At 35.6% G+C, this 70,816-nt stretch overlaps 1 protein-coding gene and 1 long non-coding RNA gene across 11 annotated transcripts; both read right to left on the bottom strand.

Moving 5' to 3' along the window:
• Positions 1–11,421: 11,421 nt before the first annotated feature.
• On the bottom strand, positions 11,422–61,272 carry LOC125801095 (uncharacterized). 10 transcript variants are annotated; one of them, XM_049476898.1, is made up of 4 exons: positions 52,587–61,272; positions 46,479–47,124; positions 44,284–46,094; positions 11,422–11,716 (listed from the first exon to the last, which is right to left on the bottom strand). In XM_049476898.1, exon 1 carries the CDS (start codon positions 61,250–61,252, stop codon positions 52,766–52,768), a length of 8,487 nt encoding a protein of 2,828 aa, XP_049332855.1. In that variant the 5' UTR covers positions 61,253–61,272; the 3' UTR covers positions 11,422–11,716; positions 44,284–46,094; positions 46,479–47,124; positions 52,587–52,765. The 10 variants fall into 10 exon arrangements, with proteins under 10 accessions (XP_049332855.1, XP_049332854.1, XP_049332858.1 ...); XM_049476897.1 differs by lacking the exon at positions 11,422–11,716 and adding an exon at positions 12,559–12,659; XM_049476901.1 differs by lacking the exon at positions 11,422–11,716 and adding an exon at positions 12,559–12,659 and having other exon boundaries at positions 44,591–46,094.
• A 5,442-nt stretch (positions 61,273–66,714) lies between these two features.
• On the bottom strand, positions 66,715–68,555 carry LOC125801588 (uncharacterized). Its single transcript, XR_007438784.1, has 2 exons — positions 68,449–68,555; positions 66,715–67,480 (listed from the first exon to the last, which is right to left on the bottom strand). It is a non-coding gene; the product is annotated as an uncharacterized LOC125801588 (long non-coding RNA).
• Between the last annotated feature and the right edge of the window lie 2,261 nt (positions 68,556–70,816).

The following is a 70,816-nucleotide window of genomic DNA, read 5'->3' as shown; positions in this document are numbered from 1 at the left end:
TTTGGCAGGAAGTCGCAAAATAAAAAGTTTCCCGTGGTGTTTTGGGTGGGTTACGATGTTCGAAAACTCATAAAATTTCACAGGCATATTGGGCATAGGCTGTACTTTGATGTAAAATTGGAATTTTTCATATTCATAATTTATCAGCTCTCTAGCGCCACCTATTTTATATGACATTTATAGAAAGCTCTTAGCCTCTTCTAAATAAGCAGACCCAATAATGCCTTTAAATGATTTTGAGAAATGTAATCGTTTTTCTAATGTGGAGCTAAATGACTCTACAGCGCCCCCTATTTGGTTTAGGCTAATAAATTAGCGGTAGCTGTCTCAAATTTTCCCCAATGTTCAAGATTTTTGGTAGAAACATAGATATTACGATGCCACCCATAATACCCATTGGCATGTATTAGCTCCGCCCAACAGGAAGTCGGCCATTTTGAAAAATGTTAAATTTTTACACATTTTTCACGAACTCATTCGAACTCCTCCTAGAGTCTTTGTCAGATTACAACTAAATGGTCTGTGGATAGTCTCCAGACATACGTGGTGCTAAATTGCGAAGGAATAGTCGATAGCTGAAACGATGACGTAATGGCGGGCAGTTGATTTAATACAGACACAACACTAAACCAAATAGAAACATTAGCATGGTCAGAACACAGCTGCTTGGAAATTCATGAAACTTGGCAAAAACATAAAAGACATCATTACACACGTTTTCAGTGTTGATATGATTGACTCCGCCCAACAGGAAGTCGGCCATTTTGAAAAACGTGCATTTTACACACATTTTTTGCATACTTTGTCGAACTCCTCCTAGGGAATTTGTTGAATACTCTTGATATTTGTCAGCAATAAACTACTACCATCCGTGATGATAAATTGCGAAGGAATAGTCGATATCTTAAACGAGGACGAAATGGCGGACAGTTGAATTGCTTGAGATACCCCATTAAAACAGGAAGTGAATACATTCTGGTGTTGGTAGGTGTTTGAGGAGGTTAAAAAGGTTGAAAACTCTCGAAACTTTACAGGCCTGCTTGATTTAAGCGGTCCTTTGATTAAAAATTTAAATTTCATATATACATATTTCATTGGCTCTATAGCGCCACCTAGGTTTCAATGCATATTTGACATTACGGAAATGCTCAAAAACTCTTGAAAACTGTCAGATTCCATAAGATCTAAAAACACTTTACAAATATTGTGATAATTTTTTCATGTGTAGCTAGCGGACTCTATAGCGCCCCCTAATTCATTCGTTTAATAAATTAGCTGTGGATGTGTCACAATTTGTCTAATCTTCTCAAATTTTGGTAGGAGCATAGATACTATGACTCTGCACATATTTGCAATTGGTTTGTATTAGCTCCGCCCAACAGGAAGTCGGCCATATTGGATTTTGTAATTTTTTTACACTTTTTTTCACAAACTCATTTAAACTGCTCCTAAAGTCTTTGTCAGATTACCTCTAAATTAGCTGAGAATGAACATCAGACATGTTTGATGAAAATTGCCAAAGGAATAGTTGATCGCTAAAACGGTGACGTAATGGTGAGCAATTGATTGACTAGAGACGCAACACTAAACCAAAGTGAAACCATGACACAGTCAGAACACAGTTGATTAAAAATTCATGAAACTTGGCAAAAACACAAGAGACATCATTAGACACGTTTTCAGTATTGGTAGGACTGACTCCGCCCAACAGGAAGTCGGCCATTTTGAAACATCTGAATTTTACATACATTTTTTGCGTATGTTGTCAAACTACTCCTAGAAATTTTGTTGAATTCTCTTGGTATTTGGTAAAAATAAACATTGAACATATCTGATGATAAATTGTGAAGAAATAGTCGATATCTTAAACGAGGAGGGAATGGCGGACGGTTGAATATTTGAGATGCCACATCAAAACTGGAGGTTGACACATAGGTAATGCTAGGTGTTTTGAGGACGTTATAAGAGAGAAAAGCTCACAAACTTTGACCGGCCTGCTTATCTGAGGCTGTTGTTTGATCTAGAATTAGAATTTCAAATATATGTGTTTTAAAAGCTCTATAGCGCCACCTGTATTTTAAATGGGTATTTCACATTTTTGGCAGGATAGAAAACTCTTGAAAATGACCACACTTAATAAGACCTCAAAATTACTTTCACCGGTTTCTCGGTTTGGCCCGGTACGATTTGCGCTGTTGTGCGAGGGCCCTACGTCCCCCTGTGACAGGGGGACAACTCGTTATTATTATTATTATTTTTATTTTTAAACTTCGCGCCCATTTTTGAGGCCTTTCTGATACTCGAAAACTCTTGAATTTTGGCACAGACATCAAAGCCGGTGAAAAATTTGAAATTTCACAGTTCCTGGGCTTGGGAGTTGATCAGGAGCTCTATAGCGCCCCCAAACGTTGCCAGTGGCCGGGATAAAGTTTGTCCAATGTGCACCAACTTTGGTACGCTCATTGACCTCATTATACCGATCAAGAATCACTTGGATTTATTTGACTCTGCCTAACAGGAAGTCGGCCATTTTGGCAGGAAGTCGCAAAATAAAAAGTTTCCCGTGGTGTTTTGGGTGGGTTACGATGTTCGAAAACTCATAAAATTTCACAAGCATATTGGGCATAGGCTGTACTTTGATGTAAAATTGGAATTTTTCATATTCATAATTTATTAGCTCTCTAGCGCCACCTATTTTATATGACATTTATAGAAAGCTCTTAGCCTCTTCTAAATAAGCAGACCCAATAATGCCTTTAAATGATTTTGAGAAATGTAATCGTTTTTCTAATGTGGAGCTAAATGACTCTACAGCGCCCCCTATTTGGTTTAGGCTAATAAATTAGCGGTAGCTGTCTCAAATTTTCCCCAATGTTCAAGATTTTTGGTAGAAACATAGATATTACGATGCCACACATAATACCCATTGGCATGTATTAGCTCCGCCCAACAGGAAGTCGGCCATTTTGAAAAATGTAAAATTTTTACACATTTTTCACGAACTCATTCGAACTCCTCCTAGAGTCTTTGTCAGATTACAAGTAAATGGTCTGTGGATAGTCTCCAGACATACGTGGTGCTAAATTGCGAAGGAATAGTCGATAGCTGAAACGATGACGTAATGGCGGGCAGTTGATTTAATACAGACACAACACTAAACCAAATAGAAACATTAGCATGGTCAGAACACAGCTGCTTGGAAATTCATGAAACTTGGCAAAAACATAAAAGACATCATTACACACGTTTTCAGTGTTGATATGATTGACTCCGCCCAACAGGAAGTCAGCCATTTTGAAAAACGTGCATTTTACACACATTTTTTGCATACTTTGTCGAACTCCTCCTAGGGAATTTGTTGAATACTCTTGATATTTGTCAGCAATAAACTACTACCATCCGTGATGATAAATTGCGAAGGAATAGTCGATATCTTAAACGAGGACGAAATGGCGGACAGTTGAATTGCTTGAGATACCCCATTAAAATAGGAAGTAAATACATTCTGGTGTTAGTAGGTGTTTGAGGAGGTTAAACAGGTTGAACACTCACGAAACTTTACAGGTCTGCTTGATTTAAGCGGTCCTTTGATTAAAAATTTAAATTTCATATATACATATTTCATTGGCTCTATAGCGCCACCTAGGTTTCAATGCATATTTGACATTACGGAAATGCTCAAAAACTCTTGAAAACTGTCAGATTCCATAAGATCTAAAAACACTTTACAAATATTGTGATAATTTTTTCATGTGTAGCTAGCGGACTCTATAGCGCCCCCTAATTCATTTGTTTAATAAATTAGCTGTGGATGTGTCACAATTTGTCTAATCTTCTCAAATTTTGGTAGGAGCGTAGATACTATGACTCTGCACATATTTGCAATTGGTTTGTATTAGCTCCGCCCAACTGGAAGTCGGCCATATTGGATTTTGTAATTTTTTTTACACTTTTTTTCACAAACTCATTTAAACTGCTCCTAAAGTCTTTGTCAGATTACCTCTAAATTAGCTGAGAATGAACATCAGACACAGTTGATGAAAATTGCCAAAGGAATAGTTGATCGCTAAAACGGTGACGTAATGGCGAGCAATTGATTGACTAGAGACGCAACACTAAACCAAAGTGAAACCATGACACAGGCAGAACACAGTTGATTAAAAATTCATGAAACTTGGCAAAAACACAAGAGACATCATTAGACACGTTTTCAGTATTGGTAGGACTGACTCCGCCCAACAGGAAGTCGGCCATTTTGAAATATCTGCATTTAACATACATTTTTTGCGTATGTTGTCAAACTACTCCTAGAAATTTTGTTGAATTCTCTTGGTATTTGGTAAAAATAAACATTGAACATATCTGATGATAAATTGTGAAGAAATAGTCGATATCTTAAACGAGGAGGGAATGGCGGACGGTTGAATGTTTGAGATGACACATCAAAACTGGAGGTTGACACATAGGTAATGCTAGGAGTTTTGAGGACGTTATAAGAGAGAAAAGCTCACAAACTTTGACCGGCCTGCTTATCTGAGGCTGTTGTTAGATCTAGAATTAGAATTTCAAATATATGTGTTGTAACAGCTCTATAGCGCCACCTGTATTTTAAATGGGTATTTCACATTTTTGGCAGGATAGAAAACTCTTGAAAATTACCACGCTTAATAAGACCTCAAAATTACTTTCACCGGTTTCTCGGTTTGGCCCGGTACGATTTGCGCTGTTGTGCGAGGGCCCTACGTCCCCCTGTGACAGGGGGACAACTCGTTATTAGGGCCCGAGCACCGAAGGCGCAGGCGAAGCCTGCACCGGAGGTGCAAAGCCCTATTGTTTTTGGTCCGTTTATTATTATTATTATTATTATTATTCTGCCTCTTTGCGTCCATTTTTGAGGCATTTCCGATACTCGAAAACTCACGCATTTTGGCACAGACCTCAAGCTCGGCGAAAATTTTAAAGTTCCATAGAGGCTGGACTTTGGCGTTGTTCAGGAGCTCTATAGCGCCCCCAAACGTCGGCAGTGGCCGGGATGAAGTTTGTCCAACGTGCACCAACTTTGGTACGCTCATTGACCTCCTCATAAACAACAAGAATCACTAGGTTTTATTTGACTCCGCCCAACAGGAAGTCGGCCATTTTGACAGGAAGTTGCAAAATAAAAAGTTTCCCGCTGGGTTTCGGAGGGATTAGGATGTTTAAAAACTCCTAAAACTTTACAGAGCTATTTGGCTTAGGCCATACTTTGACCGTAAGTTGGAATTTCGTAAATTTGTCTTTCATCAGCTCTCTAGCGCCACCTATTTTATATCATATTTATGAAAAGCTCTCAGCCTCTTGATAATTGGCAGATTCAATAAGTCTTTGAAATGATTTAGGAATATTTTGTCGTTTTTCTCATGTGTAGCTAGAGGACTCTACAGCGCCCCCTATTTTGTTTAGGACATTAAATTAGCTGTAGCTGTCTCAAAATTTCTCCAATATTCTCGATTTTTGGCAACAACATAGAAACTATCATCCCGCACATATTACCCATTGGCTTGTACTAGCTCTGCCCAACAGGAAGTCGGCCATTTTGAAATTTGTGGAATTTTTACACATTTTTCACGAACTCATTCAAACTCCTCCTAGAGTCTTTGTCAGATTATCTCTAAATTGGGCGTGGGTAGGCTCCAGACATACGTGGTGATAAATTGCGAAGGAATAGTCGATAGCTGAAACGATGACGTAATGGCAGGCAATTAATTTAATGGAGAAGCAACACTAAACAAAAGTGAAACCATGACACGGTCATAACACAGATGATTGAAAATTCATGAAACTTGGCAAAAACACAAGAGACATCATAAGACACGTTTTTAGTATTGGTAAGACTGACTCCGCCCAACAGGAAGTCGGCCATTTTGAAAAAAGTGTGTTTTACACACATTTTTTGCATACTTTGTCGAACTCCTCCTAGGGAATTTGTTGAATACTCTTGATATTTGTCTGTAATAAACTGCTAACATACTTAATTGTAAATTGCGAAGGAATAGTCGATATCTTAAACGAGGACGAAATGGCGGACAGTTGAATTGCTTGAGATGCCCCGTTAAAACAGGAAGTGAATACATTCTGGTGTTAGTAGGTGTTTGAGGAGGTTAAAAAGGTTGAAAACTCTCGAAAATTTACAGGCCTGCTTGATTTAAGCAGTAGTTTAATCTGAAATTAAAATTTCTTGTATACGTATTTCATTGGCTCTATAGCGCCACCTAGGTTTCAATGCATATTTGACATTACGGGAATGCTCAAAACCTCTTGAAAATTGACAGATTGCATAAGACCTAAAAACACTTTACAAATATTTTGACAATTTTTTCATGTATAGCTAGCGGACTCTACAGCGCCCCCTAATTTGTTCATTTAATAAATTAGCTGTGGATGTGTCAAAATTTGTCTAATCTTCTCAAATTTTGGTAGGATCGTAGATAGTATGACCCTGCACATATTTGCAATTGGCTTGTATTAGCTTCGCCCAACAGGAAGTCGGCCATATTGGAATTTGTAATATTTTTACACATTTTTCACAAACTCATTTAAACTGCTCCTAAAGTCTTTGTCAGATTACCTCTTGTTTCGCTGTAAATGAACAACAGACATATTTGATGATAACTGCCAAAGGATTAGTTGATCGGTAAAACGGTGACCCAATGGCGAGCAATTGAGTCACTAGAGACGCAACACTAAACCAAAGTGAAACCATGACATGGTCAGAAAACAGATTATTGAAAATTCATGAAACTTGGCAAAAACACAAAAGACATCATTACACACATTTTCAGCATTGGTAGGACTGACTCCGCCCAACAGGAAGTCGGCCATTTTGAAATATCTGCATTTTACACACATTTTTTGTGTACATTGTCAAACTACTCCTAGCAAATTTGATGAATTCTCTTGGTATTTGGTAAAAATAAACATTGAACATATCTGATGATAAATTGTGAAGGAATAGTCGATATCTCAAACGAGGACGAAATGGCAGATGGTTGAATTTTTGAGATCCCACATCAAAACAGGAGGTGAAAACCTAGGTAATGCCAGGTGTTTTGAGGAGGTTATAACGGAGAAAAACTCACAAAATTTGACCAGCCTGCTTATCTAAGGCTGTTGTTTGATGTAGAATTAGAATTTCATATACATGTATTTTAACAGCGCCATAGCGCCACCTGTATTTTAAATGGATATTTCACATGTTTAACAGGATAGAAAACTCTTGAAAATTGGCACACTCAATAAGACCTCAAAATTACTTTTACCGGATTCTCGGTTTGGCCCGGTACGATTTGCGCTGTTGTGCGAGGGCCCTACGTCCCCCTGTGACAGGGGGACAACTCGTTATTATTATTTTTATTTTTAAACTTTGCGCCCATTTTTGAGGCCTTTCTGATAGTCGAAAACTCTTGAATTTTGGCACGGACATCAAGGCCGGTGAAAAATTTAAAATTTCATGGTTCCTGGGCTTGGGCGTTGATCAGGGGCTCTATAGCGCCCCCAAACGTTGCCAGTGGCCGGGATAAAGTTTGTCCAATGTGCACCAACTTTGGTACGCTCATTGACCTCATTATTCCAATCAAGAATCACTTGGATTTATTTGACTCGGCCTAACAGGAAGTCGGCCATTTTGGCAGGAAGTGGCAAAAAAAAAAGTTTCCCGTGGCGTTTTGGGTGGGTTATGATGTTCGAAACCTCATAAAATTTCACAGGCCTATTGGGCATAGGCTGTACTTTGATGTAAAATTGGAATTTTTCATATTCATAATTTATCAGCTCTCTAGCGCCACCTATTTTATATGACATTTATAGAAAGCTCTTAGCCTCTTCCAAATTAGCAGACCCAATAATGCCTTTAAATGATTTCGAGAAATGTAATCGTTTTTCTAATGTGGAGCTAAATGACTCTACAGCGCCCCCTATTTGGTTTAGGCTAATAAATTAGCGGTAGCTGTCTCAAATTTTCTCCAATGTTCAAGATTTTTGGTAGAAACATAGATATTACGATGCCACATATAATACCCATTGGCATGTATTAGCTCCGCCCAACAGGAAGTCGGCCATTTTGAAAAATGTTAAATTTTTACGCATTTTTCACGAACTTGTTCGAACTCCTCCTAGAATCTTTGTCAGATTACAACTAAATGGTCTGTGGATAGTCTCCAGACATACGTGGTGCTAAATTGCGAAGGAATAGTCGATAGATGAAACGATGACGTAATGGCGGGCAATTGATTTAATGGAGACACAACACTAAACCAAACAGAAACATTAGCATGGTCAGAACACAGCTGCTTGGAAATTCATGAAACTTGGCAAAAACATAAAAGACATCATTACACACGTTTTCAGTGTTGATATGATTGACTCCGCCCAACAGGAAGTCGGCCATTTTGAAAAACATGCATTTTACACACATTTTTTGCATACTTTGTCGAACTCCTCCTAGGGAATTTGTTGAATACTCTTGATATTTGTCAGCAATAAACTAGTAACATACCTGATGATAAATTGCGAAGGAATAGTCAATATCTTAAACGAGGACGAAATGGCAGACAGTTGAATTGCTTGAGATACCCCATTAAAACAGGAAGTGAATACATTCTGGTGTTGGTAGGTGTTTGAGGAGGTAAAACAGGTTGAAAACTCACAAAACTTTACAGGCCTGCTTGATTTAAGTGGTCCTTTGATTAAAAATTGAAATTTCATATATACATATTTCATTGGCTCTATAGCGCCACCTAGGTTGCAATGAATATTTGACATTACGGGAATGCTTAAAAACTCTTGAAAATTGACAGATTGCATAGGACCTAAAAACACTTTACAAATATTGTGATAATTTTTTCATGTGTAGCTAGCGGACTCTACAGCGCCCCCTAATTCGTTTGTTTAATAAATTAGCTGTGGACTTTCCAAAATTTGTCTAATATTCCCAAATTTTGGAACGATGGAGATACTTTGACTCTGCACATATTTGCAACTGGCTTGTATTAGCTCCGCCCAACAGGAAGTCGGCCATATTGGATTTTGTAATATTTTTACTCTTTTTTCAAAAACTCATTTAAACTGCTTAAATTGCTTAGGTCTTTGTCAGATTACCTCTAAATTAGCTGTGGATGAAATTGTTGATAGCTAAAACAGTGATGTAATGGCGAGCAACTGATTTACTAGAGATGCAACACTAAACCAAAGTGAAACAATGACACGGTCTGAACACAGATGATTGAAAATTCTTGAAACTTGGCAAAAACGCAAGAGATATCATTACACATATTTTCAGAATTGGTAGGACTGACTCCATTCAACAGGAAGTCGGCCATTTTCAAAAAATATCTGCATTTTACACACATTTTTTGCGTATGTTGTCAAACTACTTCTAGGAAATTTGTTGAATTCTCTTAGTATTTGGCAAAAATAAACAATGAACATATCTGATGATAAATTGTGAAGGAGTAGTCAATATCTCAAACGAGGAGGAAATGGTGAATGGTTTCATTTTTCAGATTCCACATCAAAACAGGAGATTGACACCTAGGTAATGCATGGTGCTGTTGGTAGGTCATGAGCTAAATGTATGTAGTGATGTTGGTTGTGTAAGATTAATTTGTCCCTTGCCTAATGAACAATAAGCTATATTATTGTGTTGAGTTGGTTGTTGTAGTGACATAAATGTTCGGAAATTAAGAAATGTGCACCATAAAAACATGGTCACCACAGGGAGTTGAACCCTATCTCAATGAATGAGAGTACCATCACTAGTGACTTTTGTTTTTTATTGGCTACATTTATCATTTATATTGTTAAATTTGGGTGCATTTATAATTTAAGCATTTTTTGGTTAAATTGGGCTATTTGGCTACATTTATGAATTATTATTATTATTATTATTATTATTATTATTATTATTAATAATAATAATAATAATAATAATAATAATAATAATAATAATAATAATAATTTCTTTTAGGAACAGGACAATTTGAGAATAAAATGGTAGAGGTGGCTGTGAGCAAAACACAGCAACAGTTATAGTCTGGTACTGGTTTCACAAGGATCCAGAAGCACAGCCTAACACTGTGTTCATGGTCCATTGTCTCAACCTATTTTACAATTTTATGAAGACGATTAATGAAAATAATATTGAATATCATTATATAAATATTTAAGAGCAATTTTTTTGGGCCCGCCACCACCCCCCCTCTTCGGAGGACCAATTAAGCTTTATTGTTAATACAGAGTGATATTAAATATATAATAATTAAAAGCAAAATAACAGGCAATTTGTAAAAGTACTGTTACATATCTTTATATTACTATGTTAGAGCATATTTTTAGGTTTTTAATGTTGTTGTGAGCAGAACACAGCAACAGTTATAGTCTGGTACTGGTTTCACAAGGATCCAGAAGCACAGTCTAACACTGTGTTCATGGTCCATTGTCTCAACCACCAAGTACACAGACCTACATTACATTTCATGAATACAATTAATTAAAGTAGTATTAAATATCATTACATAAATATGTAAGAGCATGTTTTTAGGTTTTTAATGTTGTTGGAAGCAGAATTCAGCAGTTTGTAAAAGTACTATTAAATTTCATAATATAATAAATATTTAAGTTCATGTTTTTAGGTTTTTAATGTTGTTGGAAGCAGAATTCAGCAGTTTGTAAAAGTACTATTAAATTTCATAATATAATAAATATTTATGTTCATGTTTTTAGGTTTTTAATGTTGTTGTGAGCAGAACACAGCAACAGTTATAGTCTGGTACTGGTTTCACAAGGATCCAGAAGCACAGCCTAACACTGTGTTCATGGTCCATTGTCTCAACCACCAAGTACTCAGACCTATTTAACAATTTTAGGAAGACAATTAATGAAAATAATATTAAATATTATATAAATATTTAAGATAATTTTTGGGCCCGCCACCACCCCCCCTCTTCGGAGGACCAATTATGCTTTGTTGTTAATACAGAGTTATATTAAAGATATAATAATAAAAGCAAAATAACAGGCAATTTGTAAAAGTACTGTTACATATCTTTATATTACTATGTTAGAGCATATTTTTAGGTTTTTAATGTTGTTGTGAGCAGAACACAGCAACAGTTATAGTCTGGTATTGGTTTCACAAGGATCCAGAAGCACAGTCTAACACTGTGTTCATGGTCCATTGTCTCAACCACCAAGTACTCAGACCTATTTAACATTTCATAAATACAATTAATTAAAGTAGTATTAAATATCATTATATAAATATGTTACAGCATGTTTTTAGGTTTTTAATGTTGTTGGAAGCAGAATTCAGCAGTTTGTAAAAGTACTATTAAATTTCATAATATAATAAATATTTAAGTTCATGTTTTTAGGTTTTTAATGTTGTTGGAAGCAGAATTCAGCATTTTGTAAAAGTACTATTAAATTTCATAATATAATAAATATTTATGTTCATGTTTTTAGGTTTTTAATGTTGTTGGAAGCAGAATTCAGCAGTTTGTAAAAGTACTATTAAATTTCATAATATAATAAATATTTAAGTTCATGTTTTTAGGTTTTTAGTGTTGTTGTGAGCAGAACACAGCAACAGTTATAGTCTGGTACTGGTTTCACAAGGATCCAGAAGCACAGCCTAACACTATGTTCATGGTCCATTGTCTCAACCACCAAGTACACAGACCTATTTAACATTACATAAATACAATTAATTAAAGTAGTATTAGAAATCATCATAGAAATAGGTAAGTTAATATATTTAGGTTTTTAGTGTTGTGGGCAGAACACAGCAGTTTGTAAAAGTACTATTAAATTTCATAATATAATAAATATTTATGTTCATGTTTTTAGGTTTTTAGTGTTGTTGTGAGCAGAACACAGCAACAGTTATAGTCTGGTACTGGTTTCACAAGGATCCAGAAGCACAGTCTAACACTGTGTTCATGGTCCATTGTCTCAACCACCAAGTACACAGACCTATTTAACAATTTTAGGAAGACAATTAATGAAAATAATATTAAATATTATATAAATATTTAAGATAATTTTTGGGCCCGCCACCACCCCCCCTCTTCGGAGGACCAATTATGCTTTGTTGTTAATACAGAGTTATATTAAAGATATAATAATAAAAGCAAAATAACAGGCAATTTGTAAAAGTACTGTTACATATCTTTATATTACTATGTTAGAGCATATTTTTAGGTTTTTAATGTTGTTGTGAGCAGAACACAGCAACAGTTATAGTCTGGTACTGGTTTCACAAGGATCCAGAAGCACAGTCTAACACTGTGTTCATGGTCCATTGTCTCAACCACCAAGTACACAGACCTACATTACATTTCATAAATACAATTAATAAAAGTAGTATTAAATATCATTACATAAATATGTAAGAGCATGTTTTTAGGTTTTTATTGTTGTTGGAAGCAGAATTCAGCAGTTTGTAAAAGTACTATTAAATTTCATAATATAATAAATATTAAAGTTCATATTTTTAGGTTATTAATGTTGTTGTGGGCAGAACACAGCAACAGTTATAGTCTGGTACTGGTTTCACAAGGATCCAGAAGCACAGCCTAACACTATGTTCATGGTCCATTGTCTCAACCACCAAGTACACAGACCTATTTAGCATTACATAAATACAATTAATTAAAGTAGTATTAAAAATCATTATATAAATATGATACAGCATGTTCTTTGGTTTTTATTGTTGTTGGAAGCAGAACACAGCAGTTTGTAAAAGTACTATTAAATTTCATAATATAATAAATATTTAAGTTCATGTTTTTAGGTTTTTAATGTTGTTGGAAGCAGAATTCAGCAGTTTGTAAAAGTACTATTAAATTTCATAATATAATAAATATTTAAGTTCATGTTTTTAGGTTTTTAGTGTTGTTGTGAGCAGAACACAGCAACAGTTATAGTCTGGTACTGGTTTCACAAGGATCCAGAAGCACAGCCTAACACTGTGTTCATGGTCCATTGTCTCAACCACCAAGTACACAGACCTATTTAGCATTACATAAATACAATTAATTAAAGTAGTATTAAAAATCATCATAGAAATAGGTAAGTTAATATATTTAGGTTTTTAATGTTGTTGGAAGCAGAATTCAGCAGTTTGTAAAAGTACTATTAAATTTCATAATATAATAAATATTTAAGTTCATGTTTTTAGGTTTTTAATGTTGTTGGAAGCAGAATTCAGCAGTTTGTAAAAGTACTATTAAATTTCATAATATAATAAATATTTATGTTCATGTTTTTAGGTTTTTAATGTTGTTGTGAGCAGAACACAGCAACAGTTATAGTCTGGTACTGGTTTCACAAGGATCCAGAAGCACAGCCTAACACTGTGTTCATGGTCCATTGTCTCAACCACCAAGTACTCAGACCTATTTAACAATTTTAGGAAGACAATTAATGAAAATAATATTAAATATTATATAAATATTTAAGATAATTTTTGGGCCCGCCACCACCCCCCCTCTTCGGAGGACCAATTATGCTTTGTTGTTAATACAGAGTTATATTAAAGATATAATAATAAAAGCAAAATAACAGGCAATTTGTAAAAGTACTGTTACATATCTTTATATTACTATGTTAGAGCATATTTTTAGGTTTTTAATGTTGTTGTGAGCAGAACACAGCAACAGTTATACTCTGGTACTGGTTTCACAAGGATCCAGAAGCACAGTCTAACACTGTGTTCATGGTCCATTGTCTCAACCACCAAGTACACAGACCTACATTACATTTCATAAATACAATTAATAAAAGTAGTATTAAATATCATTACATAAATATGTAAGAGCATGTTTTTAGGTTTTTAATGTTGTTGGAAGCAGAATTCAGCAGTTTGTAAAAGTACTATTAAATTTCATAATATAGTAAATATTAAAGTTCATATTTTTAGGTTTTTAGTGTTGTTGTGAGCAGAACACAGCAACAGTTATAGTCTGGTACTGGTTTCACAAGGATCCAGAAGCACAGCCTAACACTATGTTCATGGTCCATTGTCTCAACCACCAAGTACACAGACCTATTTAGCATTACATAAATACAATTAATTAAAGTACTATTAAAAATCATTATATAAATATGATACAGCATGTTCTTTGGTTTTTAGTGTTGTTGGAAGCAGAACACAGCAGTTTGTAAAAGTACTATTAAATTTCATAATATAATAAATATTTAAGTTCATGTTTTTAGGTTTTTAATGTTGTTGGAAGCAGAATTCAGCAGTTTGTAAAAGTACTATTAAATTTCATAATATAATAAATATTTAAGTTCATGTTTTTAGGTTTTTAATGTTGTTGGAAGCAAAATTCAGCAGTTTGTAAAAGTACTATTAAATTTCATAATATAATAAATATTTATGTTCATGTTTTTAGGTTTTTAGTGTTGTTGTGAGCAGAACACAGCAACAGTTATAGTCTGGTACTGGTTTCACAAGGATCCAGAAGCACAGCCTAACACTATGTTCATGGTCCATTGTCTCAACCACCAAGTACACAGACCTATTTAACATTTCATAAATACAATTAATTAGGGCCCGAGCACCGAAGGCGCAGGCGAAGCCTGCACCGGAGGTGCAAAGCCCTATTGTTTTTGGTCCGTTTATTAGGGCCCGAGCACCGAAGGCGCAGGCGAAGCCTGCACCGGAGGTGCAAAGCCCTATTGTTTTTGGTCCGTTTATTATTATTATTAGGGCCCGAGCACCGAAGGCGCAGGCGAAGCCTGCACCGGAGGTGCAAAGCCCTATTGTTTTTGGTCCGTTTATTAGGGCCCGAGCACCGAAGGCGCAGGCGAAGCCTGCACCGGAGGTGCAAAGCCCTATTGTTTTTGGTCCGTTTATTATTAGGGCCCGAGCACCGAAGGCGCAGGCGAAGCCTGCACCGGAGGTGCAAAGCCCTATTGTTTTTGGTCCGTTTATTATTATTATTATTATTATTATTATTATTATTATTATTATTATTCTGCCTCTTTGCGTCCATTTTTGAGGCATTTCCGATACTCGAAAACTCACGCATTTTGGCACAGGCCTCAAACTCGGCGAAAATTGTAAAGTTCCATAGAGGCTGGACTTTGGCGTGGTTCAGGAGCTCTATTGCGCCACCAAACATCGGCATTGGCCGAGATGAAGTTTGTCCAACGTGCACCAACTTTGGTACGCTCATTGACCTCCTCATAAACAACAAGAATCACTTGGTTTTATTTGACTCCGCCCAACAGGAAGTCGGCCATTTTGACAGGAAGTTGCGAAATAAAAAGTTTCCCGCTGAGTTTCGGAGGGGTTAAGATGTTTGAAATCTCCTAAAATTTTACAGAGCTATTTGGCTTAGGCCAAACTTTGACCTTAAGTTGGAATTTCGTAAATTCGTGTTTCATCAGCTCTCTAGCGCCACCTATTTTATATCACATTTATAAAAAGCTCTCAGCCTCTTGATAATTGGCAGATTCAATAAGTCTTTGAAATGATTTAGAAATATTTTGTCGTTTTTCTCATGTGTAGCTAGATGACTCTACAGCGCCCCCTATTTTATTTAGGCCATTAAACTAGCTGTAGCTGTCTCAAAATTTCTCCAATATTCTCGATTTTTGGCAACAACATAGAAAGTATCATCCCGCACATATTACCCATTGACTGGTATTAGCTCCGCCCAACAGGAAGTCGGCCATTTTGAAATTTGTGGAATTTTTACACATTTTTCACGAACTCATTCAAACTCCTCCTAGAGTCTTTGTCAGATTATCTCTAAATTGGGCGTGGGTAGGCTCCAGACATACATGGTGATAAATTGCGAAGGAATAGTCGATAGCTGAAACGATGATGTAATGGCAGGCAATTAATTTAATGGAGACGCAACACTAAACAAAAGTGAAACCATGACACGGTCATAACACAGATGATTGAAAATTCATGAAACTTGGCAAAAACACAAGAGACATCATAAGACACGTTTTTAGTATTCGTAAGACTGAATCCGCCCAACAGGAAGTCGGCCATTTTGAAATAAGTGCATTTTACACACATTTTTTGCATACTTTGTCGAACTCCTCCTAGGGAATTTGTTGAATACTCTTGATATTTGTCAGTAATAAACTACTAACACACCTGATGATAAATTGCGAAGGAATAGTCGATATCTTAAACGGCGACGAAATGGCGGACAGTTGAGTTGCTGGAGATACCTCATTAAAACAGGAAGTGAATACATTCTGGTGTTGGTAGGTGTTTGAGGAGGTTAAAAAGGTTGAAAACTCTCGAAACTTTACAGGCCTGCTTGATTTAAGTGGTACTTGGATCAAAAATTCAAATTTCATATATACGTATTTCATTGGCTCTATAGCGCCACCTAGGTTTCAATGCATATTTGACATTACGGGAATGCTCAAAAACTCTTGAAAATTGTCAGATTCTATAAGACCTTAAAACACTTTACAAATATTGTGATAATTTTTTCATGTGTAGCTAGCAGACTCTACAGCGCCCCCTAATTCGTTTGTTTAATAAATTAGCTGTGGATGTGTCAAAATTTGTCTAATCTTCTCAAATTTTGGTAGGATCGTAGATAGTATGACCCTGCACATATTTGCAATTGGCTTGTATTAGCTCCGCCCAACAGGAAGTCGGCCATATTGGAATGTGTAATATTTTTACAAATTTTTCACAAACTAATTTAAACTGCTCCTAAAGTCTTTGTCAGATTACCTCTTATTTCGCTGTAAATGAACAACAGACATATTTGATGATAATTGCCAAAGGATTAGTTGATCGGTAAAACGGTGACCCAATGGCGAGCAATTGAGTCACTAGAGACGCAACACTAAACCAAAGTGAAACCATGACATGGTCAGAAAACAGATTATTGAAAATTCATGAAACTTGGCAAAAACACAAAAGACATCATTACACACATTTTCAGCATTGGTAGGACTGACTCCGCCCAACAGGAAGTTGGCCATATTGAAATATCTGCATTTTACACACATTTTTTGTGTACATGGTCAAACTACTCCTAGCAAATTTGATGAATTCTCTTGGTATTTGGTAAAAATAAACATTGAACATATCTGATGATAAATTGTGAAGGAATAGTCGATATCTCAAACGAGGACGAAATGGCAGATGGTTGAATTTTTGAGATCCCACATCAAAACAGGAGGTGAAAACCTAGGTAATGCCAGGTGTTTTGAGGAGGTTATAACGGAGAAAAACTCACAAAATTTGACCGGCCTGCTTATCTAAGGCTGTTGTTTGATGTAGAATTAGAATTTCAAATACATGTATTTTAACAGCGCCATAGCGCCACCTGTATTTTAAATGGATATTTCACATGTTTAACAGGATAGAAAACTCTTGAAAATTGGCACGCTCAATAAGACCTCAAAATTACTTTTACCGGTTTCTCGGTTTGGCCCGGTACGATTTGCGCTGTTGTGCGAGGGCCCTACGTCCCCCTGTGACAGGGGGACAACTCGTTATTATTATTATTATTCTGCCTCTTTGCGTCCATTTTTGAGGCATTTCTGATACTCGAAAACTCACGCATTTTGGCACAGACCTCAAGCTCGGCGAAAATTTTAAAGTTCCATAGAGGCTGGACTTTGGCGTTGTTCAGGAGCTCTATAGCGCCCCCAAACGTCGGCAGTGGCCGGGATGAAGTTTGTCCAACGTACACCAACTTTGGTACGCTCATTGACCTCCTCATAAACAACAAGAATCACTAGGTTTTATTTGACTCCGCCCAACAGGAAGTCGGCCATTTTGCCAGGAATTTGCAAAATAAAAAGTTTCCCGCTGGGTTTCGGAGGGGTTAGGATGTTTGAAAACTCCTAAAATTTTACAGAGCTATTCGGGTTAGGCCATACTTTGACCGTAAGTTGGAATTTCGTAAATTCGTCTTTCATCAGCTCTCTAGCGCCACCTATTTTATATCATATTTATGAAAAGCTCTCAGCCTCTTGATAATTGGCAAATTCAATAAGTATTTGAAATGATTTAGGAATATTTTGTCGTTTTTCTCATGTGTAGCTAGAGGACTCTACAGCGCCCCCTATTTTGTTTAGGCCATTAAATTAGCTGTAGCTGTCTCAAAATTTCTCCAATATTCTCGATTTTTGGCAACAACATAGAAACTATCATCCCGCACATATTACCCATTGGCTTGTACTAGCTCTGCCCAACAGGAAGTCGGCCATTTTGAAATTTGTGGAATTTTTACACATTTTTCACGAACTCATTCAAACTCCTCCTAGAGTCTTTGTCATATTACCTCTAAATTTGGTGTGGATAGGCTCCAGACATACATGGTGATAAATTGCGAAGGAATAGTCGATAGCTGAAACGATGACGTAATGGCGGACAATTAATTTAATGGAGACGCAACACTAGACCAAAGTGAAACCATGACACGGTCATAAAACAGATGATTGAAAAATCATGAAACTTGGTAAAAACACAAGAGACATCATAAGACACGTTTTTAGTATTGGAATGATTGACTCCGCCCAACAGGAAGTCGGCCATTTTGAAATATGTGCATTTTACACACATTTTTTGCATACTTTGTCGAACTCCTCCTAGGGAATTTGTTGAATACTCTTGATATTTGTCAGCAAAAAACTACTACCATCCGTGATGATAAATTGCGAAGGAATAGTCGATATCTTAAACGAGGACGAAATGGCGGACAGTTGAACTGCTTGAGATGCCCCATTAAAACAGGAAGTGAATACATTCTGGTGTTAGTAGGTGTTTGAGGAGGTTAAAAAGGTTGAAAACTCTCGAAAATTTACAGGCCTGCTTGAATTAAGCAGTACTGTCATCTGAAATTAAAATTTCTTGTATACGTATTTCATTGGCTCTATAGCGCCACCTAGGTTTCAATGCATATTTGACATTATAGGAATGCTCAAAACCTCTTGAAAATTGACAGATTGCATAAGACCTAAAAACACTTTAAAAATATTTTGACAATTTTTTCATGTATAGCTAGCAGACTCTACAGCGCCCCCTAATTCGTTTGTTTAATAAATTAGCTGTGGATGTGTCAAAATTTGTCTAATCTTCTCAAATTTTGGTAGGATCGTAGATAGTATGACCCTGCACATATTTGCAATTGGCTTGTATTAGCTCCGCCCAACAGGAAGTCGGCCATATTGGAATTTGTAATATTTTTACAAATTTTTCACAAACTAATTTAAACTGCTCCTAAAGTCTTTGTCAGATTACCTCTTATTTCGCTGTAAATGAACAACAGACATATTTGATGATAATTGCCAAAGGATTAGTTGATCGGTAAAACGGTGACCCAATGGCGAGCAATTGAGTCACTAGAGACGCAACACTAAACCAAAGTGAAACCATGACATGGTCAGAAAACAGATTATTGAAAATTCATGAAACTTGGCAAAAACACAAAAGACATCATTACACACATTTTCAGCATTGGTAGGACTGACTCCGCCCAACAGGAAGTCGGCCATTTTGAAATATCTGCATTTTACACACATTTTTTGTGTACATTGTCAAACTACTCCTAGCAAATTTGATGAATTCTCTTGGTATTTGGTAAAAATAAACATTGAACATATCTGATGATAAATTGTGAAGGAATAGTCGATATCTCAAACAAGGACAAAATGGCAGATGGTTGAATTTTTGAGATCCCACATCAAAACAGGAGGTGAAAACCTAGGTAATGCCAGGTGTTTTGAGGAGGTTATAACGGAGAAAAACTCACAAAATTTGACCGGCCTGCTTATCTAAGGCTGTTGTTTGATGTAGAATTAGAATTTCAAATACATGTATTTTAACAGCGCCATAGCGCCACCTGTATTTTAAATGGATATTTCACGTGTTTAACAGGATAGAAAACTCTTGAAAATTGGCACACTCAATAAGACCTCAAAATTACTTTTACCGGTTTCTCGGTTTGGCCCGGTACGATTTGCGCTGTTGTGCGAGGGCCCTACGTCCCCCTGTGACAGGGGGACAACTCGTTATTATTAGGGCCCGAGCACCGAAGGCGCAGGCGAAGCCTGCACCGGAGGTGCAAAGCCCTATTGTTTTTGGTCCGTTTATTATTATTATTATTATTATTATTAGGGCCCGAGCACCGAAGGCGCAGGCGAAGCCTGCACCGGAGGTGCAAAGCCCTATTGTTTTTGGTCCGTTTATTATTATTATTATTATTATTATTATTACGCTTCTTGACCCTTTCGCTCATTTTTGAGGCATTTCTGATATGGGAAAACTCACGTATTTTGGCACAGGCCTCAAACTTGGTGAAAATGTAAAAGTTCCATAGAGCATTGACATGGGCGTGGTTCAGGAGCTCCATAGCGCCCCCAAACGTCGGCATTGGCTGGGATGAAGTTTGTCCAATGTGCACCAACTTTGGTACACTTATTGACCTCTTCATAAAGAACAAGAATCACTTGGTTTTATTTGACTCCGCCCAACAGGAAGTCGGCCATTTTGACAGGAAGTTGCAAAATAAAAAGTTTCCCGCTGGGTTTCGGAGTGGTTAGGATGTTTGAAAACTCCTAAAATTTTACAGAGCTATTTGGCTTAGGCCAAACTTTCACCGTAAATTAAAATTTTGTATATTCGTGTTTCATCAGCTCTCTAGCGCCACCTATTTCGTATGACATTTTTGGAAAGCGCTCAGCCTCTTGATAATTGGCAGATTCAATAAGTTCTCGAAGTGACTTAGATATATATTGTCATTTTTGTCGTGTGTAGCTAGATGACTCTACAGCGCCCCCTATTTGGTTCGGCTAATAAATTAGCCGTGGCCTTCTCAAAAATTCTCAGATATTCTCGATTTTTGACAGAAACATAGACAATATGATTCTGCACATATTAGCAATCGGAATGCATTAGCTCCGCCCAACAGGAAGTCGGCCATTTTGGAATTTGTGGAATTTTTACATATTTTTCACAAACTCATTCGAACTCCTCCTAGAGTCTTTGTCAGATTACCTCTAAATTGTCAGTGGATAGTCCCCAGACATACATGGTGATAAATTGCGAAGGAATAGTCGATAGCTGAAACGATGACGTAATGGCAGGCAATTAATTTAATGGAGACGCAACACTAGACCAAAGTGAAACCATGACACAGTCATAAAACAGATTATTGAAAAATCATGAAACTTGGTAAAAACACAAGAGACATCATTAGACACGTTTTTAGTATTGGAATGATTGACTCCGCCCAACAGGAAGTCGGCCATTTTGAAATATGTGCATTTTACACACATTTTTTGCATACTTTGTCGAACTCCTCCTAGGGAATTTGTTGAATACTCTTGATATTTGTCAGTAATAAACTACTAACACACCTGATGATAAATTGCGAAGGAATAGTCGATATCTTAAATGAGGACGAAATGGCGGACAGTTGAATTGCTTGAGATGCCCCGTTAAAACAGGAAGTGAATACATTCTGGTGTTAGTAGGTGTTTGAGGAGGTTAAAAAGGTAAAAAACTCTCAAAAATTTACAGGCCTGCTTGATTTAAGCAGTACTTTGATCTGAAATTAAAATTTCATATATACGTATTTCATTGGCTCTATAGCGCCACCTAGGTTTCAATGCATATTTGACATTACGGGAATGCTCAAAACCTCTTGAAAATTGACAGATTGCATAAGACCTAAAAACACTTTACAAATATTTTGACAATTTTTTCATGTATAGCTAGCGGACTCTACAGCGCCCCCTAATTTGTTCGTTTAATAAATTAGCTGTGGATGTGTCAAAATTTGTCTAATCTTCTCAAATTTTGGTAGGATCGTAGATAGTATGACCCTGCACATATTTGCAATTGGCTTGTATTAGCTCCGCCCCACAGGAAGTCGGCCATATTGGAATTTGTAATATTTTTACACATTTTTCACAAACTCATTTAAACTGCTCCTAAAGTCTTTGTCAGATTACCTCTTATTTCGCTGTAAATGAACAACAGACATATTTGATGATAACTGCCAAAGGATTAGTTGATCGGTAAAACGGTGACCCAATGGCGAGCAATTGATTCACTAGAGACGCAACACTAAACCAATGTGAAACCATGACACGGTCAGAAAACAGATTATTGAAAATTCATGAAACTTGGCAAAAACACAAAAGACATCATTACACACATTTTCAGCATTGGTAGGACTGACTCCGCCCAACAGGAAGTCGGCCATTTTGAAATATCTGCATTTTACAATTTTTTTTGCGTATGTTGTCAAACTACTCCTAGCAAATTTTGTTGAATTCTCTTGATATTTGGTAAAAATAAACATTGAACATATCTGATGATAAATTGTGAAGGAATAGTCGATATCTCAAACGAGGACGAAATGGCAGATGGTTGAATTTGTGAGATGCCACATCAAAACAGGAGGTGAAAACCTAGGTAATGCTAGGTGTTTTGAGGAGGTTATAACGAAGAAAAACTCACAAAATTTGACCGGCCTGCTTATCTAAGGCTGTTGTTTGATGTAGAATTAGAATTTCAAATACATGTATTTTAACAGCGCTATAGCGCCACCTGTATTTTAAATGGATATTTCACATGTTTAACAGGATAGAAAACTCTTGAAAATTGGCACACTCAATAAGACCTTAAAATTACTTTTACAGGTTTCTCGGTTTGGCCCGGTACGATTTGCGCTGTTGTGCGAGGGCCCTACGTCCCCCTGTGACAGGGGGACAACTCGTTATTATTATTATTATTATTATTATTCTGCCTCTTTGCGTCCATTTTTGAGGCATTTCCGATACTCGAAAACTCACGCATTTTGGCACAGGCCTCAAGCTCGGCGAAAATTTTAAAGTTCCATAGAGGCTGGACTTAGGCGTGGTTCAGGAGCTCTATAGCGCCCCCAAACGTAGGCAGTGGCTGGGATGAAGTTTGTCCAATGTACACCAACTTTGGTATGCTCATTGACCTCCTCATAAAGAACAAGGATCAATTTGATTTATTTGACTCCGCCCAACAGGAAGTCGGCCATTTTGACAGGAAGTTGCAAAATAAAAAGTTTCCCGCTGGGTTTCGGAGGGGTTAAGATGTTTGAAAACTCCTAAAATTTTACAGAGCTATTTATCTTAGGCCAAACTTTGACCTTCAGTTGGAATTTCGTAAATTCGTGTTTCATCAGCTCTCTAGCGCCACCTATTTTATATCACATTTATAAAAAGCTCTCAGCCTCTTGATAATTGGCAGATTCAATAAGTCTTTGAAATGATTTAGAAATATTTTGTCGTTTTTCTCATGTGTAGCTAGATGACTCTACAGCGCCCCCTAATTTATTTAGGCCATTAAATTAGCTGTAGCTGTCTCAAAATTTCTCCAATATTCTAGATTTTTGGCAACAACATAGAGAGTATCATCCCGCACATATTACCCATTGGCTGGTATTAGCTCCGCCCAACAGGAAGTCGGCCATTTTGAAATTTGTGGAATTTTTACACATTTTTCACGAACTCATTCAAACTCCTCCTAGAGTCTTTGTCAGATTATCTCTAAATTGGGCGTGGGTAGGCTCCAGACATACGTGGTGATAAATTGCGAAGGAATAGTCGATAGCTGAAACGATGACGTAATGGCAGGCAATTAATTTAATGGAGAAGCAACACTAAACAAAAGTGAAACCATGACACGGTCATAACACAGATGATTGAAAATTCATGAAACTTGGCAAAAACACAAGAGACATCATAAGACACGTTTTTAGTATTGGTAAGACTGACTCCGCCCAACAGGAAGTCGGCCATTTTGAAAAAAGTGTGTTTTACACACATTTTTTGCATACTTTGTCGAACTCCTCCTAGGGAATTTGTTGAATACTCTTGATATTTGTCTGTAATAAACTGCTAACATACTTGATTGTAAATTGCGAAGGAATAGTCGATATCTTAAACGAGGACAAAATGGCGGACAGTTGAATTGCTTGAGATGCCCCGTTAAAACAGGAAGTGAATACATTCTGGTGTTAGTAGGTGTTTGAGGAGGTTAAAAAGGTTGAAAACTCTCGAAAATTTACAGGCCTGCTTGAATTAAGCAGTACTTTCATCTGAAATTAAAATTTCTTGTATACGTATTTCATTGGCTCTATAGCGCCACCTAGGTTTCAATGCATATTTGACATTACGGGAATGCTCAAAACCTCTTGAAAATTGACAGATTGCATAAGACCTAAAAACACTTTACAAATATGTTGACAATTTTTTCATGTATAGCTAGCAGACTCTACAGCGCCCCCTAATTCGTTTGTTTAATAAATTAGCTGTGGATGTGTCAAAATTTGTCTAATCTTCTCAAATTTTGGTAGGATCGTAGATAGTATGACCCTGCACATATTTGCAATTGGCTTGTATTAGCTCCGCCCAACAGGAAGTCGGCCATATTGGAATTTGTAATATTTTTACAAATTTTTCACAAACTAATTTAAACTGCTCCTAAAGTCTTTGTCAGATTACCTCTTATTTCGCTGTAAATGAACAACAGACATATTTGATGATAATTGCCAAAGGATTAGTTGATCGGTAAAACGGTGACCCAATGGCGAGCAATTGAGTCACTAGAGACGCAACACTAAACCAAAGTGAAACCATGACATGGTCAGAAAACAGATTATTGAAAATTCATGAAACTTGGCAAAAACACAAAAGACATCATTACACACATTTTCAGCATTGGTAGGACTGACTCCGCCCAACAGGAAGTCGGCCATTTTGAAATATCTGCATTTTACACACATTTTTTGTGTACATTGTCAAACTACTCCTAGCAAATTTGATGAATTCTCTTGGTATTTGGTAAAAATAAACATTGAACATATCTGATGATAAATTGTGAAGGAATAGTCGATATCTCAAACGAGGACGAAATGGCAGATGGTTGAATTTTTGAGATCCCACATCAAAACAGGAGGTGAAAACCTAGGTAATGCCAGGTGTTTTGAGGAGGTTATAACGGAGAAAACTCACAAAATTTGACCAGCCTGCTTATCTAAGGCTGTGGTTTGATGTAGAATTAGAATTTCAAATACATGTATTTTAACAGCGCCATAGCGCCACCTGTATTTTAAATGGATATTTCACATGTTTAACAGGATAGAAAACTCTTGAAAATTGGCACACTCAATAAGAGCTCAAAATTAGTTTTACCGGCTTCTCGGTTTGGCCCGGTACGATTTGCGCTGTTGTGCGAGGGCCCTACGTCCCCCTGTGACAGGGGGACAACTCGTTATTAGGGCCCGAGCACCGAAGGCGCAGGCGAAGCCTGCACCGGAGGTGCAAAGCCCTATTGTTTTTGGTCCGTTTATTATTATTATTAGGGCCCGAGCACCGAAGGCGCAGGCGAAGCCTGCACCGGAGGTGCAAAGCCCTATTGTTTTTGGTCCGTTTATTATTATTAGGGCCCGAGCACCGAAGGCGCAGGCGAAGCCTGCACCAGAGGTGCAAAGCCCTATTGTTTTTGGTCCGTTTATTATTATTATTAGGGCCCGAGCACCGAAGGCGCAGGCGAAGCCTGCACCGGAGGTGCAAAGCCCTATTGTTTTTGGTCCGTTTATTATTATTATTATTATTAGGGCCCGAGCACCGAAGGCGCAGGCGAAGCCTGCACCGGAGGTGCAAAGCCCTATTGTTTTTGGTCCGTTTATTATTATTATTATTATTATTATTATTATTATTATTATTCTGCCTCTTTGCATCCATTTTTGAGGCATTTCCGATACTCGAAAACTCACGCATTTTGGCACAGGCCTCAAGCTCGGTGAAAATTTAAAAGTTCCATAGAGGCTGGACTTAGGCGTGGTTCAGGAGCTCTATAGCGCCCCCAAACGTAAGCAGTGTCTGGGATGAAGTTTGTCCAATGTACACCAACTTTGGTACGCTCATTGACCTCCTCATAAAGAACAAGGATCAATTTGATTTATTTGACTCTGCCCAACAGGAAGTCGGCCATTTTGACAGGAAGTTGCAAAATAAAAAGTTTCCCGCTGGGTTTCGGAGGGGTTAAGATGTTTGAAAACTCCTAAAATTTTACAGAGCTATTTAGCTTAGGCCAAACTTTGACCTTCAGTTGGAATTTCGTAAATTCGTGTTTCATCAGCTCTCTAGCGCCACCTATTTTATATCACATTTATAAAAAGCTCTCAGCCTCTTGATAATTGGCAGATTCAATAAGTCTTTGAAATGATTTAGAAATATTTTGTCGTTTTTCTCATGTGTAGCTAGAGGACTCTACAGCGCCCCCTATTTTATTTAGGCCATTAAATTAGCTGTAGCTGTCTCAAAATTTCTCCAATATTCTAGATTTTTGGCAACAACATAGAGAGTATCATCCCGCACATATTACCCATTGGCTGGTATTAGCTCCGCCCAACAGGAAGTCGGCCATTTTGAAATTTGTGGAATTTTTACACATTTTTCACGAACTCATTCAAACTCCTCCTAGAGTCTTTGTCAGATTATCTCTAAATTGGGCGTGGGTAGGCTCCAGACATACATGGTGATAAATTGCGAAGGAATAGTCGATAGCTGAAACGATGACGTAATGGCAGGCAATTAATTTAATGGAGAAGCAACACTAAACAAAAGTGAAACCATGACACGGTCATAACACAGATGATTGAAAATTCATGAAACTTGGCAAAAACACAAGAGACATCATAAGACACGTTTTTATCATTGGTAAGACTGACTCCGCCCAACAGGAAGTCGGCCATTTTGAAAAAAGTGCATTTTACACACATTTTTTGCATACTTTGTCGAACTCCTCCTAGGGAATTTGTTGAATACTCTTGATATTTGTCTGTAATAAACTACTAACATACTTGATTGTAAATTGCGAAGGAATAGTCGATATCTTAAACGAGGACGAAATAGCGGACAGTTGAATTGCTTGAGATGCCCCGTTAAAACAGGAAGTGAATACATTCTGGTGTTAGTAGGTGTTTGAGGAGGTTAAAAAGGTTGAAAACTCTCAAAAATTTACAGGCCTGCTTGATTTAAGCAGTACTTTGATCTGAAATTAAAATTTCATATATACGTATTTCATTGGCTCTATAGCGCCACCTAGGTTTCAATGCATATTTGACATTACGGGAATGCTCAAAACCTCTTGAAAATTGACAGATTGCATAAGACCTCATAACACTTTACAAATATTTTGACAATTTTTTCATGTATAGCTAGCGGACTGTACAGCGCCCCCTAATTTGTTCATTTAATAAATTAGCTGTGGATGTGTCAAAATTTGTCTAATCTTCTCAAATTTTGGTAGGATCGTAGATAGTATGACCCTGCACATATTTGCAATTGGCTTGTATTAGCTCCGCCCAACAGGAAGTCGGCCATATTGGAATTTGTAATATTTTTGCACATTTTTCACAAACTCATTTAAACTGCTCCTAAAGTCTTTGTCAGATTACCTCTTATTTCGCTGTAAATGAACAACAGACATATTTGATGATAATTGGCAAAGGATTAGTTGATCGGTAAAACGGTGACCCAATGGCGAGCAATTGAGTCACTAGAGACGCAACACTAAACCAAAGTGAAACCATGACATGGTCAGAAAACAGATTATTGAAAATTCATGAAACTTGGCAAAAACACAAAAGACATCATTACACACATTTTCAGCATTGGTAGGACTGACTCCGCCCAACAGGAAGTCGGCCATTTTGAAATATCTGCATTTTACACACATTTTTTGTGTACATTGTCAAACTACTCCTAGCAAATTTGATGAATTCTCTTGGTATTTGGTAAAAATAAACATTGAACATATCTGATGATAAATTGTGAAGGAATAGTCGATATCTCAAACGAGGAGGAAATGGCAGATGGTTGAATTTTTGAAATCCCACATCAAAACAGGAGGTTGACACCTAGGTAATGCTAGGTGTTTTGAGGAAGTTATAAGAGATAAAAGCTCACAAAATTTGACTGGCCTGCTTATCTGAGGCTGTTGTTTGATCTAGAATTAGAATTTTAAATACATGTGTTTTAACAGCGGTATAGCGCCACCTGTATTTTTATTGGATATTTCACATGTTTATTTGGATAGAAAACTCTTGAAAATTGGCACACTCAATTAAGACCTCAAAATTACTTTTACCGGTTTCTCGGTTTGGCCCGGTACGATTTACGCTGTTGTGCGAGGGCCCTACGTCCCCCTGTGACAGGGGGACAACTCGTTATTATTATTATTATTATTATTCTGCCTCTTTGCGTCCATTTTTGAGGCATTTCCGATACTCGAAAACTCACGCATTTTGGCACAGACCTCAAGCTCGGCGAAAATTTTAAAGTTCCATAGAGGCTGGACTTTGGCGTTGTTCAGGAGCTCTATAGCGCCCCCAAACGTCGGCAGTGGCCGGGATGAAGTTTGTCCAACGTGCACCAACTTTGGTACGCTCATTGACCTCCTCATAAACAACAAGAATCACTAGGTTTTATTTGACTCCGCCCAACAGGAAGTCGGCCATTTTGACAGGAAGTTGCAAAATAAAAAGTTTCCCGCTGGGTTTCGGAGGGGTTAGGATGTTTGAAAACTCCTAAAATTTTACAGAGCTATTTGGCTTAGGCCATACTTTGACCGTAAGTTGGAATTTCGTAAATTTGTCTTTCATCAGCTCTCTAGCGCCACCTATTTTATATCATATTTATGAAAAGCTCTCAGCCTCTTGATAATTGGCAGATTCAATAAGTCTTTGAAATGATTTAGGAACATTTTGTCGTTTTTCTCATGTGTAGCTAGAGGACTCTACAGCGCCCCCTATTTTGTTTAGGCCATTAAATTAGCTGTAGCTGTCTCAAAATTTCTCCAATATTCTCGATTTTTGGCAACAACATAGAAACTATCATCCCGCACATATTACCCATTGGCTTGTACTAGCTCTGCCCAACAGGAAGTCGGCCATTTTGAAATTTGTGGAATTTTTACACATTTTTCACCAACTCATTCAAACTCCTCCTAGAGTCTTTGTCATATTACCTCTAAATTTGGTGTGGATAGGCTCCAGACATACATGGTGATAAATTGCGAAGGAATAGTCGATAGCTGAAACGATGACGTAATGGCGGACAATTAATTTAATGGAGACGCAACACTAGACCAAAGTGAAACCATGACACGGTCATAAAACAGATGATTGAAAAATCATGAAACTTGGTAAAAACACAAGAGACATCATAAGACACGTTTTTAGTATTGGAATGATTGACTCCGCCCAACAGGAAGTCGGCCATTTTGAAATATGTGCATTTTACACACATTTTTTGCATACTTTGTCGAACTCCTCCTAGGGAATTTGTTGAATACTCTTGATATTTGTCAGCAAAAAACTACTACCATCCGTGATGATAAATTGCGAAGGAATAGTCGATATCTTAAACGAGGACGAAATGGCGGACAGTTGAACTGCTTGAGATGCCCCATTAAAACAGGAAGTGAATACATTCTGGTGTTAGCAGGTGTTTGAGGAGGTTAAAAAGGTTGAAAACTCTCGAAAATTTACAGGCCTGCTTGAATTAAGCAGTACTTTCATCTGAAATTAAAATTTCTTGTATACGTATTTCATTGGCTCTATAGCGCCACCTAGGTTTCAATGCATATTTGACATTACGGGAATGCTCAAAACCTCTTGAAAATTGACAGATTGCATAAGACCTAAAAACACTTTACAAATATTTTGACAATTTTTTCATGTATAGCTAGCAGACTCTACAGCGCCCCCTAATTCGTTTGTTTAATAAATTAGCTGTGGATGTGTCAAAATTTGTCTAATCTTCTCAAATTTTGGGAGGATCGTAGATAGTATGACCCTGCACATATTTGCAATTGGCTTGTATTAGCTCCGCCCAACAGGAAGTCGGCCATATTGGAATTTGTAATATTTTTACAAATTTTTCACAAACTAATTTAAACTGCTCCTAAAGTCTTTGTCAGATTACCTCTTATTTCGCTGTAAATGAACAACAGACATATTTGATGATAATTGCCAAAGGATTAGTTGATCGGTAAAACGGTGACCCAAGGGCGAGCAATTGAGTCACTAGAGACGCAACACTAAACCAAAGTGAAACCATGACATGGTCAGAAAACAGATTATTGAAAATTCATGAAACTTGGCAAAAACACAAAAGACATCATTACACACATTTTCAGCATTGGTAGGACTGACTCCGCCCAACAGGAAGTCGGCCATTTTGAAATATCTGCATTTTACACACATTTTTTGTGTACATTGTCAAACTACTCCTAGCAAATTTGATGAATTCTCTTGGTATTTGGTAAAAATAAACATTGAACATATCTGATGATATATTGTGAAGGAATAGTCGATATCTCAAACGAGGACGAAATGGCAGATGGTTGAATTTTTGAGATCCCACATCAAAACAGGAGGTGAAAACCTAGGTAATGCCAGGTGTTTTGAGGAGGTTATAACGGAGAAAAACTCACAAAATTTGACCAGCCTGCTTATCTAAGGCTGTTGTTTGATGTAGAATTAGAATTTCAAATACATGTATTTTAACAGCGCCATAGCCCCACCTGTATTTTAAATGGATATTTCACATGTTTAACAGGATAGAAAACTCTTGAAAATTGGCACACTCAATAAGACCTCAAAATTACTTTTACCGGTTTCTCGGTTTGGCCCGGTACGATTTGCGCTGTTGTGCGAGGGCCCTACGTCCCCCTGTGACAGGGGGACAACTCGTTATTATTATTATTCTGCCTCTTTGCGTCCATTTTTGAGGCATTTCCGATACTCGAAAACTCACGCATTTTGGCACAGACCTCAAGCTCGGCGAAAATTTTAAAGTTCCATAGAGGCTGGACTTTGGCGTTGTTCAGGAGCTCTATAGCGCCCCCAAACGTCGGCAGTGGCCGGGATGAAGTTTGTCCAACGTGCACCAACTTTGGTACGCTCATTGACCTCCTCATAAACAACAAGAATCACTAGGTTTTATTTGACTCCGCCCAACAGGAAGTCAGCCATTTTGACAGGAAGTTGCAAAATAAAAAGTTTCCCGCTGGGTTTCGGAGGGGTTAGGATGTTTGAAAACTCCTAAAATTTTACAGAGCTATTTGGCTTAGGCCATACTTTGACCGTAAGTTGGAATTTCGTAAATTCGTCTTTCATCAGCTCTCTAGCGCCACCTATTTTATATCATATTTATGAAAAGCTCTCAGCCTCTTGATAATTGGCAGATTCAATAAGTCTTTGAAATGATTTAGAAATATTTTGTCGTTTTTCTCATGTGTAGCTAGAGGACTCTACAGCGCCCCCTATTTTGTTTAGGCCATTAAATTAGCTGTAGCTGTCTCAAAATTTCTCCCATATTCTCGATTTTTGGCAACAACATAGAAACTATCATCCCGCACATATTACCCATTGGCTTGTACTAGCTCTGCCCAACAGGAAGTCGGCCATTTTGAAATTTGTGGAATTTTTACACATTTTTCACAAACTCATTCAAACTCCTCCTAGAGTCTTTGTCATATTACCTCTAAATTTGGTGTGGATAGGCTCCAGACATACATGGTGATAAATTGCGAAGGAATAGTCGATAGCTCAAACGATGACGTAATGGCGGGCAGTTGATTTAATACAGACACAACACTAAACCAAATAGAAACATTAGCATGGTCAGAACACAGCTGCTTAGAAATTCATGAAACTTGGCAAAAACATAAAAGACATCATTACACACGTTTTCAGTGTTGATATGATTGACTCCGCCCAACAGGAAGTCGGCCATTTTGAAAAACGTGCATTTTACACACATTTTTTGCATACTTTGTCGAACTCCTCCTAGGGAATTTGTTGAATACTCTTGATATTTGTCAGCAATAAACTACTACCATCCGTGATGATAAATTGCGAAGGAATAGTCGATATCTTAAATGAGGACGAAATGGCGGACAGTTGAATTGCTTGAGATACCCCATTAAAATAGGAAGTAAATACATTCTGGTGTTAGTAGGTGTTTGAGGAGGTTAAACAGGTTGAACACTCACGAAACTTTACAGGCCTGCTTGATTTAAGCGGTCCTTTGATTAAAAATTTAAATTTCATATATACATATTTCATTGGCTCTATAGCGCCACCTAGGTTTCAATGCATATTTGACATTACGGAAATGCTCAAAAACTCTTGAAAACTGTCAGATTCCATAAGATCTAAAAACACTTTACAAATATTGTGATAATTTTTTCATGTGTAGCTAGCGGACTCTATAGCACCCCCTAATTCATTCGTTTAATAAATTAGCTGTGGATGTGTCACAATTTGTCTAATCTTCTCAAATTTTGGTAGGAGCGTAGATACTATGACTCTGCACATATTTGCAATTGGTTTGTATTAGCTCCGCCCAACAGGAAGTCGGCCATATTGGATTTTGTCATTTTTTTACACTTTTTTTCACAAACTCATTTAAACTGCTCCTAAAGTCTTTGTCAGATTACCTCTAAAGTAGCTGAGAATGAACATCAGACACAGTTGATGAAAATTGCCAAAGGAATAGTTGATCGCTAAAACGGTGACGTAATGGCGAGCAATTGATTGACTAGAGACGCAACACTAAACCAAAGTGAAACAATGACACGGTCAGAACACAGAAGATTGAAAATTCCTGAAACTTGACAAAAACACAAGAGACATCATTAGACACGTTTTCAGTATTGGTAGGACTGACTCTGCCCAACAGGAAGTCGGCCATTTTGAAATATCTGAATTTTACATACATTTTTTGCGTATGTTGTCAAACTACTCCTAGAAATTTTGTTGAATTCTCTTGGTATTTGGTAAAAATAAACATTGAACATATCTGATGATAAATTGTGAAGAAATAGTCGATATCTTAAACGAGGAGGGAATGGCGGACGGTTGAATGTTTGAGATGCCACATCAAAACTGGAGGTTGACACATAGGTAATGCTAGGAGTTTTGAGGACGTTATAAGAGAGAAAAGCTCACAAACTTTGACCGGCCTGCTTATCTGAGGCTGTTGTTTGATCTAGAATTAGAATTTCAAATATATGTGTTTTAACAGCTCTATAGCGCCACCTGTATTTCAAATGGGTATTTCACATTTTTGGCAGGATAGAAAACTCTTGAAAATTACCACACTTAATAAGACCTCAAAATTACTTTCACCGGTTTCTCGGTTTGGCCCGGTACGATTTGCGCTGTTGTGCGAGGGCCCTACGTCCCCCTGTGACAGGGGGACAACTCGTTATTATTATTATTATTATTATTCTGCCTCTTTGCGTCCATTTTTGAGGCATTTCCGATAATCGAAAACTCACGCATTTTGGCACAGGCCTCAAACTCGGCGAAAATTGTAAAGTTCCATAGAGGCTGGACTTTGGCGTGGTTCAGGAGCTCTATAGCGCCACCTAACATCGGCATTGGCCGAGATGAAGTTTGTCCAACGTGCACCAACTTTGGTACGCTCATTGACCTCCTCATAAACAACAAGAATCACTTGGTTTTATTTGACTCCGCCCAACAGGAAGTCGGCCATTTTGACAGGAAGTTGCGAAATAAAAAGTTTCCCGCTGGGTTTCGGAGGGGTTAAGATGTTTGAAATCTCCTAAAATTTTACAGAGCTATTTGGCTTAGGCCAAACTTTGACCTTAAGTTGGAATTTCGTAAATTCGTGTTTCATCAGCTCTCTAGCGCCACCTATTTTATATCACATTTATAAAAAGCTCTCAGCCTCTTGATAATTGGCAGATTCAATAAGTCTTTGAAATGATTTAGAAATATTTTGTCGTTTTTCTCATGTGTAGCTAGATGACTCTACAGCGCCCCCTATTTTATTTAGGCCATTAAATTAGCTGTAGCTGTCTCAAAATTTCTCCAATATTCTCGATTTTTGGCAACAACATAGAAAGTATCATCCCGCACATATTACCCATTGGCTGGTATTAGCTCCGCCCAACAGGAAGTCGGCCATTTTGAAATTTGTGGAATTTTTACACATTTTTCACGAACTCATTCAAACTCCTCCTAGAGTCTTTGTCAGATTATCTCTAAATTGGGCATGGGTAGGCTCCAGACATACGTGGTGATAAATTGCGAAGGAATAGTCGATAGCTGAAACGATGACGTAATGGCGGACAATTAATTTAATGGAGACGCAACACTAGACCAAAGTGAAACCATGACACGGTCATAAAACAGATGATTGAAAAATCATGAAACTTGGTAAAAACACAAGAGACATCATAAGACACGTTTTTAGTATTGGAATGATTGACTCCGCCCAACAGGAAGTCGGCCATTTTGAAATATGTGCATTTTACACACATTTTTTGCATACTTTGTCGAACTCCTCCTAGGGAATTTGTTGAATACTCTTGATATTTGTCAACAAAAAACTACTACCATCCCTGATGATAAATTGCGAAGGAATAGTCGATATCTTAAACGAGGACGAAATGGCGGACAGTTGAATTGCTTGAGATGCCCCGTTAAAACAGGAAGTGAATACATTCTGGTGTTAGTAGGTGTTTGAGGAGGTTAAAAAGGTTAAAAACTCTCAAAAATTTACAGGCCTGCTTGATTTAAGCAGTAGTTTGATCTGAAATTAAAATTTCATATATACGTATTTCATTGGCTCTATAGCGCCACCTAGGTTTCAATGCATATTTGACATTACGGGAATGCTCAAAACCTCTTGAAAATTGACAGATTGCATAAGACCTAAAAACACTTTACAAATATTTTGACATTTTTTTCATGTATAGCTAGCGGACTCTACAGCGCCCCCTAATTGGTTTGTTTAATAAATTAGCTGTGGATGTGTCAAAATTTGTCTAATCTTCTCAAATTTTGGTAGGATCGTAGATAGTATGACCCTGCACATATTTGCAATTGGCTTGTATTAGCTCCGCCCAACAGGAAGTCGGCCATATTGGAATTTGTAATATTTTTACAAATTTTTCACAAACTCATTTAAACTGCTTCTAAAGTCTTTGTCAGATTACCTCTTATTTCGCTGTAAATGAACAACAGACATATTTGATGATAACTGCCAAAGGATTAGTTGATCGGTAAAACGGTGACCCAATGGCGAGCAATTGATTCACTAGAGACGCAACACTAAACCAATGTGAAACCATGACACGGTCAGAAAACAGATTATTGAAAATTCATGAAACTTGGCAAAAACACAAAAGACATCATTACACACATTTTCAGCATTGGTAGGACTGATTCCGCCCAACAGGAAGTCGGCCATTTTGAAATATCTGCATTTTACATACATTTTTTTGCGTATGTTGTCAAACTACTCCTAGCAAATTTTGTTGAATTCTCTTGATATTTGGTAAAAATAAACATTGAACATATCTGATGATAAATTGTGAAGAAATAGTCGATATCTCAAACGAGGACGAAATGGCAGATGGTTGAATTTGTGAGATGCCACATCAAAAAAGGAGGTCAAAACCTAGGTAATGCCAGGTGTTTTGAGGAGGTTATAACGGAGAAAAACTCACAAAATTTGACTGGCCTGCTTATCTAAGGCTGTTCTTTGATGTAGAATTAGAATTTCAAATACATGTATTTTAACAGCGCCATAGCGCCACCTGTATTTTAAATGGATATTTCACGTGTTTAACAGGATAGAAAACTCTTGAAAATTGGCACACTCAATAAGACCTTAAAATTACTTCTACCGGTTTCTCGGTTTGGCCCGGTACGATTTGCGCTGTTGTGCGAGGGCCCTACGTCCCCCTGTGACAGGGGGACAACTCGTTATTATTCTGCCTCTTTGCGTCCATTTTTGAGGCATTTCTGATACTCGAAAACTCACGCATTTTGGCACAGGCCTCAAGCTCGGCGAAAATTTTAAAGTTCCATAGAGGCTGGACTTTGGCGTTGTTCAGGAGCTCTATAGCGCCCCCAAACGTCGGCAGTGGCCGGGATGAAGTTTGTCCAACGTGCACCAACTTTGGTACGCTCATTGACCTCCTCATAAACAACAAGAATCACTAGGTTTTATTTGACTCCGCCCAACAGGAAGTCGGCCATTTTGACAGGAAGTTGCAAAATAAAAAGTTTCCCGCTGGGTTTCGGAGGGGTTAGGATGTTTGAAAACTCCTAAAATTTTACAGAGCTATTTGGCTTAGGCCATACTTTGAGCGTAAGTTGGAATTTCGTAAATTCGTCTTTCATCAGCTCTCTAGCGCCACCTATTTTATATCATATTTATGAAAAGCTCTCAGCCTCTTGATAATTGGCAGATTCAATAAGTCTTTGAAATGATTTAGGAATATTTTGTCGTTTTTCTCATGTGTAGTTAGAGGACTCTACAGCGCCCCCTATTTTGTTTAGGCCATTAAATTAGCTGTAGCTGTCTCAAAATTTCTCCAATATTCTCGATTTTTGGCAACAACATAGAAAATATCATCCCGCACATATACCCATTGGCTTGTACTAGCTCTGCCCAACAGGAAGTCGGCCATTTTGAAATTTGTGAAATTTTTACACATTTTTCACGAACTCATTCAAACTCCTCCTAGAGTCTTTGTCATATTACCTCTAAATTTGGTGTGGATAGGCTCCAGACATACTTGGTGATAAATTGCGAAGGAATAGTCGATAGCTGAAACGATGACGTAATGGCGGACAATTAATTTAATGGAGACGCAACACTAGACCAAAGTGAAACCATGACACGGTCATAAAACAGATGATTGAAAAATCATGAAACTTGGTAAAGACACAAGAGACATCATAAGACACGTTTTTAGTATTGGAATGATTGACTCCGCCCAACAGGAAGTCGGCCATTTTGAAATATGTGCATTTTACACACATTTTTTGCATACTTTGTCGAACTCCTCCTAGGGAATTTGTTGAATACTCTTGATATTTGTCAGCAAAAAACTACTACCATCCGTGATGATAAATTGCGAAGGAATAGTCGATATCTTAAACGAGGACGAAATGGCGGACAGTTGAACTGCTTGAGATGCCCCATTAAAACAGGAAGTGAATACATTCTGGTGTTAGTAGGTGTTTGAGGAGGTTAAAAAGGTTGAAAACTCTCGAAAATTTACAGGCCTGCTTGAATTAAGCAGTACTTTCATCTGAAATTAAAATTTCTTGTATACGTATTTCATTGGCTCTATAGCGCCACCTAGGTTTCAATGCATATTTGACATTACGGGAATGCTCAAAACCTCTTGAAAATTGACAGATTGCATAAGACCTAAAAACACTTTACAAATATTTTGACAATTTTTTCATGTATAGCTAGCAGACTCTACAGCGCCCCCTAATTCGTTTGTTTAATAAATTAGCTGTGGATGTGTCAAAATTTTTCTAATCTTCTCAAATTTTGGTAGAATCGTAGATAGTATGACCCTGCACATATTTGCAATTGGCTTGTATTAGCTCCGCCCAACAGGAAGTCGGCCATATTGGAATTTGTAATATTTTTACAAATTTTTCACAAACTAATTTAAACTGCTCCTAAAGTCTTTGTCAGATTACCTCTTATTTCGCTGTAAATGAACAACAGACATATTTGATGATAATTGCCAAAGGATTAGTTGATCTGTAAAACGGTGACCCAATGGCGAGCAATTGAGTCACTAGAGACGCAACACTAAACCAAAGTGAAACCATGACATGGTCAGAAAACAGATTATTGAAAATTCATGAAACTTGGCAAAAACACAAAAGACATCATTACACACATTTTCAGCATTGGTAGGACTGACTCCGCCCAACAGGAAGTCGGCCATTTTGAAATATCTGCATTTTACACACATTTTTTGTGTACATTGTCAAACTACTCCTAGCAAATTTGATGAATTCTCTTGGTATTTGGTAAAAATAAACATTGAACATATCTGATGATAAATTGTGAAGGAATAGTCGATATCTCAAACGAGGACGAAATGGCAGATGGTTGAATTTTTGAGATCCCACATCAAAACAGGAGGTGAAAACCTAGGTAATGCCAGGTGTTTTGAGGAGGTTTTAACGGAGAAAAACTCACAAAATTTGACCAGCCTGCTTATCTAAGGCTGTTGTTTGATGTAGAATTAGAATTTCAAATACATGTATTTTAACAGCGCAATAGCGCCACCTGTATTTTAAATGGATATTTCACATGTTTAACAGGATAGAAAACTCTTGAAAATTGGCACACTCAATAAGACCTCAAAATTACTTTTACCGGTTTCTCGGTTTGGCCCGGTACGATTTGCGCTGTTGTGCGAGGGCCCTACGTCCCCCTGTGACAGGGGGACAACTCGTTATTAGGGCCCGAGCACCGAAGGCGCAGGCGAAGCCTGCACCGGAGGTGCAAAGCCCTATTGTTTTTGGTCCGTTTATTATTAGGGCCCGAGCACCGAAGGCGCAGGCGAAGCCTGCACCGGAGGTGCAAAGCCCTATTGTTTTTGGTCCGTTTATTATTATTATTATTATTATTTTTATTTTTAAACTTCGCGCCCATTTTTGAGGCCTTTCTGATACTCGAAAACTCTTGAATTTTGGCACAGACGTCAAAGCCGGTGAAAAATTTAAAATTTCATGGTTCCTGGGCTTGGGCGTTGTTCAGGATCTCTATAGCGCCCCCAAACGTCGGCAGTGGCCGGGATGAAGTTTGTCCAACGTGCACCAACTTTGGTACGCTCATTGACCTCCTCATAAACAACAAGAATCACTAGATTTTATTTGACTCCGCCCAACAGGAAGTCGGCCATTTTGACAGGAAGTTGCAAAATAAAAAGTTTCCCGCTGGGTTTCGGAGTGGTTAGGATGTTTGAAAACTCCTAAAATTTTACAGAGCTATTTGGCCTTGGCCATAATTTGACCGTAAGTTGGAATTTCGTAAATTCGTCTTTCATCAGCTCTCTAGCGCCACCTATTTTATATCATATTTATGAAAAGCTCTCAGCCTCTTGATGATTGGCAGATTCAATAAGTCTTTGAAATGATTTAGGAATATTTTGTCGTTTTTCTCATGTGTAGCTAGAGGACTCTACAGCGCCCCCTATTTTGTTTAGGCCATTAAATTAGCTGTAGCTGTCTCAAAATTTCTCCAATATTCAATATTTTTGGCAACAACATAGAAACTATCATCCCGCACATATTACCCTTTGGCTTGTACTAGCTCCGCCCAACAGGAAGTCGGCCATTTTGAAATTTGTGGAATTTTTACACATTTTTCACGAACTCATTCAAACTCCTCCTAGAGTCTTTGTCATATTAGCTCTAAATTTGGTATGGATAGGCTCCAGACATACATGGTGATAAATTGCGAAGGAATAGTCGATAGCTGAAACGATGACATAATGGCGGACAATTAATTTAATGGAGACGCAACACTAGATCAAAGTGAAACCATGACACAGTCATAAAACAGATTATTGAAAAATCATGAAACTTGGTAAAAACACAAGAGACATCATAAGACACGTTTTTAGTATTGGAATGATTGACTCCGCCCAACAGGAAGTCGGCCATTTTGAAATATGTGCATTTTACACACATTTTTTGCATACTTTGTCGAACTCCTCCTAGGGAATTTGTTGAATACTCTTGATATTTGTCAGCAAAAAACTACTACCATTCGTGATGATAAATTGCGAAGGAATATTCGATATCTTAAACGAGGACGAAATGGCGGACAGTTGAACTGCTTGAGATGCCCCATTAAAACAGGAAGTGAATACATTCTGGTGTTAGTAGGTGTTTGAGGAGGTTAAAAAGGTTGAAAACTCTCAAAAATTTACAGGCCTGCTTGAACTAAGCAGTACTTTCATCTGAAATTAAAATTTCTTGTATACGTATTTCATTGGCTCTATAGCGCCACCTAGGTTTCAATGCATATTTGACATTACGGGAATGCTCAAAACCTCTTGAAAATTGACAGATTGCATAAGACCTAAAAACACTTTACAAATATTTTGAAAATTTTTTCATGTATAGCTAGCAGACTCTACAGCGCCCCCTAATTCGTTTGTTTAATAAATTAGCTGTAGATGTGTCAAAATTTGTCTAATCTTCTCAAATTTTGGTAGGATTGTAGATAGTATGACCCTGCACATATTTGCAATTGGCTTGTATTAGCTCCACCCAACAGGAAGTCAGCCATATTGGAATTTGTAATATTTTTACAAATTTTTCACAAACTAATTTAAACTGCTCCTAAAGTCTTTGTCAGATTACCTCTTATTTCGCTGTAAATGAACAACAGACATATTTGATGATAATTGCCAAAGGATTAGTTGATCGGTAAAACGGTGACCCAATGGCGAGCAATTGAGTCACTAGAGACGCAACACTAAACCAAAGTGAAACCATGACATGGTCAGAAAACAGATTATTGAAAATTCATGAAACTTGGCAAAAACACAAAAGACATCATTACACACATTTTCAGCATTGGTAGGACTGACTCCGCCCAACAGGAAGTCGGCCATTTTGAAATATCTGCATTTTACACACATTTTTTGTGTACATTGTCAAACTACTCCTAGCAAATTTGATGAATTCTCTTGGTATTTGGTAAAAATAAACATTGAACATATCTGATGATAAATTGTGAAGGAATAATCGATATCTCAAACGAGGACGAAATGGCAGATGGTTGAATTTTTGAGATCCCACATCAAAACAGGAGGTGAAAACCTAGGTAATGCCAGGTGTTTTGAGGTTATAACGGAGAAAAACTCACAAAATTTGACCGGCCTGCTTATCTAAGGCTGTTGTTTGATGTAGAATTAGAATTTCAAATACATGTATTTTAACAGCGCCATAGCGCCACCTGTATTTTAAATGGATATTTCACGTGTTTAACAGGATAGAAAACTCTTGAAAATTGGCACACTCAATAAGACCTCAAAATTACTTTTACCGGTTTCTCGGTTTGGCCCGGTACGATTTGCGCTGTTGTGCGAGGGCCCTACGTCCCCCTGTGACAGGGGGACAACTCGTTATTATTATTATTATTATTATTATTTTTATTTTTAAACTTCGCGCCCATTTTTGAGGCCTTTCTGATACTCGAAAACTCTTGAATTTTGGCACAGACATCAAAGCCGGTGAAAAATTTGAAATTTCACAGTTCCTGGGCTTGGTCGTTGATCAGGAGCTCTATAGCGCCCCCAAACGTTGCTAGTGGCCGGGATAAAGTTTGTCCAATGTGCACCAACTTTGGTACGCTCATTGACCTCATTATACCGATCAAGAATCACTTGGATTTATTTGACTCCGCCTAACAGGAAGTCTGCCATTTTGGCAGGAAGTCGCAAAATAAAAAGTTTCCCGTGGTGTTTTGGGTGGGTTACGATGTTCGAAAACTCATAAAATTTCACAGGCATATTGGGCATAGGCTGTACTTTGATGTAAAATTGGAATTTTTCATATTCATAATTTATCAGCTCTCTAGCGCCACCTATTTTATATGACATTTATAGAAAGCTCTTAGCCTCTTCTAAATAAGCAGACCCAATAATGCCTTTAAATGATTTCGAGAAATGTAATCGTTTTTCTAATGTGGAGCTAAATGACTCTACAGCGCCCCCTATTTGGTTTAGGCTAATAAATTAGCGGTAGCTGTCTCAAATTGTCCCCAATGTTCAAGATTTTTGGTAGAAAAATAGATATTACGATGCCACACATAATACCCATTGGCATGTATTAGCTCCGCCCAACAGGAAGTCGGCCATTTTGAAAAATGTTAAATTTTTACACATTTTTCACGAACTCATTCGAACTCCTCCTAGAGTCTTTGTCAGATTACAACTAAATTGTCTGTGGATAGTCTCCAGACATACGTGGTGCTAAATTGCGAAGGAATAGTCGATAGCTGAAACGATGACGTAATGGCGGGCAATTGATTTAATGGAGACACAACACTAAACCAAATAGAAACATTAGCATGGTCAGAATACAGCTGCTTGGAAATTCATGAAACTTGGCAAAAATATAAAAGACATCATTACACACGTTTTCAGTGTTGATATGATTGACTCCGCCCAACAGGAAGTCGGCCATTTTGAAAAACGTGCATTTTACACACATTTTTTGCATACTTTGTCGAACTCCTCCTAGGGAGTTTGTTGAATACTCTTGATATTTGTCAGCAATAAACTACTAACACACCTGATGATAAATTGCGAAGGAATAGTCAATATCTTAAACGAGGACGAAATGGCGGACAGTTGAATTGCTTGAGATACCCCATTAAAACAGGAAGTGAATACATTCTTGTGTTGGTAGGTGTTTGAGGAGGTAAAACAGGTTGAACACTCACGAAACTTTTCAGGCCTGCTTGATTTAAGCGGTCCTTTGATTAAAAATTGAAATTTCATATATACATATTTCATTGGCTCTATAGCGCCACCTAGGTTGCAATGAATATTTGACATTACGGGAATGCTTAAAAACTCTTGAAAATTGAACGATTGTAAAGGATCTAAAAACACTTTACAAATATTGTGATAATTTTTTCATGTGTAGCTAGCGGACTCTACAGCGCCCCCTAATTCGGTTGTTTAATAAATTAGCTGTGGACTTTCCAAAATTTGTCTAATATTCCCAAATTTTGGAACGATGGAGATACTTTGACTCTGCACATATTTGCAACTGGCTTGTATTAGCTCCGCCCAACGAGGAGGAAATGGTGAATGGTTTAATTTTTCAGATTCCACATCAAAACAGGAGATTGACACCTAGGTACTGCATGGTGCTGTTGGTAGGTCATGAGCTAAATGTATGTAGTGATGTTGGTTGTGTAAGATTAATTTGTCCCTTGCCTAATGAACAATAAGCTATATTATTGTGTTGAGTTGGTTGTTGTAGTGACATAAATGTTCGGAAATTAAGAAATGTGCACCATAAAAACATGGTCACCACAGGGAGTTGAACCCTATCTCAATGAATGAGAGTACCATCACTAGTGACTTTTGTTTTTTATTGGCTACATTTATCATTTATATTGTTAAATTTGGGTGCATTTATGATTTAAGCATTTTTTGGTTAAATTGGGCTATTTGGCTACATTTATGAATTATTATTATTATTATTATTATTATTATTATTATTATTATTATTATTATTATTATTATTATTATTATTAATAATAATAATAATTTCTTTTAGGAACAGGACAATTTGAGAATAAAATGGTAGAGGTGGCTGTGAGCAAAACACAGCAACAGTTATAGTCTGGTACTGGTTTCACAAGGATCCAGAAGCACAGTCTAACACTGTGTTCATGGTCCATTATCTCAACCTATTTTACAATTTTATGAAGACGATTAATGAAAATAATATTGAATATCATTATATAAATATTTAAGAGCATTTTTTTTGGGCCCGCCACCACCCCCCCTCTTCGGAGGACCAATTAAGCTTTATTGTTAATACAGAGTTATATTAAAGATATAATAATAAAAGCAAAATAACAGGCAATTTGTAAAAGTACTGTTACATATCTTTATATTACTATGTTAGAGCATATTTTAAGGTTTTTAATGTTGTTGTGAGCAGAACACAGCAACAGTTATAGTCTGGTACTGGTTTCACAAGGATCCAGAAGCACAGCCTAACACTGTGTTCATGGTCCATTGTCTCAACCACCAAGTACACAGACCTATTTAACATTACATAAATACAATTAATTAAAGTAGTATTAAAAATCATCATATACATATGTAACAGCATGTTTTTAGGCTTTTATTGTTGTTTGAAGCAGAACACAACAGTTTGTAAAAGTACTATTAAATTTCATAATATAATAAATATTTAAGTTCATGTTTTTAGTTTTTTAGTGTTGTTGTGAGCAGAACACAGCAACAGTTATAGTCTGGTACTGGTTTCACAAGGATCCAGAAGCACAGCCTAACACTGTGTTCATGGTCCATTGTCTCAACCACCAAGTACACAGACCTATTTAGCATTACATAAATACAATTAATTAAAGTAGTATTAAAAATCATCATAGAAATAGGTAAGTTAATATATTTAGGTTTTTAGTGTTGTGGGCAGAACACAGCAGTTTGTGAAAGTACTATTAAATTTCATAATATAATAAATATTTAAGTTCATGTTTTTAGGTAATGTTGTTGTGAGCAGAACACAGCAACAGTTATAGTCTGGTACTGGTTTCACAAGGATCCAGAAGCACAGCCTAACACTGTGTTCATGGTCCATTGTCTCAACCACCAAGTACACAGACCTATTTAGCATTACATAAATAAATAAAAGTAGTATTAAATAAAAGTAGTATTAAATATCATTATATAAATATGATACAGCATGTTTTTAGGTTTTTAATGTTGTTGGAAGCAGAATTCAGCAGTTTGTAAAAGTACTATTAAATTTCATAATATAATAAATATTTAAGTTCATGTTTTTAGGTTTTTAGTGTTGTTGTGAGCAGAACACAGCAACAGTTATAGTCTGGTACTGGTTTCACAAGGATCCAGAAGCACAGCCTAACACTGTGTTCATGGTCCATTGTCTCAACCACCAAGTACACAGACCTATTTAACATTACATAAATACAATTAATTAAAGTAGTATTAAATATCATCATAGAAATAGGTAAGTTAATATATTTAGGTTTTTAGTGTTGTGGGCAGAACACAGCAGTTTGTAAAAGTACTATTAAATTTCATAATATAATAAATATTTAAGTTCAAGTTTTTAGGTTTTTAATGTTGTTGGAAGCAGAATTCAGCAGTTTGTAAAAGTACTATTAAATTTCATAATATAATAAATATTTAAGTTCATGTTTTTAGGTTTTTAATGTTGTTGTGAGCAGAACACAGCAACAGTTATAGTCTGGTACTGGTTTCACAAGGATCCAGAAGCACAGCCTAACACTGTGTTCATGGTCCATTGTCTCAACCACCAAGTACACAGACCTATTTAACAATTTTAGGAAGACAATTAATGAAAATAATATTAAATATTATATAAATATTTAAGATAATTTTTGGGCCCGCCACCACCCCCCCTCTTCGGAGGACCAATTATGCTTTGTTGTTAATACAGAGTTATATTAAAGATATAATAATAAAAGCAAAATAACAGGCAATTTGTAAAAGTACTGTTACATATCTTTATATTACTATGTTAGAGCATATTTTTAGGTTTTTAATGTTGTTGTGAGCAGAACACAGCAACAGTTATAGTCTGGTACTGGTTTCACAAGGATCCAGAAGCACAGTCTAACACTGTGTTCATGGTCCATTGTCTCAACCACCAAGTACACAGACCTATTTAACATTACATAAATACAATTAATTAAAGTAGTATTAAAAATCATCATAGAAATAGGTAAGTTAATATATTTAGGTTTTTAGTGTTGTGGGCAGAACACAGCAGTTTGTAAAAGTACTATTAAATTTCATAATATAATAAATATTTAAGTTCATGTTTTTAGGTTTTTAATGTTGTTGGAAGCAGAATTCAGCAGTTTGTAAAAGTACTATTAAATTTCATAATATAATAAATATTTAAGTTCATGTTTTTAGGTTTTTAATGTTGTTGGAAGCAGAATTCAGCAGTTTGTAAAAGTACTATTAAATTTCATAATATAATAAATATTTAAGTTCATGTTTTTAGGTTTTTAATGTTGTTGTGAGCAGAACACAGCAACAGTTATAGTCTGGTACTGGTTTCACAAGGATCCAGAAGCACAGCCTAACACTGTGTTCATGGTCCATTGTCTCAACCACCAAGTACACAGACCTATTTAGCATTACATAAATAAATAAAAGTAGTATTAAATATCATTATATAAATATGATACAGCATGTTCTTTGGTTTTTAGTGTTGTTGGAAGCAGAATTCAGCAGTTTGTAAAAGTACTATTAAATTTCATAATATAATAAATATTTAAGTTCATGTTTTTAGGTTTTTAATGTTGTTGTGGGCAGAACACAGCAACAGTTATAGTCTGGTACTGGTTTCACAAGGATCCAGAAGCACAGTCTAACACTGTGTTCATGGTCCATTGTCTCAACCACCAAGTACTCAGACCTATTTAACATTACATAAATACAATTAATTAAAGTAGTATTAAAAATCATCATAGAAATAGGTAAGTTAATATATTTAGGTTTTTAGTGTTGTGGGCAGAACACAGCAGTTTGTAAAAGTACTATTAAATTTCATAATATAATAAATATTTAAGTTCATGTTTTTAGGTTTTTAATGTTGTTGGAAGCAGAATTCAGCAGTTTGTAAAAGTACTATTAAATTTCATAATATAATAAATATTTAAGTTCATGTTTTTAGGTTTTTAATGTTGTTGTGTGCAGAACACAGCAACAGTTATAGTCTGGTACTGGTTTCACAAGGATCCAGAAGCACAGCCTAACACTGTGTTCATGGTCCATTGTCTCAACCACCAAGTACACAGACCTATTTAACAATTTTAGGAAGACAATTAATGAAAATAATATTAAATATTATATAAATATTTAAGATAATTTTTGGGCCCGCCACCACCCCCCCTCTTCGGAGGACCAATTATGCTTTGTTGTTAATACAGAGTTATATTAAAGATATAATAATAAAAGCAAAATAACAGGCAATTTGTAAAAGTACTGTTACATATCTTTATATTACTATGTTAGAGCATATTTTTAGGTTTTTAATGTTGTTGTGAGCAGAACACAGCAACAGTTATAGTCTGGTACTGGTTTCACAAGGATCCAGAAGCACAGCCTAACACTGTGTTCATGGTCCATTGTCTCAACCACCAAGTACACAGACCTATTTAACATTACATAAATACAATTAATTAAAGTAGTATTAAAAATCATCATAGAAATAGGTAAGTTAATATATTTAGGTTTTTAGTGTTGTGGGCAGAACACAGCAGTTTGTAAAAGTACTATTAAATTTCATAATATAATAAATATTAAAGTTCATGTTTTTAGGTTTTAATGTTGTTGTGAGCAGAACACAGCAACAGTTATAGTCTGGTACTGGTTTCACAAGGATCCAGAAGCACAGTCTAACACTGTGTTCATGGTCCATTGTCTCAACCACCAAGTACTCAGACCTACATTACATTTCATAAATACAATTAATTAAAGTAGTATTAAATATCATTACATAAATATGTAAGAGTATGTTTTTAGGTTTTTAATGTTGTTGGAAGCAAAATTCAGCAGTTTGTAAAAGTACTATTAAATTTCATAATATAATAAATATTTAAGTTCATGTTTTTAGGTTTTTAATGTTGTTGTGAGCAGAACACAGCAACAGTTATAGTCTGGTACTGGTTTCACAAGGATCCAGAAGCACAGCCTAACACTGTGTTCATGGTCCATTGTCTCAACCACCAAGTACACAGACCTATTTAGCATTACATAAATAAATAAAAGTAGTATTAAATAAAAGTAGTATTAAATATCATTATATAAATATGATACAGCATGTTCTTTGGTTTTTAGTGTTGTTGGAAGCAGAATTCAGCAGTTTGTAAAAGTACTATTAAATTTCATAATATAATAAATATTTAAGTTCATGTTTTTAGGTTTTTAATGTTGTTGTGGGCAGAACACAGCAACAGTTATAGTCTGGTACTGGTTTCACAAGGATCCAGAAGCACAGTCTAACACTGTGTTCATGGTCCATTGTCTCAACCACCAAGTACACAGACCTATTTAACATTACATAAATACAATTAATTAAAGTAGTATTAAAAATCATCATAGAAATAGGTAAGTTAATATATTTAGGTTTTTAGTGTTGTGGGCAGAACACAGCAGTTTGTAAAAGTACTATTAAATTTCATAATATAATAAATATTTAAGTTCATGTTTTTAGGTTTTTAATGTTGTTGGAAGCAGAATTCAGCAGTTTGTAAAAGTACTATTAAATTTCATAATATAATAAATATTTAAGTTCAAGTTTTTAGGTTTTTAATGTTGTTGGAAGCAGAATTCAGCAGTTTGTAAAAGTACTATTAAATTTCATAATATAATAAATATTTAAGTTCATGTTTTTAGGTTTTTAATGTTGTTGTGAGCAGAACACAGCAACAGTTATAGTCTGGTACTGGTTTCACAAGGATCCAGAAGCACAGCCTAACACTGTGTTCATGGTCCATTGTCTCAACCACCAAGTACTCAGACCTATTTAACAATTTTAGGAAGACAATTAATGAAAATAATATTAAATATTATATAAATATTCAAGATAATTTTTGGGCCCGCCACCACCCCCCCTCTTCGGAGGACCAATTATGCTTTGTTGTTAATACAGAGTTATATTAAAGATATAATAATAAAAGCAAAATAACAGGCAATTTGTAAAAGTACTGTTACATATCTTTATATTACTATGTTAGAGCATATTTTTAGGTTTTTAATGTTGTTGTGAGCAGAACACAGCAACAGTTATAGTCTGGTACTGGTTTCACAAGGATCCAGAAGCACAGTCTAACACTGTGTTCATGGTCCATTGTCTCAACCACCAAGTACACAGACCTATTTAACATTACATAAATACAATTAATTAAAGTAGTATTAAAAATCATCATAGAAATAGGTAAGTTAATATATTTAGGTTTTTAGTGTTGTGGGCAGAACACAGCAGTTTGTAAAAGTACTATTAAATTTCATAATATAATAAATATTTAAGTTCATGTTTTTAGGTTTTTAATGTTGTTGGAAGCAGAATTCAGCAGTTTGTAAAAGTACTATTAAATTTCATAATATAATAAATATTTAAGTTCATGTTTTTAGGTTTTTAATGTTGTTGGAAGCAGAATTCAGCAGTTTGTAAAAGTACTATTAAATTTCATAATATAATAAATATTTAAGTTCATGTTTTTAGGTTTTTAATGTTGTTGTGAGCAGAACACAGCAACAGTTATAGTCTGGTACTGGTTTCACAAGGATCCAGAAGCACAGCCTAACACTGTGTTCATGGTCCATTGTCTCAACCACCAAGTACACAGACCTATTTAGCATTACATAAATAAATAAAAGTAGTATTAAATATCATTATATAAATATGATACAGCATGTTCTTTGGTTTTTAGTGTTGTTGGAAGCAGAATTCAGCAGTTTGTAAAAGTACTATTAAATTTCATAATATAATAAATATTTAAGTTCATGTTTTTAGGTTTTTAATGTTGTTGGAAGCAGAATTCAGCAGTTTGTAAAAGTACTATTAAATTTCATAATATAATAAATATTTAAGTTCATGTTTTTAGGTTTTTAATGTTGTTGGAAGCAGAATTCAGCAGTTTGTAAAAGTACTATTAAATTTCATAATATAATAAATATTTAAGTTCATGTTTTTAGTTTTTTAGTGTTGTTGTGAGCAGAACACAGCAACAGTTATAGTCTGGTACTGGTTTCACAAGGATCCAGAAGCACAGCCTAACACTGTGTTCATGGTCCATTGTCTCAACCACCAAGTACACAGACCTATTTAGCATTACATAAATAAATAAAAGTAGTATTAAATATCATTATATAAATATGATACAGCATGTTCTTTGGTTTTTAGTGTTGTTGGAAGCAGAACACAGCAGTTTGTAAAAGTACTATTAAATTTCATAATATAATAAATATTTAAGTTCATGTTTTTAGGTTTTTAATGTTGTTGTGGGCAGAACACAGCAACAGTTATAGTCTGGTACTGGTTTCACAAGGATCCAGAAGCACAGCCTAACACTGTGTTCATGGTCCATTGTCTCAACCACCAAGTACTCAGACCTATTTAACATTACATAAATACAATTAATTAAATTAGTATTAAAAATCATCATAGAAATAGGTAAGTTAATATATTTAGGTTTTTAGTGTTGTGGGCAGAACACAGCAGTTTGTAAAAGTACTATTAAATTTCATAATATAATAAATATTTAAGTTCATGTTTTTAGTTTTTTAGTGTTGTTGTGAGCAGAACACAGCAACAGTTATAGTCTGGTACTGGTTTCACAAGGATCCAGAAGCACAGCCTAACACTGTGTTCATGGTCCATTGTCTCAACCACCAAGTACACAGACCTATTTAGCATTACATAAATAAATAAAAGTAGTATTAAATATCATTATATAAATATGATACAGCATGTTCTTTGGTTTTTAGTGTTGTTGGAAGCAGAATTCAGCAGTTTGTAAAAGTACTATTAAATTTCATAATATAATAAATATTTAAGTTCATGTTTTTAGGTTTTTAGTGTTGTTGTGAGCAGAACACAGCAACAGTTATAGTCTGGTACTGGTTTCACAAGGATCCAGAAGCACAGCCTAACACTGTGTTCATGGTCCATTGTCTCAACCACCAAGTACTCAGACCTATTTAACAATTTTAGGAAGACAATTAATGAAAATAATATAAAATATTATATAAATATTTAAGATAATTTTTGGGCCCGCCACCACCCCCCCTCTTCGGAGGACCAATTATGCTTTGTTGTTAATACAGAGTTATATTAAAGATATAATAATAAAAGCAAAATAACAGGCAATTTGTAAAAGTACTGTTACATATCTTTATATTACTATGTTAGAGCATATTTTTAGGTTTTTAATGTTGTTGTGAGCAGAACACAGCAACAGTTATAGTCTGGTACTGGTTTCACAAGGATCCAGAAGCACAGTCTAACACTGTGTTCATGGTCCATTGTCTCAACCACCAAGTACACAGACCTATTTAACATTACATAAATACAATTAATTAAAGTAGTATTAAAAATCATCATAGAAATAGGTAAGTTAATATATTTAGGTTTTTAGTGTTGTGGGCAGAACACAGCAGTTTGTAAAAGTACTATTAAATTTCATAATATAATAAATATTTAAGTTCATGTTTTTAGGTTTTTAATGTTGTTGGAAGCAGAATTCAGCAGTTTGTAAAAGTACTATTAAATTTCATAATATAATAAATATTTAAGTTCATGTTTTTAGTTTTTTAGTGTTGTTGTGAGCAGAACACAGCAACAGTTATAGTCTGGTACTGGTTTCACAAGGATCCAGAAGCACAGCCTAACACTGTGTTCATGGTCCATTGTCTCAACCACCAAGTACACAGACCTATTTAGCATTACATAAATAAATAAAAGTAGTATTAAATATCATTATATAAATATGATACAGCATGTTCTTTGGTTTTTAGTGTTGTTGGAAGCAGAACACAGCAGTTTGTAAAAGTACTATTAAATTTCATAATATAATAAATATTTAAGTTCATGTTTTTAGGTTTTTAATGTTGTTGGAAGCAGAATTCAGCAGTTTGTAAAAGTACTATTAAATTTCATAATATAATAAATATTTAAGTTCATGTTTTTAGGTTTTTAATGTTGTTGTGGGCAGAACACAGCAACAGTTATAGTCTGGTACTGGTTTCACAAGGATCCAGAAGCACAGCCTAACACTGTGTTCATGGTCCATTGTCTCAACCACCAAGTACTCAGACCTATTTAACATTACATAAATACAATTAATTAAATTAGTATTAAAAATCATCATAGAAATAGGTAAGTTAATATATTTAGGTTTTTAGTGTTGTGGGCAGAACACAGCAGTTTGTAAAAGTACTATTAAATTTCATAATATAATAAATATTAAAGTTCATGTTTTTAGGTTTTAATGTTGTTGTGAGCAGAACACAGCAACAGTTATAGTCTGGTACTGGTTTCACAAGGATCCAGAAGCACAGTCTAACACTGTGTTCATGGTCCATTGTCTCAACCACCAAGTACTCAGACCTACATTACATTTCATAAATACAATTAATTAAAGTAGTATTAAATATCATTACATAAATATGTAAGAGTATGTTTTTAGGTTTTTAATGTTGTTGGAAGCAGAATTCAGCAGTTTGTAAAAGTACTATTAAATTTCATAATATAATAAATATTTAAGTTCATGTTTTTAGGTTTTTAATGTTGTTGTGAGCAGAACACAGCAACAGTTATAGTCTGGTACTGGTTTCACAAGGATCCAGAAGCACAGCCTAACACTGTGTTCATGGTCCATTGTCTCAACCACCAAGTACACAGACCTATTTAACATTACATAAATACAATTAATTAAAGTAGTATTAAATATCATTATATAAATATGTTACAGCATGTTTTTAGGTTTTAATGTTGTTGTGGGCAGAACACAGCAGTTTGTAAAAGTACTATTAAATTTCATAATATAATAAATATTTAAGTTCATGTTTTTAGGTTTTTAGTGTTGTTGTGAGCAGAACACAGCAACAGTTATAGTCTGGTACTGGTTTCACAAGGATCCAGAAGCACAGCCTAACACTGTGTTCATGGTCCATTGTCTCAACCACCAAGTACACAGACCTATTTAACATTACATAAATACAATTAATTAAAGTAGTATTAAATATCATTATATAAATATGTTACAGCATGTTTTTAGGTTTTAGTGTTGTTGTGAGCAGAACACAGCAACAGTTATAGTCTGGTACTGGTTTCACAAGGATCCAGAAGCACAGCCTAACACTGTGTTCATGGTCCATTGTCTCAACCACCAAGTACTTAGACTTATTAGTAAATAATAAATAAATAATTTTCATAATTTTGCAGCTGTATATATTTACATTACCTAGATACATTTTTGCTGACACGAGACAATTGGATTATGCTAAAGTTGTACACATTAAATTAGTGATATACTTATGATTATAGTTTTTAATAGTTTTTTTTATATTTGAGAGGAACACTTATGTTTGTGAAAATGTACAATAAATTGCTTCATGTGAACTAAAATACATTGGCATAACTTGTGTATTGATGGTATAGTTAGATGTCATTTTTTTGTACACATGATCAATTAGCGTTCCATTTTCAGTGGTACATTCTGTTACACACTGAGAATAGCCTAGATTTTCCATAAACATAGACATGGCATGAGATTTCAGTTCATCATGGTTCCAATCGCCAATTAGAAAGATGTTATCTGACAAATTGCATAATGTATTGCATAATTGACTGATGTATTTTTGGAACAATGATAAACAATATTGTGGTGGTCTGTATATCACAACTATGATTATTTCAAGTTGGTTGAATTGACATATAATGCATTCTATATTTACACCTGAAATGTCTAAAATACTATAATCAGTATTATCTTTGCAGTACATTCCAACACCCCCATGTTGTTGTTGCTGAATTGATTTTAACAGAGGGTTGTCTGAACTGTAAGCAAGGCAACGTGGAGCACTATGAAACTGGTAACCTTCAATGTGAGTCGAATCACCTGATACATTTGCAGGTAGCCAAGTCTCTGTTACCGCTATACAAGGATAACTAAAGGATTGTGCTGAAGCAGTTAAGTCTAACAAATGACAATTTAGACCCTGAACATTCATTAAAAGAACCGAAAAAGAGTTCTGCGTTTTAATTGGACTGACATTATATAATGAAAATTGTGCCATGTTATTAATACATTCCTGGATATTACTTCTACAATAAATTGCTTTATCAGCAAAATCCTGAATGATTAACCCACTTAAAGTCTCTACTCGACTTAAAGCAACATAAGCCTGTCCAGGTGCAAAAATCTTTTTAAGTGATATAACTGCTTGTTTTACCGTTAGTCCCTGCACTTTGTGCACAGTGCAAGCCCAAGCCAATTTTAATGGAAATTGCTTGCGCAATCCTCCCTTGCTATTAACACGCTCCTCTTCCAAATTAATTGGTGTTGAATGTATGATATGTCTAGGTGGTGGTGTACGCTTTCGACTATTTTGGCCAACTTTTTGATCATCAAATTGAACAAACACAGTTTTCACCAATGTGCTATTTTTATCATGTGCTATGTCTGTAACAGTACCACAGACACCATTCACAAGCCCATCAGTAACATCAATATTTTTAATTAGCATTACTCGTGCACCTTCTCCTATTAACAACTTTTCTGGTAAGCATGAATTAAATACTTTAGAAAAGTGTCCATTTTTAAGCTGCATTTTTCCAGTTTGGCGATTTTTTTCATAATCTTGTGCCTCTACACAAATATGTTCAGGGCAAGATGCAATAATTTGCTTAACATTATGCTCTTCTACCTGAGCATTTGTTGCAAAAATATGCAGCGCAGAAGATGTTTCCCCAGTTTCCCTCTGTTTAAGAGCATGTACATCCTGCAGTGATAATGGTGTAGACCTGTGATGTGTGCGTAGTCTATTCAGAATTTCAGCAAAAGCAGAGTCTTTCTGTCTAACAATGGTGGTTAACTCTGACTTAGAAAATATGCCATTCCACAAATCTAATGGGGCATTTTCCAAGTATAGTGGCTTTCCCTTTACTGGAGGCAGCTGGAAAAAGTCTCCTACTGCAATTACACTAACTTTCCCAAAAGGAGAGTAGTCGCCTGTCTGCTTTATTTGTCGTAATCTACCATGAATGTAAGCTAGAAGACTGTGATCTACCATAGAAATCTCATCTATGATCAATATATGTAAATCACTAAATAAAACACGCAACGTATTCAATTTTTCTTCTCCTAAAGGTGTGTAGGGAAGTTTTACATCTGTCCCTATTGAAAATGTAGAATGAATTGTACCAGCTCCCAAGTTAAATGCAGCAATTCCAGTAGGAGCTGTTAATAGCACTGACACCTTGTCTGGAGCACTTGAAACTTGTGATAAAAGCCTGGTTGCTTCATAATGAATACTTCTAATTAAGTGTGTCTTCCCTGTTCCTGCACCTCCAGTAATAAACAAATGGAAAGGCTCTGGCTGTTTCCCTCTAACTTTATCTAAACACCACTGTCTTACTTGATAAAATGTGTCTTTTTGCTCAGAGTTAAGAGACCTCAGCAGATTGAGAGCATCTGATCTACAAAGTACATTCAAATTTGGCTCAAAACTATGTTTTTTTACACTTGGAACAGATAAATCAGGAATTTGATCTACATGCTCCTCAGCCTCTACTGGTCTTTCTGTTTTTTCCTCCTGGCATTCTAAGCGCTCTGACTCTTGCTCCGGACACATCTCACACCATGCATCTTCTAAACTACCATTATCTACCACAACATGCTGAACTTGAGAAAGAATTTCATCATCTTTTTCAAATAATTGCTTATTTTCATCTACTACATTTTTCACATTTTGCATTGAGCCATTTATTTCATATTGGCCATTGTGATAAAATAGTTCAAATGTTGGGAAGTCAGCTGGTTTTAAGTCATTTTCACAGCGGTATGGCAAGAATAATTGCAAAATACTTTGATAATATTTTTCAGGATTGGAATCAACAGAGAATCTTGCATACCTTACAACCGCTGGCTTTGACCTAGTTCTTTTTTTAACAAACCCTGCATTGTTTTGCAGCTGAATTTTGTCTGCACATTTCTCTGTTCTGCCCACAACACGATATTGAGACACAAATACTGCTATACACATGTCCTGAAAAGGGTCTCTTACTGGCCTTGCTTTATACCTATCAACATGGTTTGTCATCCACATGGCTTTTTCGGTAAGCTCATTTGACTGTGCTTTCTGCTGAAGCACTTTTAGTGGCAGGCTCAGCCGAACACAATTATCACCTGTGGGTATGTACTCTACTTTACGTGAAGCTTCTTTTAGATGCATATTTGTCAGTCTATACACTGCTTCTTGAGCACCTACATCCCGATTATGTAAATAAACACTGCCCAATTGTTGCAATGTGCCTTTTACATCAACATTGTTGTGCTTTGAAGCTTCACGATGGGCAGCACTTAATAACAATCCCATCTCCTTTTCAGCCTTGGAAATGTATGAAATGATGTATACAATGCATGCATATGCATCTACTATATATTGAATATCCATATTAGCATTCCAAGCCTTCAGTAAGTTTTTATTATAGGGATTTACCCACAAATCTGTAATTTCTCTTTTCAGAACAACTTGAGTTTTTCTGCCAGCAATGTTATAGGCCAGTTCAAACATTTCTTGGTTAATACCAATACTGGCAAACAACTCAGAAACTGTATTACAAGTATTTGTATCTGTAGATATAGCTGACCTTACCATAGCTAATATTTTTGTTGCCTGTTCTTTATTCATGACCTTATTTGAGACTTCACAAGGACATGTACAGGAAACTGCACTGCAACTGCACTTTTTAGTTGATTCCTCTTCTTTTGTTTTTCTAGAAATAAACGTTTTATTTGAAGGTGGTCGTGGAAAATTAAAACGACATACACTGTTGCGCTTTCGACACGTTTTTGAATGCCTCCTACTGTGCATTTGAACAGTTGAGACAATTTCAACAAGTTCATTGTCATTCCTTGGTAATTCAGATGATATATATTGGTCTATGAATTTTACCACATTATTGTCATCATCTTTATCAATTTGAGGAGCATTGTCCACCCAAAACATTGCATGTACATGGGGACTCCCTCTTTGCTGAAACTCAACACGATAAAAATAATCCAGTACTTTACCTATCGGTTGACTCGGTGACAAGATTACTTTATTTAAAAATGTATGCCATCTAAAATCAAACATGCGTGCTGCTATAACTGGGTTACGTCGCAATAGGCCACATTTATCTGCCCAATCTAAACTGTCTACATTATCAGTCCTGTTTTCCTGTTGCAGCATGCTTTCTAATAAATTGTCCCATCTCATATCTGCTGAACTGAAGGAACAAAAAAATGTAGGTATGCCAAGCTGCCTTACCATGGCAAACAAATCTTTTTGAACACCTGACCAATACACAGGTGTTCCTCTGATGGGTCGAAGAAACCTATAACCATCATCACAGTTCAGAAACTGCTTTAGGGTTTGCCTATCTTTCACTAACTCTGCAGAAAATTCCCTAGATGTGTTTGAATTATGGCCTTTGCGCATTGCTATTGATATGCTAGATGAAACCTGTTCTACTTCACTCATATACTGAGCATAGAAGATGTATTCATTATTGTTAGCAAACCTACTATCTGCATTCAAAATACGATTGTTAAAATAGCGTGACAGTGTAAGCCGCTGATTTCTAAAATCATGAAATGTTGGACCACCCATTGGAAACAATGCTGGAAAACTTTTAGCCTCATTACTTTTGTCAGAAAGTAACCGAATGGGATTGTTACCTTCTGCAGGAGCTATGTTTAAAATATTATCATATTGATCTAAGATTTCTTGGCCTAAATCAACTGGCTGAAGACACGTATCCATAAACATACCATGCGTTTGTCTGTCATGTAAAGTCTCATCTGATTCGATGTGTGGTTGTTCTGTGTGGTCAGCTGTGAAATTGACATTATCTGCCTCTTCTGTGTCAACACAACTATGATTTGAAAGCGATGAGTAAATTTCATTTTCATTGATATTTTGTTGACTTGATTCTTCAAATTCATTTAACCAATTTTCGTTGTAATTTATGTTAGCATAATATGGGTTGTTTTTTTTCAAATACTGCAATGCTCTCTTTACATGCTCAGTGTTCACATATTTATATTCGTAATGCCCTTTATATGTTAACTTACGTTTTAACTTAACACGCATCAGAGACCCCTCTACATTAGCTCGTGGTAGCAAGTTTGTTGTATCAACAACATTTGAAGGAACACAAGTAACTGGTCCATGAACACCATTTTGTGCTCCTTTAGGTAAAGCTAAGAGCTTCATAAACGGAATATGTAAAGCTACCAAATGTTGTTCTAAACTGTTTAGACAACTGAGCTCTGGTGGTACTGTTTCAAGCTGCAAGTTATTTAAAACACTTTCTGGAGGCATTATACTTTGGCAGAGTTTAAAATCACAATTGTGACAAATCCACAACTGAGATTTGCTTGTTGCCAACCAGTTGCATGGAACATCACACCCTGGACCACACTTATGTAGATAATCTTCAGTGATACAGTGCTCAGCTACTGCCTGCATTTCCTTTGTAGTCTTGTACTTATCAATTTTACAAAGAGACACTTGATGCTTAAAGAGCAACCTATGACAAACACAACATACGAAATCTGGCCCATTCCTTATGATAGAATTAAAGTCTTTTAAAACTTGAGAAAAACTTTCAAGATTTTGTTTTAAAACAGCACGTTTCTTTTTTACATTTTCCCGAACTGCACACCTAAACTTTAGGTTGTCAGCATATTTCACTTTACTGAATTTACGAACTGCTTTGCTGAATTCTGCGTCTGTAGCATATTTATCTTTACTGAATTTACGAACTGCTTTGCTGAATTCTGGGTGAGAAGCATATTTATTTGTACTGAATTTACGAACTGCTTTGCTGAATTCTGCGTCTGTAGCATATTTATCTGTACTGAATTTACGAACTGCTTTGCTGAATTCTGGGTGAGTAGCATATTTATCTTTACTGAATTTACGAACTGCTTTGCTGAATTCTGGGTGAGTAGCATATTTATCTTTACTGAATTTACGAACTGCTTTGCTGAATTCTGGGTGAGTAGCATATTTATCTTTACTGAATTTACGAACTGCTTTACTGAATTCTGTGTGAGTAGCATATTTATCTTTACTGAATTCACGAACTGCTTTGCTGAATTCTGTATCAGTCGCATATTTATGTTTGCTAAATTCATGGAGCTGTTGCCTAAAGTGTTCATTAGTAGCATATTTGCTTTTGCTGCGATTTCGAACATTAAACCTGTATTTTTCATCATTTGTGTATCTTAATTTCATACACACAATCAGTTTTGAACGATGACTGGTGTCTTTTTTGTACTTGTTGACATTATGCATCTTTATCTGGTTTCTATAGATTGTGTTTGTTTTGTAATGCACTTTCATTGCATTTTTGTACTTTTCTCTCATGTATTTAGATTTTATTTGTTTAGGACATTTTAAAACTGCTGTATGCTCTGTAGCTTCCTTACAATCAGCCTCAGTGATATTTAAACATCTCCTCTTTCTGTCTGTTTTTTCTATATCACTACCTTTGTGTTTCAGTGCACATTTGTTTATGTGGGATTCACCTGCTGTTATCAAACTCTGACTACTAGCTTGATTGTTTCCTACAGAGCGTGTTTGCATAGGGCATGCATTATTTAACTCATGTATTTTACACAACATATGGCAATCTTGACAACTCCCACGTTTCACGCACACAACAGTTTCATAGTGGTTCCCATTTCTATGAACCAAATAAATTCCATCCTCTGTAACTTTTGAGCCCCTGCAGTTAAACTTCAGCCATTTATCACTAGTGTAAGTGTAAACATCTACACCTAGAAAATCTGCTGCAGCTTGGATTTCAATATCTGTTGCCCAACTTCCAACAAAATTCATTCTAGACCTCTCTAAGTACTCCTTCAGCGATGTGTAATCCTGTCTTATGTCTGTACTGTACTGAGCCTCATTAGCCTGCATGTGTTTTACTATAGCAAGTCTAAATCTACGGTGGTATGCTTGATTACCACTGACTACTTGTGATATACACCTGAAGAAGCAGTTTCCATCACCCACTATATTTTCTGTTTTACAAGGTTTTCCTAAATCCCCATACCTGCCTGGCACCATGCTAGACCTCTTTTCAAAACTTACATTCAGCTTATTACATATACCCTGACCTACATCTTTACACAGTACACTAAACTGATACTTTACACTGGGCAATTCCTTCATGAAAGTAACATCATGTGTATCTTCAGATGAGTAAGAAGAACTAGAATCATCAACCAACATACACTTACTAGTGTTACCAACTACTCTTTCCAAGCAACTTTCATTGTTTTCCAAATTACTCACAACAGGACAAATATCAACCCCCGTAATCTCAAAATCATTTGATTCAAGCAGTGTCTCTCTATCTAAAACCCACACATGCACCAAAGCAACAATGTCATGAAGTGAAGGAAAGTACAGAACAATGCTTTTCCCCTGACTGTTTGTCCTACCATACACATCTCGTGCGTGAGAATCAATCAAAGCAAACTGATCATTTACGCGAATTATAGCACAGGTCCTCTGATCATAAGTGAAAAAACATCTGTCATGCATTGAAAAGATTTTTTCTAGACCACTTATTAAACTATATGCAATGCCTGATCTGAGAAGTTCGCCATCCTCTACATTCACATCCCCTACCACGGGGTCACTAAATGTAAAAGTATATTCAGAATCATCAATTCTGGCTGTTTGTGGCAAGTCTGTTACAAGCAGATACTGGCTTTCACTACCATCAGTAATTAGTCCTTGTGTTTTGCAAAACGAATAAAATTTGTTTCCTGAAATGAGAACACTGTCCAAATATTTTGTATTCCACCCAATGACGTTTTTCTTTTCATGCATTACCATAGCTGCTAATGAATTAGCCACACATTGACGCCCACCGTTTCTCCCAAATCTAGAATGCCCTTGATGAAAAGAACCCTGGACACATCGAACATTGTTCATATCACACTGAACATCTGAATCATGGATAGCTTCCATTTTGACTAATTTCCTTTTTTTGGGGGTTTGCACAGTAGACTTTCCAGCGTTATCATTTGCCATCCTTTTCAAATTAACATAACACTCCTTCAGTTCAACACCTTCTGGAACACAGACTTTTTGTTCAGAGATTTTCACAGGACTTTCATGCATACCGTTAGCAGTACTTGGACAATGCATTGATGAAACCTGTTCATCAGCCAACCTCACCATTACACTAGCAACAGAGAACACCTTTGCTTTTAGCTTCTCAAGCAATGTTGTGAAAAACAGCATGGTTTCATTCAGACTAGTGTGAAATTGTGCTACACAGACGCCAAAGTCACACGGCAAACCAGAAGAATTGCAAGCGTTAAAATCCAAAACAATGAAATATTCATTGTGATACACAACTGCACAGTGATATCCATCTAAGTTTAACAAACAGGACTGTTGATCAAGCAATGTCTCTTGTAAAGCGCTAGAAAACTCCAAGTAATCATAAGAACCACAAATTACTTTACCTAGAGAAACATCAGCCACTCTGTTGAAAGCATTATATCTACCAGCCAAACCCTTTGTAGGTTTCCTCTCCTCCAAAAGTATCCTTCCTTCATCACAAATTGAATCCATCACACCAGCCTTCCAAGTACACACATTTGACACTTTATGCCTAATAAGACCTAAAACACTACAAATCTCTGTTCTTTCATTGTTTCTGTCGAGTAACCTGAAATGCTTGGTACCACACACCAATCCACCAACTAATTTAGAATCGCAGCAGCACTGCACATCAACCACAGTACTCACAGTCTTGGGCACACGCCTCATTCTGAATGACTTTTTCCGTGGCATCTGTAAAATAAAGTAAGACAATTTTCATTAATAAAATGCACTTCCAGTTACACTATTACACAATTTACAAAACATACCTCTTACAATTAGAATACAGATTATACTACAGATACATATATAACATGGTGTGAACATTAAATATTATGTAGTTACATAAACTATAATTAAATGCTTGTCCAAAACATATTGTGTCTGAATAAACTATTAGCTAAAGGTTATCAGAATGCATCATGCATAATGATTGTTTAACCCTTTGATACTTTGCCTTTGCACACCGCTTCTAATTCACAACATGGGTCAAAAATGACCCATACATTTTTAATATATGATATATATTTGCAATAAATTAAGTGATTCAGAACTTCAGAATCTCTGAACTAACTTGTTTTTGATCACTATACATCCTTATTTAAAATGTTTCCGTCTTTTTAAATAAAAGCCCTGTTTGTATAATGCACACATGAGTCAAAAAATACCTGCATTCATTTTCTTTGTTAATTCATGTTAATTCATAAGGGTTTCTTTAGCACAATTTTTTATTACTTTATGAAGAAGCAGCTTTTATGGCTTTACATTGGGTTACACACACACATCAGACACAACCCACATTTACCATTTCACAACTCAGCTCAGCTCCCATCACACAGCTAACTTAGTATTGCTTTTAACATTACATAACACACACACACAAGTAATTATTATTATTAGCTAGTTATAGTTAGCTAACTATAACTAAAAATGATAGTTAACTTTTAGTTAGAATGACTAAGTACATTAATGTCTATTATTATTATCTGTGTATAAAAGTCATAATCTTTTTTTTTCTTTAAATTTACTGTTATTTACAAAATCTAAATTTTGCAGATTTTTTTTTTCCTACTGAATATTTTTAAACTGTTATAACTTTACCACATGCAGCTAAATGGCATACTGATGTATTTAGCTAAGAAGTTAGCTAAGCTTACTATAATAGTTAACTAGCTACAGTAGATTTAACTAACTAAAAAAGAATATGTACAATAATAATAATAATATAGCTTGAGAATAATAATAATAGCTTGTAGGAAATGTACTTACTCGCATGGTAACCTAAACCTAATCATATATTATGCACAGTTATATTTCACTACTGGAGTCAAATATTTAAGGTAATGCTATGGTAAAACATTACTGAGGTGTGTGACGGGAGCTGTGCTGAGCTGTGAAATAGCAAATACAAAAGCTGTTATCTCACAAATTAAGACAAGTAAAAATGAATATTTCTGCTAAAGAAACCCTCAGCCATACCTGAAATAACACAGAAAATGAATGCAGGTAATTTTTGACCCATGTGTACATTAGAGGGGTGGTGATACAAAAAAAGCTTTTATTCAAAAATCTATAGAAACTTAAAACTTACACAGCTCACAATTGACCCATGCTGCACATCAAATTATTAAAACATACTTTTTTACCTACTGAATTCATTTAGCAAACAAATAATCTCAATAAAAAAAAAATCAAACACATACAAAAATGTATAGCCATCATTTTGGCTTGTATTAAACCAGTAATAATTCATTACAATGTATTATTTTTGCCGTTAAAACTTGACTAAAAGTATTTACTTATTAGCTTTACATTTATTTATTATTATCTGCTACACTCATCACTACATTGCCACATCATAGCATAGAATTTATCTGCATTTGGTCACCACCCCCCACTTCACCCCCACCTCTGTCTGTGTGTGTTGCCCAGTTAATAGTTATGCTAATCGCCCAATCAGACTCAAAGAGTGTCTTAATGGCGGCCACATTCCTTTCTCAGCTACAACAATGAGCCCTTTTTAATCCCCTCTAGGTGACAACAGCACAGTGATGGGTGCAGCTAGCAGGTTACTTGGTTAGAGAATGTGCACATATTGCACATATGTGCAAAATATTATAGTAACTCACTATTAAACAGATTATTTTCTGTATTTAAAACAAATAGTTGAAATTGAGAACAATAAAAAATTATTCATATTTAGTTTATGTGAAAGGTTCCCTTTCCAACGTGCATGAGCAATAGCTAACAAAACAAGTACTTTACCAATTATGTTACATATTTTTTTGTAAATAAAACCATGTTAACATAGTTGTATTGAAAACCTGACATTTTTTAACTTCATTTTTTTGTAACAAACATAATTTCAAACTAAAAACTCTTTGCTCAGCCAAGATGGCCACTTACAATAGATATGTACTGTAAAAAAGATTGTATGTATTTTAAATACTTTACCACTATACAAACTGTGACTCACTAATAATTAACAACATACCAATAATCCCTCATATTAAAAAGTATAGTACATCTTGGATTCTGCATGAAACTTTCTCAGCTTACTGTCACACACAGCTCTATAGAGGCTGGTGCTTAAATTTGCACGACTTCAATTAAAGCAACAGCAAATAACTCAGCTAGTATTTTAGAATAACATATTAAATTTTACACACACACATTGGGCAATTAAAAATAAATATACCATACCTTGCACTTAGACTCTTTGTGGATTAAAGTTGTCTCTGGGGATATTGCTTCAGCAGCAGCAGAAATCCCTGATATATGATTATAAAAAAATAATTAATTTGAAGCAATTTAACAGCAAAAAATTAACCTTTATTTCATAATGTCTTCTGAACTGCAATAATACCAGCAGAGCAACAGCAAAGAACCCACTACTATTTTAGAACAAATTTAGAATAACTGGAATTAAACCATACAGCCAAAAACAAAGATCACATACCTTGGATAAAGAGTGTTGGAAGAGTAGTCTGGAAGTTGGAAGTTGTCTCTGATAAAATCCCTTCAGCAACAGGAGGAGAAATTCGCAGTGCACCGTCCCTCCAAAAGCAACTGACTAATCTGACCAGTTGACCAACACCAGCCTTTAACTAGAAATGTGCCACTCCCACACCTGGTTGACACACCCCCATCCACTCCTTCCACCACACCCCCACCTGGTTGGCACACCCCATCAACTCCTTCCACCACACCCACATCTGGCTGACCCCCAACCCCTCAAACCCACTCCTTCCCAAACAATCTTTATACTCTTGTCATATAGTAACTCACAATTTAATAATTTATTTATATTGTTAAAATAAACCATAGTGAAATACCTTCTCATCACTAAACATAACATTTTCTTTGTAACATACATTCCATTACCATATACAACAGCAATTGGAATGAAATAATATATTTTAATATAACTTTATTAAACAAATTAAATGTAATATTCTTTAACAAATCAATAGGCACTTAAAATAATTTTTATCTTAATATCATATAAAAGGTTGATTAAATAAGGATAAAACATGTTTATTTAACAAATCATACATCTAATTTCTTAAAAAACACAGAATATACAAACCTTTACAAACAGCAAACTTTTTCTTTCCAAATGTAGACTAAACCAAATCACTGTTTTCACCTAATAAACACACACCCATCAAACACACCTAAATACATACTTAAAATACAGAAAATATTGTGAAATATCTGCATTTTACACTCATTTCTTACGTATGTTGTCAAACTACTCCTAGGAAATTTGTTGAATTCTAAACAACAAAACGGTTAAAACGGTGACGTAATGGCAGACGCAACACTAAACCAAAGTGAAACCATGACACAGTCAGAACACAGATCATTGAAAATTCCTGAAACTTGGCAAAAACACAAGAGACATCATTAGACACGTTTTCAGTATTTGTAGGACTGACTCCGCCCAACAGGAAGTCGGCCATTTTGAAATATCTGCATTTTGCATACATGTAGTCAAACTACTCCTAGAAATTTATTTGGCAAAAATAAACATTAAACACATCTGATGACAAATTGTGAAGGAATTGTCGATATCTCAAACAAGGACTAAATGGCAGACAGTTGAATTTTTGAGATGCCCCAGCAAAACAGGAAGTGAATACATCTTGGTGTTGGTAGGTGTTTGAGGAGGTTACAATAGATTAAAACTCACAAAACTTTACAGGGCTGCTTGACTTATGCTGTCCTTTGATCTGAAATAGAAATTTCATATATATACATATATATATTTTTTTTTTGAGGTCTTTCTGATACATGAAAACACAGGCCTCAAAGTTGGAAAAAAAATTGTGAGCTTGAGCGTAGTTCAGGAGCTCCATAGCGCCCCAAAACGTTACCAGTAACCGGGACAAAGTTTGTTCAATATGCACCAACTTTGGTACGCACCAACTTTTGTATGCACTTTATTATTATTTATCTTTGACTTTTTGTAAATAATTTTAAATTCATATTCAAAACATTCAAAAATGCTATGTTCTACCAAAACAGTGGGTACTTTTGCTCACTGAAATAAAACTTTATTTGTGAACTACACTTTTTTTAAACATGAACATTTACTTTAATATAACTTTCATATATTCCAATTGCTTTGTTCACTATGCACATGACATTTTATTAATAATAACTGACTTGCTTAATATATTCTATGCAGCTAATTTGTCCAGTCCCAATAATGCAATTCTTTAAAATAATGTGTGTTCTGCATTCAAAAATAAATTTAGCAACATATCACTTTATTCTTTGTTGATGTTTTAAAATAAATAACTTATTTATACTTTCTTTCTTAAATAAATATTCTTTAACTTTACATTTACTGTAATTAACCTAAATTCACTCATATAGAAAACGTTTAAACGTCTTCTGTTCTACCAAAATAACACATAACCTAACCACCCATGTAGACTCTGGCACGAATAATGCTATTATAAACTTTTTCTTACCTCTCAGGATAACAGTGTGTTTTCAACAGCAGCATGTATTGTGCAGTAAAGATAATTACCCATTCAGATTTAAACAATGTACTTTAATAACTACATTAGTGAATTCATTAATTTCTAAATGGAACAAAAACAAGCACCTTTATCAAACTATCTTTATAAACTGGTCATATAGTAACTTCATATTTAAAAATGTATTTATTATTGTTAAAATAAATCATGCTGTTCATGCTAATCATGCTATTCTCATGACTTGTTTTGTAACATACATTCCATTTCATACGTGCACATGCAATACCAATCATAACATTAAACCAATTATGTAAAATATATTTTGTTTATAGGACATGATTTTTAACGTAATTTTATTAAATTAATTAATATTATTGTTCTTTTAGTTTACATTATTTGTAGTTAACCTAACTTCATTCAAACATTCAAATCTAGTTCTACCAATCACTTTTAATGAATGCTTATCTCAGTATCATTTTTATGTGTTCCAAAAGCTTTATTAGTATGCACACAGTGATATTCCACTAAAAATCATCAAATCTTTATTGTGACTCATGATTCATTTTCTATTTTTTTCTATTGCTTATTTTATAATATCATGTATTCTGTATAACAAAATAAATGATTCAACTCAAAATATCTCAACATCAACAGATCACTTTATTTTTTGTTGATGGCACATAAACAATAAATTGACAGAAATTCCACAAGAAATGCTTGAAATAATCAAACAGACGTAGTTTCCCTTGCCTGTTCAAATGCAAACCATCTGCACTGAACAGACCAGCCCGAATGTCTCTTCTAAAAACAAAGGCCTTCCATGTTTGCAAAAAAACCATATTCTCACGTTCTCCACACCATCGCTCCAACAAGATGTTACAGCGCTTTACTGTATGCTTTGTCTTCTTGTCATCAACAAAACGAGGAAGCACAGCGGAAACAGCAAAATACAGTTTGTCCTTGAAAAACGAAGATATGCGGTCCACCATGTCCGCCATTCGTTGAAGAATAGTATCAGCTGAAACTCCACTTGCCACGTCATTTGTCCCAATGTGGATGATGACCAGAGTATCACCGCTGATTCTCTTCAAATGATGCAAATGCTGGTGAGCAGAGCGCACCAATGTTGTTCCAGGATGCACCCAACAGTATGCATTTGTAAAATGTTGATCAATGCCGCGACACATTGAATCCGTCAAGAAACAAACATTCAGACCTGAAATAAATAAGTCCACTATTACAACCACATAAATGTATTCTGCACAGTTGCATAAAAAAAAGGATATATGAAAGTTTACTTAACAAATCACAGATAACATTTATCAGCAATATAGAATATACAGACCTTTACGAACAGCAAACTCCTTCTTTCCAAATGTGGATACAACCAAATCCCTCATTTCACCTAAAAAACACAAACAAGCGCAAAAAACAACATAAGTATAGACATTTAAAGGTAACAAACTTTGTACAAAGTATAACAGCTATATACGAAAATGCTTTAAAAAAAAAAAAAAAAAACCTATGCAGAAATGACATCTTAATTCGTACCATACATAAAATAAATATGCATTTGGTCACCACCCCCACTTTACCCCCACCTCTGTGTGTGTGTGTGCAGTTAACAGGTATGCTAATTGACCAATCAGACTCAATAACTGTTATGCTAACTTGATGGTGGCCACATTCCTTTCTCAGCTACAACAAAAAGCCCTGTATTAATCTCCTCTAGGTAACAATGGCTGGTTGATGAGAGCAAGTCGCAAGCTACTTGGTTAGAGAATGAGCACTTTAACAAAGAATCTTTATAATAAGACTTTTTTAGGTAGTTAAAACAAATTGTTGAAATACAGCCAGAGGACTACAAATAAAATTCCCATTTAGTTTATGTCCCCTATAGTTATTATTTGTTTATTTCCATTAAGTTAAAATCCCATTTTAAATGTGCATATGCAATATCTAACATAACATTATACTTTGCCATTTATATTACATTTTAATTAGTTTTATGTATATCTGTTAACAGAACAAATAAAAAATATATAATTTAGCACAAAATATAGGTAAAGATAACAATAAAAATCTGACCTACAAGCACACCACTGAAACAGCATGGAACTCAACTACTAATTTGGTAGGATACGGTTAAGGTTAGATAATTAGAAATAATAGAAAAGACATTTTTTATCTAGCTGTATATAAAGTGACTCATACAAGAGTCATATATATGTCTGTATATGACGATAACCCAGTTTGAAATCTTCTGAGCTAGAGACAGGCCACCCAAGCAACAGCAAAGAACACAACTAATTTAGAATAATTTAAATTAAAGCATACACACATATATAAAATGATTAAAAAGAAATGTCATACCGTGGACAAAGACTGTTTGTAGATTTAAGTTGTCCCTCTGATGAAGTCACTACAGCAACAACAGCAGAACTTTCTGTTGAACACACAAAATATTAACCCAATAGAAAAATCCTTTGAAAGTATAGCTAAATATCATCATTTATTCTGAGCTACAAACTCACTATAACATCAACACAGATTTCAAAAATTAATTTCGAATAGGTGAAATTAAATCATACCCACAAAAATAGCATAGCCACAACCAAAACCACATACCTTAGAGAAAGAGTATCTGTAGATAAACTTTTTCTGATGAAATCAGTCCAACAACAGCAGCAGAAGATTCCAGTGCACCTCACCTCAAGAAGCAACTGACTTAACTGACCAGGTTTAAGAAGACAGGCATTTTACTAGAAATAAGCCACACCCACATCTGGTTGACACACCCCAATCCACTCCTTCTGCCACACCCACATCTGGTTGACACACCCCAATCCACTCCTTCTGTCACACCCACATCTGGTTGATAAACACATAAAATTTTACACAAATGTGCAGTACCACCCCCAAAGTGGGTTGGGTTGATCAATAAGAAGGTGTAACCATCTAAACAGTCTACCTTAAAAACAGAGCCCCAAGCTAGCGTTGTTTACTTCTGTGACTTCGTGACTCCAAGAGAGAACTACAAGTCTTTGACTTAAACCACTCAAGCCAGGTAAGAACAAGTCTATTTTATTAATGTTTTATTGTGCTACCAAAGACCCAAAAATTAGCTGTAGCAAATCTGTATTATTTAATTCTTTTTTCATGTTTGCTTGTAAATTGTAATTTATGAGTGTATCAGTAGACCAATGGAGTTTACTACTGCCATTAAGTGGAATTAATATGTAATGTTTTCTCATGTTTCACATTCACTAGTCACACTAATTTAAAAACTATGTTTACCTTCCTTTTAGAAAATGTCCAACTTCAGTTCACCATCTAAAATTCCAAAAATCCAGGATCCAGAGGCGGACAGGATCTGTGAAAGACTGCAGCTACTTGCTGTAAGACAAATTTAATTAATCTAAAATTGTACGTTTAATCACATTGTCTGTCTGCACACATCTCATATGCATACAACCTTTGCTTCTCTTTTTAACAGTACAAATGCCGTGACCCAGCAGCCAACCAAGCAGAGACGGCCCAACAACTTTGTACAGTGGCCACTGACATAATGGCAATGATGTCTCGATGCACCAAGCAAAATGCTGGACTTCAGCAAACCATAAAAATGTTAAGGAAAGAAAGAGAAGAACTGCTGGAAGAGATCACAAAAGCGAAGGCAGCAAGTGAAGCAATAGCTGCAACAGCTGCTTTCTGCAAAGATGGTAAGATGTTTAAGTTATATAAATTTCAATTCAGTTCATTATTCAGTACTTATTACATCAGTCATCTTTAACAAATAAAATGTATTATCCTCTTTAACAATACAGAACAGCAAGAGTCATCTACACAAACGCCAGATCCACTGGAGGATGATGAACACACAGACCAGACCCAAGATGACAGCACATGATGAAGACGTCTAAACATCATTACACCAACAGAACCCGAACAATAACTTTTCTTGCATAATCACCACAAACAAAAACAAAAACCACTGTAAATGTATATACTTTTTTTTTACTTTTGCATGTTTCATTTATTTTTTATGTGTATTTTAAAGTTTAATATTTAAGTATGTGCACTTCTCTTTTTTTGTTATCTCTTTACATTTTTGCTTTTTAATGTTAATAAAAACAACATTTTTAACATTCTCCCTTGTCATTGAGACCCTGCAAGAAAAGGACCCATTCACACATAACCAACTACAATAAATGACTTCATGATAGCCACACTCAAAGTTCTTTTTCTCGGTGATAACTGCATGATTTGTATAGCAAGCTGTTGTCTAGCACCTTTCTGTGTGCTGCACACATACCAAAAATCACCCATTAACATTCAAATGATTGGCATTATTTATTTCTAAAAAAGAATGAGCACCTTTACCTTTATCTTTATAAAATGGTCATACAGTAATATGTACTAATAAGATATTTATATTGTAGAATAAATCATACTGAAATACATTCTCATTACTAAAAAGGAAACTTTCTTGCCCTATATACATATACAATAGCAATCAAAATTGGAAATTCTGTATTATAATTTTATTAAAAAATTAACTTGAATATTATTTAACTTTAAATTATTTGTAATTAAACTAACCTCACATATTTATTCAAACATGATATGTTCTACCAATCAGTGACACTTTGAACTAATGTTTATCTTTATATCATTTAAAATGTTGATCAATTAAATAAATAAGACCACTGTTACAACTACTTCACTTCATTTTGAACAG

The sequence above is a fragment of the Astyanax mexicanus genome, chromosome 4 (genome assembly GCF_023375975.1).
Source record: "Astyanax mexicanus isolate ESR-SI-001 chromosome 4, AstMex3_surface, whole genome shotgun sequence".
In the NCBI taxonomy this organism is placed as follows: Eukaryota; Metazoa; Chordata; class Actinopteri; order Characiformes; family Acestrorhamphidae; genus Astyanax; species Astyanax mexicanus.
Note: the sequence above shows the minus strand (reverse complement) of the source record. Positions and strands in the feature narration are given on the sequence as shown.

Bases quoted from the DNA above. Each gene is read 5' to 3' on its own strand.
- LOC125801095 (XM_049476898.1), bottom strand. From the start codon at position 61,252: ATGAGGCGTGTGCCCAAGACTGTGAGTACTGTGGTTGATGTGCAGTGC.